The sequence below is a fragment of the Erpetoichthys calabaricus genome, chromosome 6 (genome assembly GCF_900747795.2).
Source record: "Erpetoichthys calabaricus chromosome 6, fErpCal1.3, whole genome shotgun sequence".
Taxonomy (NCBI): domain Eukaryota; kingdom Metazoa; phylum Chordata; class Cladistia; order Polypteriformes; family Polypteridae; genus Erpetoichthys; species Erpetoichthys calabaricus.
Genome location: NC_041399.2, coordinates 134,099,503 through 134,171,591, shown reverse-complemented (window position 1 = coordinate 134,171,591; position 72,089 = coordinate 134,099,503). Strand labels below are relative to the sequence as shown.

The 72,089-nt window shown below is 38.3% G+C and overlaps 1 protein-coding gene across 2 annotated transcripts; it reads left to right on the top strand.

Moving 5' to 3' along the window:
• Window positions 1-20,253: 20,253 nt before the first annotated feature.
• si:dkey-73n8.3 (uncharacterized protein LOC100150965 homolog) lies at window positions 20,254-59,408 on the top strand. Of its 2 annotated transcripts, XM_051929033.1 has the most exons (7): window positions 20,254-20,509; window positions 24,069-24,181; window positions 49,541-49,696; window positions 53,394-53,498; window positions 56,193-56,402; window positions 57,954-58,146; window positions 58,926-59,408. In XM_051929033.1, exons 2-7 carry the CDS (start codon window positions 24,070-24,072, stop codon window positions 59,026-59,028), a joined length of 879 nt encoding a protein of 292 aa, XP_051784993.1. In that variant the 5' UTR covers window positions 20,254-20,509; window position 24,069; the 3' UTR covers window positions 59,029-59,408. The 2 variants fall into 2 exon arrangements, with proteins under 2 accessions (XP_051784993.1, XP_028659761.2); XM_028803928.2 differs by lacking the exon at window positions 20,254-20,509 and having other exon boundaries at window positions 23,945-24,181.
• Window positions 59,409-72,089: the final 12,681 nt, after the last annotated feature.

Sequence of the window (72,089 nt, the reverse complement as noted above, 5' to 3'; positions counted from 1 at the left end):
GATGTGGGGGAGGTGCTGAAACCAAGAGCTCAACAATTGTCCAGGCACCTCCTGGTAGTGGCCATGGGTCCAAGAAGGATAGAGCTTCCACACTCCAAACCCGTGACCTCACTGCAAGCCAGGGGGTCCGCCCTCTAGCGTTCTGGGAGAGATAATGTTCTAGATAAGCTCTCTCAAGAAAGAAAAGACAAGAGATCATAAAGAGTTGAGGTACCAACCAATAGCTTCATGCATGGATTCGAGTGTAAAAATATTTCCATGTGAGGTTTCTGAACTCTTTTAGGACCTCCCCCCCACCCTCCACCCCCCCCCCCCCCCAAACAGATGACATGCCGAAGTGTGACTGCCGCGTATGTGGAGGACTGCTTGTCTGTTGTTGAGGCAACCACAGGTTTGCAGCGCAGCAGCATAGCACCGTGGAAACAACTATGAGCCAATCGAGATTGCGCTATACGCGTCTGTCAGCGATGAGTGATACAAGGAACATTATAAATACAGGGAACAGCATAACTTGGCCATTGCCCTGGCCCCAAATATGCCCATTTGCTGTGTCTTTGTGTAGGAGAGTGGTAGATCCCATTGCAATAAATAACCCTGCTGTTCCTGTTTCAAGTAGAATATAGCTGGTTTTGCTAAAGTACTCAGAATCAGCCTCATGTTTTGGGGTGCAAGACAGGGACTCACACGTCACAACGTCAAAAGAAAAGGAAACTGCACACACCAAAAAAATAAAATAAAATCTGGCATGCACATATTTCTATGCAATTTACTATATATAAATCACAATCACTTTGTAAATATTGTGGAGAACTGCACGGACACAGACAGGCAGACATCGTTTTGTCACCCAACAAACGGTTATTATACAACTATTATTTACAATTATTGTGCCACACAACCCACAGACTCCCCCAAAGTCCAGGCCAGTACCACAACATCTTTCCTTCAGACCGCCTCCTTCTCTTTCCTTCCAGACCTCGTCCTCTTCCACCCGACTCCAGCCTCGAATGAAGGGAGGCGGCCCCTTTTATTCATACCCGGATGTGCTCCAGGTGTGCACCAGCAATCTTCCACCCGACACGCCCCAGTGTGGCGGAAGTGCCAGCCGTCTCCCCGGAAGCACTCCAGGTGTTCCCTCTCTTCCCCCCAGCACTTTCTGGTGTGGCGGACGTGCTGGGGTCCAGGGTCCATCAGGCATGGGGACGCCCCTTGGCGGTGGCCACTGGACCCTACAGGGTTGAGCTTCTAAGCCCTGTACCTGTGGCCTCCAATATAACCAGGGCGGTCGCCCCCTCGTGGTCTGGAGGAGGCATGAGCCCTCCTCCTGTATCCCCGGGTGTCCCGGCCGGGTAGGAACCCCAGCCGGGTGCCACAGTGCCCCACAGCCGGCGAAGACTAATCGGGAGGAGCGGCACGCCCCACGAGGGCAGCACACCCCCAAAGTGGGTCCTACTCCTGAAACGCCGGGGTCCAACTCGGCACCCTGGGGCCTACTACTTCGGCACCCCCTACGAGGCCGGCGCACCCCTTTTGTTAGCGCCACTCGCCCCTCTGTAGCCTCCACCAGCTGTAGTGGCACCCCATCACCAGTGAAGAGTCCTCCTGCCAGACGGTCCGTCCGATGAGGGCCGGCTGCTCACGAAGCAGGTCCTACTGCTCGTCCCGGGTCCGGTCCTGCAACACACAGAAACAAGGGGGCAGAGCCGCTGCCTGGACACCCTTCCCTGGTGTCCCTCTGTGCCACACACTGGCAGTGCTCCCCCCTCTGACAGGCACCCCGGAACTTGCCTGTTCGGCACCCCCTCCGCGGGTTCCGTGTCCCTCCAGATGACACTGATGGGACCGCCTGCACTCTTTTCTTCTCCGCAGACTTTGGGGATCGGCCCTTCTCTGGATGTGCGCACCCAGCTGCACGTCCCTTCCTATCGGAAGAAACGGCATTCACTCCTCGATTCCTCCCGTCACTCTTGGACGCCCCGACGGTCTGGGTCTGCGCATGGGAAACGCACAGATCCAAGCCCGTCTGCGTCCATACAGAACAACGGGAGACTGTTGCAGGCTTGGGGCGTCAGGCGCTAGGACCCAGGGCACTCATCAGCCCCTGTCCTGCCTGCCCTCTCGATCTTTCTCCCCTCACCTCACTCACAGCCTTCACCGTCACCTCCTTGGTTGGAGACCCATCTACTTGGTTCCGTCCACGAATGTCACGGGCCCCTTCGGTTGGTTCTCCCTTATGCTTTACGGGGTCGGTTTTACCTACCTTACCCGCCGTACAGCTCTGGCCAAAGGATCCAGCGATGCGCCCTTCCACCGCAGCATGCAGCGTCTGTAATGACGTGCCCGCCTTCACCTCCATCTCCTGCAGGTCTGCACAGAGCATACTGAGCCCCTGCAACAGCGGAGCTACGGCCATAAGGGATTCCTCCAGCGCATGCAGCACTACAGGCAAGGACAGGAAGTCAGCCAGCGCAGAGCCTACCTGTCTGTCAGCCCCTTGCTTCGACTGCTTTCTGTGGGCCTCTTCCTCCGGCCCAATCGGGTCTCCCCCCAGCACGAGACGGACATTCCTTGGTCCCGCCTCCATCCAATCATCGGCGGGTACGCAAGACACACCACCCAATCCCATGACTGTCACAGGGAGGGACTTCCGGCCCGCGGCCATTTTGGCTCTTCTCCTCCTGGTGCAGTGACGAGCCGGCTCTTTCGGTTGCAGCATCTCCTTTTCTGCAGCCCTTGCTGCTGCTGTCGCCTCCGGAAAGCACCGCAGATCAGCGCAAGTCTGCCACCAACGCAGACCCGGACAGTCCCTGCCTGCAAAACATAACACAAGTACAACTCCGCCGGACTGGCTGCCATCGCGCAGGGAACTGACCTGTCGAGTCTCGTCTGTCTGGGGAAACGTCCTTGGCGTGGTTTCCCTCGACACCACGCCGTCCTGGGCGCCCTCTGCAACAGCACACTCCCTGGAGCCCGCTGCACTCAGGTAAGGCCCGTCAATCTTCCACCGCACCAGGAGAGAACGGGGTCCCTGCCTTGTAGCAGGCAGAGAGTCCCATCTGGGATGCCACTGTGAGAAACTGCACGGACACAGACAGGCAGACATCGTTTTGTCACCCAACACACGTTTATTATACAACTATTATTTACAATTATTGTGCCACACAACCCACAGACTCCCCCAAAGTCCAGGCCAATACCACAAAGCCCTTCCCTCAGACCACCTCCTTCTCTCTCCTTCCAGACCTCGTCCTCTTCCACCCGACTCCAGCCTCGAATGAAGGGAGGCGGCCCCTTTTATTCATACCTGGATGTGCTCCAGGTGTGCACCAATCTTCCACCCGACACGCCCCAGTGTGGCGGAAGTGTCAGCCGACTCCCCGGAAGCACTCCGGGTGTTCCCTCTCTTCCCCCCAGCACTTCCTGGTGTGGCGAACGTGCTGGGGCCCAGGGTCCATCAGGTATGGGGACACCCCCTGGCAGTGGCCACTGGACCCTACAGGGTTGAGCTTCTAAGCCCTGTACCCGTGGCCCCCAATACAACCAGGGCGGTCGCCCCCTCGTGGTCTGGAGGAGGCATGAGCCCTCCTCCTGTCTCCCCGGGCGTCCCGGCCGGGTAGGAACCCCAGCCGGGTGCCACAATATGTATAAGTGAGCAAGCTTCAAACACCGCTCTGAAACATCCATACTGTATGAAGCATGCTAATTAGCCTCACACATATGCAATCAGATTGCTGCAGAACTTCATTGGCTGGTAGAGTAGCCTGTTGCTCCTGATGCTTTGAGACCCCACCACCTTGTTTTAAGAGTATCCTGCTGTGTTTAGGGCACAAGATCATGCGGGGCATTATGATTGCCTCTCTTCTGCGCTCCAGGGGTCCAGGAAAGGTGTAAGGCAAAATTGTCTGAGTAGGCAGCTGCTATCACCTGGCACATGTAATGATATGATTGCTGTTACATTGAATAGTACAGGCCATGTGAAACACTGAGGTTGCAGCCAGATGCCTTAACAACAAGACAGCCATCACATACAGCACCATCACATCTGTCAAAGTTACTTTGCTTCAAAATTAATGAATCAATCACGGGTTAACCCAGGCAATCGAGACCCAGTGTTTGTCAGATGATTTGTGCATTAAAGGAATATAACACCTTATGGTTAACAAAGCAGCTAATCCTACCTAAACTTCTTTTTTTATTTCAAAACATTCCAATATATATCAATAAATTGTTTTTTAAGCAATTAGGTTCAACTACAACCTCATTTATTTGGAACTCAAAATAATCACATATCCGAAGAGCGACCCTACAAAGACCTCAGGCAGAAGGTGGCATGGCTTTACCTAATTTTCAGTTTTATTACAGGGCAGCAAACATACAAGCCATAAAAACCTGGACACAAGTAAATGAACATACACAGGCTTGGCCCACAATAGAAGTAAAATCCTGTAGTACTTCTTTATACTCCCTGCTCTATGCTCCAATAAATGCAAGTTATCGCAAATATACTAATAACCCAATTGTGCTTTACTCACTCAGAATATGGAACCAATTTAGAAAGCAATTTAAGATGGAAAATCTTTTATCTGTGGCACCCGTGCAGAAGAATCACCTCTTTCAACCCTCGCAAACATATCCAGTTTTTAATACCTGGAAAAGATTTGGGATTAAATTGCTCAGAGATCTTTATATAGACAATATCTTTGCATCCTTTGAACAATTACATTCCAAATTCAACCTCCCAGCTACACATTTCTTTCGCTATCTTCAAATTAGAAACTTTGTTAAACAGAAACTGCCCGATTTTCCTCATCTCGTACCCTCCACCATGCTGGAAAAAATACTGCTCAATTTCGAGGAATTAGACACCATTTCCGCATTATATAAAATTTTATTAGAGTCCCTTCCTTTCACAGATCCAAGAGGACAATGGGAAAAAGATCTCTTAATTAATATATCAGAAAAGGAGTGGAAGGTAGCAATGCAGAGAATTCACTTGAGCTCCATATGTGCAAAGCATAGAATTATTCAACTCAAAATTATATATTGAGCTCATCTGTCTTGCTTAAAACTGTCCAAAATGTTTCCAGGGCAAGATCCAACCTGCGAACGCTGCAACCAAGCTCCTGCCTCACTGGGTCAAATGTTTTGGGCATGCACCAAATTAACATCATTTTGGACCAAAACTTTTACCATACCATACCATACCATATTTATTTGTTGAGCGCTTAAAAACACAGCATTACAACCAACCAAAGCGCTTTACAGTTAAAACAAACAGGACTAAAAACAAAATATTAAAAGCAAACATTAAGAGAGAATTTGAACTAAGAAACTAAAAACAGGTCAGAGGACCCAATAAAATAGAGAAAATAGCGAAAAACAAGTAGAAAATGAAACAAGTTAAGAATTAAAAGCCAATGTGAAGAAGTGCGTTTTTAAGCGTAATTTGAATATGGCAACTGAAGTGGCTTGCCTAACCACTAAGGGTAGGGAGTTCCAGAGCCTGGGTGCACCGACGAAGAAAGCCCTTTCACCACGAGCTTTAAAACGTGCCTTGGGAATGGTTAGAAGCAGCTGATCTGCGGATCTAAGAACGCGAGGGGGATTGTATCGATGGAGCAAAACACTCAAATAGGCGGGGGCTAGACCATTTAATGCCTTATAAGTTAGGAGGAGTATCTTAAAATCAATTCTGAATCTAACCAATGTAAGGTTTTTAAAATTGGAGTAATATGTTGGCCTCTGCCACTACCTGTTAGAAGTCTTGCAGCCGCATTTTGAACCAGTTGTAGTCTAGAAAGAGTGGCTTTGCTGATACCATAAAGGCAGGAATTAGAGTAATCAACCCGGGACGTAATAAATGCATGGATTACTGATTCCAGGAGATGGTTAGACAGAATAGGCTTGAGTTTGGCGATACGTCTGAGCTGGAAAAAACAGGATTTTACTGTGCTGTTGACTTGAGCATCCATTTTCAGGAACGAATCCATTTTGATTCCGAGATTAAAGACAGACGAAGTTACTGGAGTGGGAAGAGAGTCGAGGCCAAAAGATGGAATCTGTTTGTAGTCGGGACTAAAAACAATGACCTCGGTTTTGGAATCATTCAGGTGAAGGAAATTTACAGCCAGCCAATCCTTAATGTCAGATAGGCAGTCGAGGAGAGGTTTGGTGGAGTCAGTTGGCTTAAGGGAAAAATAAATTTGGCAGTCGTCAGCATATAGATGATATGAAATTGCATGTTTTCTAAAAACTGCACCTAAAGGCAGAATGTAGATTGAGAAAAGTAGTGGCCCTAAAATGGAACCCTGGGGGACCCCACATGGGAGTAGGACTGATTCAGATGAAAAATCGTCCAACATGACTCTAAGAGTCCTGTTGCAGAAATATGACCTGAACCAGTCGAGGGCTGAGCCAGATACACCAGCCCAGGATTCGAGTCGGGAGATCATGATGCCATGATAGATTGTGTCAAACGCAGAAGATAGGTCGAGAAGAACCATAATCACATGAAGTCATTTAGGACACGTAAATGCACGGTTTCTGTGCTATGTTGGGGCCTAATGCCTGACTGAAAAAGGTCCATTTACCTGATGGTCCTGTAAGTGATGAGTTATTTGCTCATAAACTACTTTTTCTAGTATTTTTGACAAGAAAGGTAGTTTGGAAATTGGACGAAGATTGGAAAGAACGGCAGGGTCTAAATCAGGTTTTTTCAGAATTGGATGTACAACTGCGTGTTTGAAAGCACGAGGAACTATAGCCGAAGATAGACTACTAGTTACAGTGGTGTGAAAAACTATTTGCCCCCTTCCTGATTTCTTATTCTTTTGCATGTTTGTCACACAAAATGTTTCTGATCATCAAACACATTTAACCATTAGTCAAATATAACACAAGTAAACACAAAATGCAGTTTGTAAATGGTGGTTTTTATTATTTAGGGAGAAAAAAAAATCCAAACCTACATGGCCCTGTGTGAAAAAGTAATTGCCCCCTGAACCTAATAACTGGTTGGGCCACCCTTAGCAGCAATAACTGCAATCAAGCGTTTGCGATAACTTGCAATGAGTCTATTACAGCGCTCTGGAGGAATTTTGGCCCACTCATCTTTGCAAAATTGTTGTAATTCAGCTTTCTTTGAGGGTTGTCTAGCATGAACCGCCTTTTTAAGGTCATGCCATAGCATCTCAATTGGATTCAGGTCAGGACTTTGACTAGGCCACTCCAAAGTCTTCATTTTGTTTTTCTTCAGCCATTCAGAGTTGGATTTGCTGGTGTGTTTTGGGTCATTGTCCTTTTGCAGCACCCAAGATCGCTTCAGCTTGAGTTGACGAACAGATGGCCAGACATTCTCCTTCAGGATTTTTTGGTAGACAGTAGAATTCATGGTTCCATCTATCACAGCAAGCCTTCCAGGTCCTGAAGCAGCAAAACAACCCCAGACCATCACACTACCACCACCATATTTTACTGTTGGTATGATGTTCTTTTTCTGAAATGCTGTGTTCCTTTTACGCCAGATGTAACGGGACATTTGCCTTCCAAAAAGTTCAACTTTTGTCTCATCAGTCCACAAGGTATTTTCCCAAAAGTCTTGGCAATCATTGAGATGTTTCTTAGCAAAATTGAGACGAGCCCTAATGTTCTTTTTGCTTAACAGTGGTTTGCGTCTTGGAAATCTGCCATGCAGGCCGTTTTTGCCCAGTCTCTTTCTTATGGTGGAGTCGTGAACACTGACCTTAATTGAGGCAAGTGAGGCCTGCAGTTCTTTAGACGTTGTCCTGGGGTCTTTTGTGACCTCTCGGATGAGTCGTCTCTGCGCTCTTGGGGTAATTTTGGTCGGCCGGCCACTCCTGGGAAGGTTCACCACTGTTCCATGTTTTTGCCATTTGTGGATAATGGCTCTCACTGTGGTTCGCTGGAGTCCCCAAAGCTTTAGAAATGGCTTTATAACCTTTACCAGACTGATAGATCTCAATTACTTCTGTTCTCATTTGTTCCTGAATTTCTTTGGATCTTGGCATGATGTCTAGCTTTTGAGGTGCTTTTGGTCTACTTCTCTGTGTCAGGCAGCTCCTATTTAAGTGATTTCTTGATTGAAACAGGTGTGGCAGTAATCAGGCCTGGGGGTGGCTACGGAAATTGAACTCAGGTGTGATACACCACAGTTAGGTTATTTTTTAACAAGGGGGCAATTACTTTTTCACACAGGGCCATGTAGGTTTGGATTTTTTTTCTCCCTAAATAATAAACACCATCATTTAAAAACTGCATTTTGTGTTTACTTGTGTTATATTTGACTAATGGTTAAATGTGTTTGATGATCAGAAACATTTTGTGTGACAAACATGCAAAAGAATAAGAAATCAGGAAGGGGGCAAATAGTTTTTCACACCACTGTATAATCTTTAGGACGTCGTATCGAATCGCAGGAAACACATCTTTCAGGAGTCTGGGTGGCACCACGTCGTCCGGAGAGCCCGAAGGCTTCATTGAGGCGACGATTTTTTCCAGATGGAAGAGCGAAATGGGTTCAAAGCTGGTGAAAGAGCCGTGTGCAGGAACGGCTAAGTCAACAGAGCCAGAAGAAGAAATGGAGATCTGGGATCTAATGTTCGTGACCTTATCCAGAAAAAACATAAGTGCCTTTCAGACAGCCTTGGGGTCACAATCCCTCCTAACCCATTAACAGCTGTGTTCGGTGTTCTTCCAGACGGACTTGAAGTGGAGAAGGACAAGCAAACTGTGATTGCATTAACTACACTTTTGGCACGGACACTTATTTTGTTAAATTGGAAGAATCCTAACTCTCCTCTGATAAGTCAGTGAGAAACCGATGTTTTATATTATTTGAAATTGGAAAAAATCAAATTCTCAGTTAGAGGATCTATACAGAATTTTTTCAAAACCTGGCAGGATCTAATCAATAATATTTTAGAAAAAGAAGAAACAATTATTTCCGCATTCTTTCACTTCTCCATTTTTTATTTATATATATTTGCAGTTGGAGATCCACAAAGGGAGAAAAAACGAATCACGTATCATAAAATAGTTTTATCCCTGAGCTTTCAACCCCTATCAGGGGTCTTCATCAGAGGATGAATTAGGATGAGGATGAATCTCTCATTAATTTTTTTTAAGAAAGAACCAGCTGAATGAGTTCTTCAATCATATTAACACAATATTCCCTGCAATCCAGTTCACAATGGAAAAAGAAAACAATCGACACATCAACTTCCTGGACATTTACATCAAAAGAAATAGTGACGCCACCCTGACCACAAGTGTTTACCGCAAACAATGCTACGCAGACAAGATCCTACACTACGCCAGCAACCACCCGGTATCTCATAAACGGAGCTGCGTGAAAACCCTATTTAAAAGAGTCCACACGCATTGAAATACAAAGGAAACAAAAATTAATGAGAGACGCTATCTGTTTCAACTTTTCACCTCGAACGGATACTCAAAATCATTCATTAATCGGAGTCTACACAGCAGACGCCAAAGGAATCAGCATACAATCGACGTAAATCAGAACCCCCACCCCACCTGGCATTCACTCCCGTATCACCATAATGTGTCAGAAGGCACGGCACGCACCCTGACCAAGTGGGGCATCAGAATAGCACATAAACCCACCAACAATCTGTGCATGGTCCTGTTTAATGCTAAAAACAAGAAATCGACAGCCGAAACACGAAACGCAGTTTATAGTATTCCATGCAATTCTTGCTCAGCTGTATACATAGGACAAACGTCAAAAAAAATCTCAACACATGTACAGGAACATCGCAACGCCGTCAGAAGAAAGGACGCACTATCTTTGATATATGCACATACTAAATCGACAGGACACACATTCAACTGGGACAATGTAAAAGTAAAATTTAAGGCCAGTACAAAAAGCGCCAGAGAGTTGGCCGAGTCTTGGCTATCAGATGAAAACGCCATCAACAGACACTTGAACATAAACCCAGCATATGCCAACTTAAGAAGGACATATACACCTTAATTAAACTATACAACCCCCCCCCCCCCCACCCTTGATCATACTGACTTAGTCACCCCCACCCACCCCCCCCTGAATGTGTTGCTATATATTGCCTTTGATTCTTGTAAGTCTAAGCATTATCCTCTGATGAAGACCCCTGACAGGGGTTGAAAGCTCAGGAATAAAACTATTTTATGATACGTGATTCGTTTTTTCTCCCTTTGTGGATCTCCAACTGCAAATATGCAAACCGTATCACAGACCTTCTCTTCCATTTATATATATACAGTATATACTTTTTCCTTTTTTTTGTTTATTTTTGCCCTATTAAAAAGCCCTAAGCAATTCTCCTTTGGCCATGCTCTCCATCTCAAGGGAGGGGTTTGATTTGTCTTCTATTCATTTTTGTATAAATTGATCTATTTGTATGGAATGATTACAATAAAATTAATAAACAAAATAAAAAAAAAAAAAGAGACCCCCACCACCTTGTTTTAAGAGTATCCTGCTGTGCTTAGGGCACAAGATCATGCAGGGCATTATGATTCCTCTCTTCTGCGCTCCAGGGGTCCAGGAAAGGTGTAAGGCAAACTTGTCTGAGTAGGCAGCCGCTATCACCTGGCACATGTAATGATATGATTGCTGTTACATTGAATAATACAGGCCATGTGAAACACTGAGGTTTCAGCCAGATGCCTTAACAACAAGCTAGCCATCACATACAGCACCATCACATCTGTCAAAGTTACTTTGCTTCAAAATTAATGAATCAATCATGGGTTAACCCAGGCCATCGAGACCCAGTGTTTGTCAGTCACATCTTAGATGATTTGTGCATTAAAGGAATATAACACCTTATGGTTAACAAAGTAGCTTCATTCTTGCTAGATGGCCTTATTGCAATATGACTGCAATAAAGTGCTCTGATTACATTAGAAGAACCGGACACTGCTACAACTTGCCTTTCTATTTTGGCAAAAGCATATTTTTATTGTATGTACACCCACACAATACTAAATTTGTATGTAGTGCCTCAACAGTTGGTTAATGGCTTCCAGTACAACATGCGTGATGTTGTGAAGCTTGACGAAGATATTCCTGACCTTTTGGATAGTTCTCTGATAACTGACAACAGGTAGTCGATATAAAATGGTGAAACATTTCTTCAGTTTAAGTGCATAGTATTGGCTCTTTTAAAAGGGAACTAAAATAAGGTTTGTACATCATATTCTTCACCTTTAAGGGGTAATATATTTGTCACATCAACACGCATTATAATGTCATTTCCCAGTTTTTTTACGCCTCTTTTTGTGCATAAGATAAGCAAGCTTTATAAATTTATAAATAATAAATTTATAAATAATGTATTAAGGTAAAAAAGAAAAACAGTTAAGCAACTGTGTAACCACAAAATCCCAATCCAGTATACATTTGTAATCCTTACACAAAAGAGAAACACATGACCCACTGCAAGGGTTAATGAGTGACACCCATCCATGGATGGTTTATGGCTAAATGAACCACACCAGCTGTTTGCGTTGTAGGCTAAACTGAAAAAATAACTGTCAGGTCTGGAGGAAACCTGCATAATGCTGTTAGGCATGGTAGAAGCAAGAAAATGCTGTGGTGCTGTTATTCAGTGGCAGAGACTTGGAGACTAGTCAGTGTTGAATAGAAATATCCTAAATGAAATCCTGCTGCAGACTGCTCCGGAACACAGACTTAACTGAAGGTCGACCTTCCAACAAGGCCTTAAGCACAAATCAAACACAGCATAGGAGTGACGATATGCTGTGACGTAGGGACAACTCTGTGAATATCCTTGAGTGGCCACACCAGAGCCCAGACTTGAACTCAATTTGAACATCTCTAGAGAGATCTGAAAATAGCTGTCCACTGATGGTCTCCAACCTGACAGAGATCAGAGGATATGCAGAGAAGAATGGCAAACATTCCTCAAATCCAGGTGTATGAAGCTTGTTGCGTCATACCCAAGGAGACTCCAGGCTGAAATCGCTCCCAAAGGTGCACTATGTACTAATTAAGGAGTCTAAATACTTATGTTAATATGATATTTTAGCTTTTTTATATTTAATAACTTTATTAAAATGTCTAAAATCTTGTTTCTGCTTTGTCATTCTGGGGTATTGAGTGTTGCTTGATGAGGTAAAAATTAATTTAAACTATTTTATCATAAGACTGCAACATATGGTTCTGTGGCAAAGGATCTGTGCTGGTATCTGAAAGGCTACCGGCTCAAATCCTGTTAATGCCAGAAAGGATCCTGCTCTGTTGGGCTCTTGAGCAAGGCTCTTAACCATAAAATTGCTCTGGGGTGCTGTACAACGGCTGACCCTGTGCTCTGACCCCAAAAGGTTGTGCAGAAAAACAATTTCTCCTCTGAATCAGTAAAGTATGTCAAAATCAGGAAAAAAAAATATACAGTCAAAGTAAAAAGTATGTGAACCCCTAGGAATTATCTATATTTATGTCTAATTCCCATATAAAACATGGTTGTATCTTCATGTCAGTCACAATAATAAACAAACACAGTCTCCTATAACTAAATATACACAGATTTTCAGAGAATTTTTGACCATATTGAATAAATCATTCAAACTGTGAAACTGAAGGTTGGAAAAAGTAAGTGAACCCTAAGTTAATGACTTTCTAAAAAGCTCATTGCAGTCAGAATTTAGCACACCTGGAGTCCATTTAATGACACGAGTTCAGAGGTGTGGCCTAGAATTACTTTGATTAATAAAAAACACTATAAAGTTTGAGTTTGAGCTTTTGACAAGAAGCATATCCACATGGGAATCATGCCTCGCACAAGAGCTGTCTGAAGAGCTACGATCGAGAATTGTTAATCTACATAAGTCTACTGTTAGGCAAGTTGTCTATAAATGGAGGCAATTTGGTATTGTGGCTACTCTGCCTAGAAGTGGGTGCCCTGCCAAGATGACCCCAGAAGCACAACGCAAAGTCAGCAATGAGGTAAAGAAGAACCCTAGAGTGACAGCATAGGATTTGAAGAAGTCATTAGAACTAGCTAACATCTCTGTTCATGAGTCAACTACTGTATATGCAAAACACTGAACAAGAAAGGAGTCTATGGCAGGACACCAAGAAGGAAGCCACTGCTATAAAAAAAGAACATTGCTGAACGCCTGAAGTTTGCGAAAGAGCACTTGGACACTCCACAACATTACTGGGAAAATGTTTTATGGAATGATGAAACCAAAATTGAACTATTTGGGAGGAACAAGCAGAACTTCATTTGGCGTAAAAAGGGCACTGCGTATCAACATCAAACATCATCCCTACAGTAATGTATGATGGAGGGAAAATCATGATTTGGGCCTGCTTTGCTGCATCGGGACCTGGACAGCTTGCCATCATTGAGGGGAAAATTAATTCCCAAGTTTATCAACAAATTCTCCAGGATAATGTGAGGGTGTCTCTCCGGCAACTTAAGATCAGAAGAGGCTGGGAGATGCAACAGGACAATGACCCCAAACATCGCAGCAAATCCACAGCACAATGGCTTAAGAAGAACAAACTCCACCTTTTGGAGTGGCCCAGTCAGAGCCCAGATCTCAATCCTATTGAGATGCTGTGGAATGACTTGAAGAGAGCCATACACAGAAGACAACCAAAGAATATGGAAGAGTTAAAGCAGTTCTGCAGGGAAGAATGGGCTAAAATCCCCCCCCCCATGATGTGTAGGTCTGATCTGCAGTTACAGGAAGCGCCTGGTTGAGGTCATTGCTGCCAAAGGAGGGTCAACCAGTTATGAAATCCCAAGGTTCACTTACTTTTTCCACTACCACTGTGAACGTTGAATGCGTTTGTAAAATAAAGACATGAAAGAGTAGAATTTTTTGTGTGTTAATGGCTTAAGCTCATTATGTATATCAGTACCTGTGACTTAGATGAAGATCAGATCACTTTTTATGACCAATTCATGCAGTAAACCAGATAATTCCAAAAGGTTCACATACTTTTTACTTTGACTGTATATATATATATATTGTCACACACGTACGACTAGGAGTGAGCTGAATGGACCGTGGAGGTGATTACCCGCCGGGCCAGGGGGTGGTGGGGTGCTCTAAACCTGTTTCTGTTATTTCTGCAGATCAAATATGGGAAAACCTGCCTGATCTGACTTCACTTCCGGTTCCGGCTCCCAGACCGATGTAATTTCCGGTCCCAGCTCCCAGACTGACGTCACTTCCGGTTCCGGCTCCCAGACTGAAGTCACATCCGGGTTACAGACTATAAATCCTCCATATTGCCACACCAAGGGCAGTTCATACTGGGAACTCAAACAAGCAACATCAGTTGTTCAATTTAAATCTTTTGCAGCTAGTTACAATATACAGGTGGCTGCCCCAAACCTTTTTTAGTGTGTTGAGACTCGTTATTTCACAATATATATATTGTCATGCACCCGCGCATGGGGAGCAGTTTAAGGACCCGACACGCAACGCAACAAATCGTGCCAGGGGAGAATGGCAGTGTACTAACCTCTCTCTCTTTATTCCTTCAGAAAGAACGAGGCTCCGCTGCCGTAATACTGCCCGGACTATTCAAAACGCCGCAGCACTTCCGGGTTCTTTTCATCCCTCTGGTCCCCCTATGATGACATCACTTATCCATCCAGCACCACGGTTTTCCCAGCATCCCACAGTTTAATTTCTGGTCCATCCTTATAAAGTGTCCGTCTACCCCTCCTTCTATGCCATTTGAGTTATTGAAAATACTAACGATCCTTTTGTGTTACAGTATACGGGACAGGGTCCCAAACCTTTATGCTTGTGTACTTGTGTTATTTCTTCACTATATATATATATATATATATATATATATATATATATATATATATATACAGTATATATATATATATATATATATATATATATATATATATATATATATATCAAAATGTGAAAAACCTCAAGGGGTCTGAATTCTTGCTGAATGCACTGTACAGAGAATATACAACATAAAGAATAAGCATTCAAATAAATAACAGTGAATTTATAAAATGTTTTACGAATGCATCAGAAATTAGTGTTTTGCTATTACAGGCAATAATTCCAAGAATTTTTTTTTTGGTCTAAACTGTGTTGGCTGGGATTGGCTCCAGAAGACCCCCATGACCCGGTGTTAGGATATAGCAGGTTGGATAATGACTGACTGAGTGACTGCAACAAGTCTGACTGATTAATTCACAAAAATAAGTGTTTTGACTTTTAGACATGTTTGGAACTCTTAATTACAATTATAAGCCACAAAATGGAAACTTGCTTATAGTAAAATAATTACTGAAAAATTGATTAGAAAATTAATACAGAAATAATAACATTTATAAAAGCTGTTTTACATAACCATCAGTTCATACAGAGTAAACGTCTGTCAAAATAGAATATCTTTTCCAAAACTGTCAGCAATTCATTTTGTAAGCAAATATTGCCATAACAAGAAGTGACAATTTAAAACATTGTATTAGCATTGTTTGCCTGAGGTAGGCTTTCCTCCGACACTACTCAGAGACTTTAAAGGTACAGACTGTTTAATAAACATCCAAGTTTATTATATAAAAATAAAATTAGTCTATCACTCTTCACTAACTATAACTACTTTCATTGTATTCTTATTGTATCCTTATTTTCAAATATGATTTAAGTAAGACAGTGAAAAAAGTTGAATATGGGCCCTGTTTTTTAAAGCCACATGAAGCATTGACATGTGAGAAAGTGTAATAATACATTTATATAAAAATAAAATAGTTTTCATATAGGAGAAATGTTTGGTAAAAAATGAATTTATACATACATTCATACATTTTAATGCAATTCAGGGTTTTGAGTGGCCAGAACATATCCCGGTAACATTGGGTGCAAGGTAGAAATGAACCCTAGTTAGCAAACTAGACCATCACTGGACCTGCTTGCACTCACATCAAACTAATCTGTTGCTTGAAACGTACAGACTAAACTTGTGTTAATGATGTAATTGTAATAATTTCACTAAGTTCTATTGCTGTCTCAAAGATCCTGGGTCCTGAGTTTGATTAATGGCAAAACCACTGTCAATGTGATGTTTCCATGTTTTCTTATGTTTTTATTAGTTTTCTATGACTAGGTGTCTGTCAGCATCCCAAAAATATTTACTTAAGGGTAATAAGTGTCAATAAATTGGCATAGATGGAGTGTTCCTACCCTGCATTATGTCTTGTATCTAAACCCTACTTCAGAGAATGGATCAATGAATTCAGAGACATATTTAATAAACTAAAACCAATAAAAGTCCTAGGCGAGACCATGTTAAAAATATTGCAGATCAACTTTTTAAATCTTATGTTCAGGTTGTCATTAAAGAAGCAGGGGCCTCATGTATAAACGGTGCATATGCACAAAAATGTTGCATACTTCCATTTCCACGCTCAAATCGTGATGTATAAAACCTATACTTGGCATAAAGCCACGAACATTTTCACACTAGCTCAATCCCTGGCGTATGCAAGTTCTTCACTCGGTTTTGCAAACTGGCGGCACCCAGCGTCAAAGCAGTGTTTTTGTTCCAGTGTGGTTTCTCTTTCTTTTTTCACATCCACATCCCTGACACGGCTTTATCATATACACTGAAATTAACCACATATTGTTTCTTAGTTTAAGGCATCTGATTGTAATTAACCTGTAACAATATAATAGTCCATGGAATGACCAAACTATTCCAAATACCATAGCTGCTTTAGAGTTGTTACTCTCACTGCACCTTCTTCTTCTTCTTTCAACTGCCCCCGTTCGGGGTTGCCACAGTGGATCATCTTTTTCCATATTACTCTCACGGCATCACTCGGTGTATTTATATCATTGTGTCTGAGTGTGGAATCACAGCTCAACAGCAGCTGATCGGAAAAAGAATTATCAATATACAGCATCTAGCACACGCTGCCTTAGCCATGCTGCCTATTTGAACTGCTCTTATACGGCAAACGCTTCAGAGCCTTTCCTGTACTGACCTCGCAGTTCAGAAACAGTTTCATCCCAAGAACTGTAAACGCAATCAATCAGTCCATCAAGTGCTCCTTGTAGAACTGTTTGTACTTATAAGCACAATTACCTCACTGTAAACTTGCGATACAGTTATAATATTGCACAACCTGCACTACTTTATAAAGTGCGTATTTACATATGATGATGATATCATTTTTAAGATGAAATGCAGCAACATATGTTTATTACATTATACAGATAAAATGTTAACATCATTTAAATAATCTATATTGTTAATAATTAAATATGTGAGGACATGGTGTCGCCACGCTAGCAAGGAGCTGGCGCCCCGTTCACGGATTGTTCCTGCCTCACACTGTATTCTTGCTGGGTCTGGCGCGACACTGGAAGGATAGATGAATAGAATAATTAAACATGTACTACAAAGATATTTCAAAATTCCTTAAAAGTTTTGAAGAATCGGAGTTCTAAGCTTACAGATGGCTTAACGTCTATTACTGAGCTGATTGTGTGGTGATTGGTTACTTGGAGAAAGAAAAGGAAGGACAGGAATTGGGGGTTAGTACATTTGAAAGAGACAGTACTGCTCCAAAAAATTTTTCATCAAAGGTCATGCATGGCGCAGCAAGCATCTTGCGTGAGGCAGGAACAATCTTTGGATGGATGCCAGTTCGTCACTATCACTGTGCCACTGTGTTCCCATTTTTAATACATGCTTTAATTGATATGATATGAATACTGAAATGATATCAAGTATACATCTCAGTATTTAAATTATTCAGAGAACTGTAATATCATGAATGTAATGAATTCTGTGTCCTGTTGGAGGAAGAGAAAGCCCGTTTAAGAAGCATGTAGTGATTCACACATATAGAGCACATAGAAGAACACAAACAATTCAAAGCATTCAATGTGCTACTTTAGTTACGATGGGATTTAAGAAACTAGTAAATGAAACAATTTTAAGATGAAGTTTATGATGTTCTACTTTAATGTCAAAATAAACTACGTGATTAAAGTGGAAATTTCGAGATTAAAGTTGACATTTCAAGCTTTTTTCCCACTGTGTCCCTATTTTTTTTTTCTCTGTACCCTAATAAGCTTTCATATGACACTCAGATGGTGGGCAAAGACTCGCCTTTTCACGGCGACTTTGATATATGACAACTTTTTTTATTTATACACTGTGCGACTTTATGAACTTGAGCTTTTGAGTTCCTCCGACACTCTATGTCACTTGATCAACTTCCTTTTGTTGTTTATATCACTTTTTAAACCAGTGGTTCTGAAACTGTGGGGCTGCCCACCTATGGGGGCATGAAGTAACAAAAAGGGGGCGCAAAGATATGAAAAAAAGAAAACAAGAATCGAAAATATGAAAAATACATCTATTGAAACCAAAACAAATTAACTTAAACTACATTCTGATACTAGAAAAATAAATATAGAGTTAGATAAATGTCGATAAAAGTTAAGTAGGTATAATAAAATATGCATCTATGATATATCATTAATTGAAAAAGAATAAATTGGTATTAGTGGGCTCCTTTCAAAAAAACGTTAGTGGGGCGCGATTAAAACTGTTATGAAAACTATGGTCTCAGATACTTAAAGGTTGAGAAACGCTGGTTTAAACCAACAAGTAGTACGTTTTTCCTTGCCTCCACTTGGTATTCGCTGAAATTCTTCTGTTTTCCCCCTATGATTTTGCCATTGCCTTTTCACAGAACGCTGAGCTTAAGTGCTATTTATATTGATTTGCATATTCAAAGAGGAGTAATTCTGGGAGGAGTCGAGGTGAAACAGCAGGTGTGTCCATGTGCATTACTTTTCACTCTGACACGGGATTTATGGAGCAAAAGAATGTGGATGCTGGTGTACGCACAGATTTATGCATCTGGATTTTTTTGTGCGTACGAACATTTCCACTTTTGTCTGTACACCGTGTTTTAGTGTGAATAATACGCACGGCATTATGCATGAGGCTCCAGGTCTTAAAGTTGTGGAAACAGGCAACACTGATCCCTATAGCTGACAACAAGTACCCTCAAGCTCTCAATGGTTTAAAACCAGTGGCTCTTACTCTGACATCACCTCTAATTAAATCATTTGAAAAACATATAAAGAGGAAGATGACAGAGAAAATGTAAGGTTTATTACATCCATTTCAGTTTGCCCAGCAGGCTAATAGTGGGACAGTATATGCCATATTGTTTGGCTTCACTTGTATAATCTCTCTCAGGGCGTTAAAACTCATGTGACTCTTGCAGACTCCTGTTTGCCAACTTCTTGTCAGCTCTTAATACAATCCAGCTCTACCTTTTTATATAAGATTTTAATTTGGACTTTATCTTGTCAGGATGGCTGGGAGAATATTTAGCAGACAGGATTCAAAAAGTAAAGGTAAACTGTCTGATATGCTGTCCTCATCAGCAGGGTCTCTGTTTCATCTCTTATGTACATTCTTTGCACAACAGGATATCACAGTAAAATATGTTAACTTAAAAACTCTGCTGACTCTGATTTCATGCCTACTTAATGGTAATGGAATGAATCATAATCCAGTGTTAGATGACCAGTGCAGTCTTTTCGACAACTTGATGCTACAAACACTAAATATTTGAGTGTAGAAAATACTTTGTGTGCCCACAAGAAACAATTCTGAAAAATAGGGCAATTAATAAGTATCTTAAGATAATCATAGACTCATAACTGAATTTTAATCAAAACATGGAAGCTCTCTGCACAAAGAGATTACACTGCCACATTTGTCTAAGCCTTTTAACTTGTATTTTAACATTTTGTTAAGTTTTTATGACTCCTGTGTTAAACCTTTACCAAATGAGGACATGAATGGCAAAGTTACCTGAAAGACCAGGCCAACAGACAACTCAAGAAGAAATGGCAGTGGCATGTAAATTCTGTTCAAGAGACAATAAGACTTCAAAACAGATCCCTAAAGAGTAAAATATAGAGAGATGCTTTTCATAAACAGAGCTGAACCTCTTTTGATGAAAGTTATTCTCACATTTTCTGTAATAAGGTTGTCATAGAGCTAGTACAGAGAATGGAATGATGAAGGCATACAAGAGGATATTGTTTATAAAGGACTAAATATATTTAACCAATCATACAGTGCAGCACATGTGACAATTTATTTTTCACTGGAATTTCCCGAATGGAAAATAATAAAAACGGTATTGTGCTGTTGGAAAATTACATTCCTACATACATGCAGTAATCAATTGTGGCCTGTTGTTAAAGAAGGTTAAGGTTTTTAAACACATGACATTCATGCTAGAACAATTAACCACAGCAGATACGCGAGTGTGTAATTCTGCTGAATTTTAACTGAAGTCCTAACATGGCTATTACTGTATAAATAGAGTTCTCAACCTCATAACCTGCCCACATGACTGTAGAATCCACTTTTCTCTTTTGATTTTAGTTGAAAGACTTTCATAAGATGAGCAATATAAAGTCAGTATTACTTTTCTACTTTTTGAACTTTGTTTTTGTTGTTGTTTGTATTTGTGCATCTGTTGCTGCTTTCTGTCTTGATTTATTTCTGATTTTAATCATTCTCCAGCTGTGTTTTTTTTTCCATTCTTTTCCTTTGGTATGTCCTAGCTGATATTTCACACTGTGCTTTGTATGGTTTGTTATTGGGTTTGTGTTGCTATAAATATTATTTCAGAAGCATATCTCCTTTTGAAACAACGTATATGGGGTTTTGACAGAACAGATAAATGCTAAAGGAAAATTCTAGTAAAATGTTATGTGTGCTCAGGAGGTGAGTTGAAGAATGCAGCATAGTAGGACTGAAATAGAAGGAGGCATGACACAATACATTTAGGGAAAACATTATTTTACTCACAATGTATTACCATATATTTATGTGAAAATCTGCTATACTTTTATTATTTTAAGTGATTTTACTTCTGTATCTTTAATTCTGTATTTGAATATCCTCACTATAATGTAATTCCTATGGAGTTAATATATGCTCTATAAAGTAAATGCTATGCAGTAAGCAGTATATGGGCCTTTTAGTAGCTTTATATTGAGGTAGCTTTGAAATCATGGAAACGTCATTGCTTAGCTAATGTAAGTTGCTCAACTACATCACAAACATAAAAGGGGATGGAGAACCTTAAGTAATTTCACAAAATAGAATGCAGGAATTGTTCATGGGCCTATGTTTTGGAATCCTAATTTAGGATATACATTATGATATGATACGGTATAATGGGTGCCTTAGAGTGTCACCCAAACTCATAATAAAAATATGAAAAGACCAAAGTATATATTACGATAATATTTTATTTCAAACAATTAAAGACTGAGGGATGAGTATTGGAGTAAACACAAAGCATCCAAAGCAAGGCAAACACACAGACTAACATGTCTCTGAAGGTCTATTGATTCTCATACTTACCCACCAAACTACAGAACTGACCTCTGACATCCCAGTCTTTTTCTATTTCAAACCTTATCTAACAATACTGACATGAACAGGAGTTTTGTATTTTGGATGCCTTCAGCAGAAAGGCACTAAAAAGAGAAGAAATAATGACTGGGAGAAGAAAGAGCTGAAGGGACAAAACCCCACCAAACTACAGAACTGACCTCTGACATCCCAGTCTTTTTCTATTTCAAACCTTATCTAACAATACTGACATGAACAGGAGTTTTGTATTTTGGATGCCTTCAGCAGAAAGGCACTAAAAAGAGAAGAAATAATGACTGGGAGAAGAAAGAGCTGAAGGGACAAAACCCCACCAAACTACAGAACTGACCTCTGACATCCCAGTCTTTTTCTATTTCAAACCTTATCTAACAATACTGACATGAACAGGAGTTTTGTATTTTGGATGCCTTCAGCAGAAAGGCACTAAAAAGAGAAGAAATAATGACTGGGAGAAGAAAGAGCTGAAGGGACAAAACAGAAACAAATTCAAACAAACAGCAGAGGTTAAATAACTGACAAAGCCAGACTGAATTGATCAGTAAAATTAATATCACAAACCCAAAAGTGGCATCAAAACAATGAAGCCAAAAGGTCCTTGCTCAAAATATTAGGAAATATGTTAGGAAATGAGGTGTTGCACTTGTATATAGGGTATAGGAAAGGACATCGTTATCATAAATAATTTGGTCACAGCCGTGTGAAATGACAATAAATGATAAATAACATGAGCTTCATCACAATAAAATAATAACCAAAAAAAAAAAAATCCTAACACTTTCAAGGGCCTCATATATAACACTGTGCAAAGAATTCACACTAAAACATGGTGTATGGACAAAACTGAAAATGTGCGTACACACAAAAAAATTCAGATGCATACAACTGTGTTTAAGCAAAGTTCCATGCATTATCTCTTTATGAATCCCTATCAACGTGAATTTTAATGCAAATATACGTGCCAACAGCACTTCCCCGACTCATCTCTGAGTTTGCATTTTTGAATATGCAAATTAATATAAAATTGCACTTTCCATTCAGTGCTCTGTTAAAAGACAATGGCAAAAGCACATGGGGAAAGAGAAGAATTTCAGTGAATGCAAAGTGGAGGCAAGGAAAAATGTACTATTTGTTGGTTTAAGCAGTTGTATAAGCAACAAAAGGAAATTGATGGAGTGATACAGTATGGCAGAGACACTCAAAAGTTCAAGTTTAGAAAGTTGGACAGTGCCCAAAATAAAAAAGAAGTGGTCAGATATCAAAGTTGCTGTGAAAAGGCCATGATTCCAGGTTGTGATAGTGCTGCAGCACCCAGCATATTTTCAGGTGTTGGCAGCACACACAGCTCTGCCTCGAAAACTGCTGGGAAACCATCTAGTTGTGTGCTGACGGACGCTATTCTGGACTAACAAAATGCAACAGTGGATGCTGTAAGAGATGTGGCCAATGAACTAAGGAATATCAGGGTTGTACTATATGATATTGACCACAAATTAAATGAATTGGTTAAAAAACAAATGATTCATCTGATTACCTGTTTTTACATTCTGCTAATTACATTCAAACAAAGCTGCAACACTGCCCGATTTGGCTGATCATTTGGTGGGTCAGGGTCAGGTTCATCATACTGCATCACTCCAGGTATGGGGAAGTCACAATTGTGTACCACATTATGCAGAATGCTACATGCTTGCACAATGTGACACACTTTCTGTGGACTGTAGAGCAGTACATTAATAGAGTGGAAATGTTTTCTAATTACATAACCAAATTCACCTTTACAGTTTAGCATCAGCAACAAGCACCACAATGTAGAAATCTCTGTTCTTTACATAGCTTTTTGAGGTTACTCGCTATCCTTAAAAGGACTACTTGCCTTTTGCCCCACTAGTTAGCAGTAAAAACAGGTCACTAATTAAGAAAAGGGTTAGAATGAAAACCTGCAGCCACTGCGGCCCTCCAGGACTGGAAGTGGGGACCTCTGCTTTATAAGTTTGAAGTGAATTGGCCAAATCATATTGAAGAACTTATCATTTTAAGAAAAAAAACAGAAAAAATATATAATGAATAAGAGGTTCTTTATTAACAAATAATGCAGTTGTGTAATAATTACTATGAACCAAATACACTTACTATAAAACATAATAGTAAACATTAACAGTATACAAGATTACTGTCTGTTATACCTGCCTTGCACGCTCCACCTTGCATTTTTTTTTAAACTTGCACTGCGTTTTTATTGCTCTTTAATTAATATTGTTTTTATCAGTATGCTGCTACTGGAGTATGTGAATTTCCCCTTGGGGATTAATAAAGTATCTATCTATCTATCTATCTATCTATCTATCTATCTATCTATCTATCTATCTATCTATCTATCTATCTATCTATCTATCTATCTATCTATCTATCTATCTATCTATCTATCTATCTATCTATCTATCTATCTAATAAATTAAGTCTAAAACCATTGAAATCTGAATTAAGATGTAAGTAGACAGTTTAATTCTTATATCAGAGCTTTCGTCTTCAAAATGTATACTTTTATTTAATTATGCATGTTGTTTAACAGAAGCATGTTCAGAAAGAAGTGGTCATCTGATGAGAGGTTAGATGAGAAGACAGCCATAGTAACAGGTGCCAATACAGGCATTGGCAAGGAGACGGCGTGGGATCTGGCCAAAAGAGGTAAATAAATAAATAATCTGATTACAGTATTAATCTATATTTCTGCATTGTTTCAATTGTTTGGTCAAACAGTTAAAAAAGAAAAAAAATGAAGGAATGGCTATTTTCTATGCAAAAGTATAAATACACTAATGAAAGTTAGTATCAGAATGTTAGCTTCAATATGCAACTACCGGTATATTTTCTCACTCATTAGAAGTTGAAGTGCCCAGAAAAACAGGTCTTGGTCCCAAACACAAAAGGAGAGCTCCTTTAAGTAGATATTAGTAGGTGGCATTAGTATTATCAGGTCAAGGATGGAGCCCAGGTTGTTCAATATATTTATGCCACTTAGATGAGTGCAGGACCCTTTCAGAAGCAAGGTTATGAACAATTTTCATAAATGTACAAAAGTCTACATTAACACTTTCACTTTGTCAGTTTCAGAAATAACCAAGACATACTTGTTGAAATAAAAAAGTCATTTTTTTTCCTTATTTATAACATAAAGACAACAGAAGATGGATATATAGTATATCTATATATTTGCATATATATATTGTGATAATCAAGAGTCCAAGACATCATAAAGTTTTGGGGCAGCCACCCATATATTGTTTTTCCCAGCTGCAAAAGGGTTGAAATAAGTAGCATGATGTGCATATTACAGAGTCCAAAACAGAACTGACTATAGTAGCCCAAGATGGAGGCTTTAAAGGCCTGTAGAGGAACTGATGTCATCAAAATTGCTGGAACCAGAAGTGACGTCAGCAAAGGGGCCGGCTTTGGAAGTGACGTCAGCAAAGGGGCCAACTTCTGAAGTGATGTCAGCAAAGGGGTCGGCTTCGGAAGTGATGTCAGCTGAGGCGGCAGAACCTTGAAGGAATTCCCAGGAAAGGTCTGTAGGGAAATGAGAAAGACAGTCAGTACAGTCTGCCGCCCCCTGGTTGGATGATTTATTACACTTACTCAGACCCTTTAGCTGCCTCCTACTCGCATGTGTATGACAAGGCCCCCCCCCTCAGCCCAGACCCATCGGGTCGGGCGTCCTGCACCGAGAGGTCGTGGGCACGAGAGAGAGCATCAGCATTGGCATGGAGAGAACCCTTACGATGAAGTAGCGAAAACTTGTAAGGTTGAAGGTCAAGAAACCAAGGTCAAGAGTGGATTCGACTCATTGTGAAGGGTCATCCATTGTAAGGGAGCATGGTCTGTCACCAGAGTGAACTCCTGGCCCAAGAGGTAGTACCTCAACTGCGTAATCGCCCATTTAATCGCAAGGGCTTCCCTTTCCACCGCTGCATACCTGGTCTCCCGATCCAACAGTTTCCGGCTCAGGTACATGACGGGGTGTTCAACACCATCGACGCTCTGGCTCAGCACAACACCCAGGCCTGTGTCCGAAGCGCACGTCTGGAGAATAAAAGGGAGAGAAAAATTAGGAGCTTTTAATATTGGTACTGAAGTAAGAGCCTGTTTTAAGTCACCGAATGCAGCGTCCACCTTATCAGTCCATATTACATGATTAGAAGCCCTCTTCTTTGTTAGATCAGTCAAGGGCGCTGCTCTCTCTGAAAACCGAGGTACGAACCAGGGGTAGTACCCAGCCAATCCTAGAAAGGCTTAGACTTGCCTCTTGGTTCACGGACAGGACCATTTCACAATGGCATCTATTTTTGAACACTGTGGTTTCACGGTACCCCGACCCATCAGGTAGCCCAAATATTTAGCATCTTTCAATTCAAAGAAATATTTCTTGGGATTGATACGAAGCCTGGCTTCTCCTAGTGTCTGCAATACCGCAGTGACCTGCTGTATGTGTTCCTTCCATGTGCTGGAATAGATAACAACGTCATCCAGATACGTAGTACTATACGCATTATGGGGTTGGAGCACTTTGTCCACCAAATGCTGGAAAGTCGTAGGAGCCCTGTGTAACCCGAATGGAAGAACACGATACTGCCAGTGTCCGCTATGAGTGCTAAATGCTGTCTTGACCTTCATCGTTAAAGGAAACTGCCAGTACCCTTTTGTCATGTCAAGTGTGGTCAAAAATTCTGCTTGTCCAAGCCTCTCGAGGAGGTCATCCACTCGAGGCATGGGATAAGCATCAAAAAGGGAGACCTGGTTAAGCCGATGGAAGTCATTGCAAAACCTCCAACTGCCGTCAAGCTTAATAACCAAGACAATTGGACTGGACCAGGGACTATAACTTTCCTTAATCACTCCTAGTTCCAGCATCCGCTTGATTTCCAGCTCCACTTCTGCTTTCTTTGCCTCAGGAAGTCTGTAGGGGCACTCTCAGACTATAACCCCTGATTCAGTCACAATGTCGAGCGCAATCAGAGTGGTCCTCCCTGGTTTTCCACCCACCACCTCAGAGATGGACAGGATAGCTGATTCCAGCTCCCGTCTTTGTCTATAAGTTAATTCCTCGCTGAAATTAAGGGTGTTTATGTGAGCAAAGAATGAGCAGGGCTGAGTGGAGGAGGGATCTGGCTCCCTCTCTTTCCATGGCTTCAGAAAGTTCACATGATAAACCCGCTCACTTGGTCTACGATTGGGTTGTTTCACCAAATAGTCGACCAATCCTTTTCTCTCCTTAATTTCATAAGGGCCTTGCCAATGGCCGAGCAGTTTAGAATGGGAGGTGGGAACTAATACCATGACACGATCCCCTGGATGGAATTCTCAGAGTGTCTTGCCACGGTCATAATAATGGGCCTGTGCTGCTTGCGCCTCTTCCATATGACTTTTTAGAATAGGTCAGATTTTCCCGAATCTATTGCATAATTGTGCGATATGTTCCAAAATATTTGTAGAGGGAAGAGCCTCTCCTTCCCAACCTTCTTTCAAAATATCCAATATACCTCAGGGTTGTCGTCCGTATAATTCAAAATGTGAGAACCCCGTAGAGGCTTGTGGGACTTCCCGATAGACAAAGAGAATGAGGGGGAGGAGTTGATCCCAATTCCTCCCATCCTGCTGACCACCTTGCGAAGCATCTGCTTGAGAGTCTGATTAAACCTCTCCACTAGACATTCGGTTTGAGGATGATACACCGCGGTCTTTAAGTGCTTTATTTTCAGTAACTTGGCCATTTCCCTGAACATCTCCGAGGTAAAAGGTGTTCCATGGTCCATTAGGACTTCTTTAGGAATGCCGACATGCACAAATACTCCTACTAGTTCCCGTGTGATTGCTTTAGATGTAGCTGAGCGCAAGGGAACAGCTACCGGATATCGGGTCACATAATCCACGAGGACTAATATATATTTATGTCCTCGGGCTGAGGGCTTTAAGTTGCTTTGCCTAAATTACAAATTAAGACATACAAAATATTTATCAAGTTATATGCAAAATCTTACATCACAACACGTACTAACCCCCAATTCCTGTCCTTCCTTTTCTTTCTCCAAGTACCCAATCACCACACAATCAGCTCTGTAATAGATGTCAAGCCATCTATAAGCTTAGAATGCAGATTCTTCAAAACTTTTAAGGAACATTGAAATATCTTTGTAGTACATGTTTAATTATGCTATCCCTCTATCCATCCAGTGTCACGCCTGTCCCAGCAAGAATACAGTGTGAGGCAGGAACAATCAGTGAACTGAGTCAATTTCATGCCTTAGAGATAGATGTCCTTAGCTGTTAGATGGTCTGCTATCGATATTTTTATTAGAAAAGGCTGCAGATGCTGCATTCCAAAGGGAGGGTCATTCAGGTAGACTTTTAGCTGGCAATAAGAGTGCCTGGCAGCAGTTTGCTAAGCCAGAACTTGGGTTCCAGCGTGGCAAAATGGATAATGCCAGTCTGTCCTACATCTCTCAGCCTCCATCCAGGTGTGCGTCTCAGCTTTTAAAATCATTCTTTACATTCACAGTATGAATGTAAGCCTCTCTTTATCGTAAAAAAATCAGTTCATAAAAATAACAAAGATTCTGTTTTCATGTAGCAAGATAATAAGGCACGCAACTATAAAATTTTGGGGCACCAAATGGCAAATCCCGTGTAACTGATTGAATGAGGAAAAAAATATTGTACAAAAATAACAGCAGCTGGTGCTGTGGTGAAACATCATTGCAAACACAAGTCCAGCAACTGCTGTGATATGGGGGTGGCATTCTATTTAAGGCAGCCCTGGAGGAAGGGACGGCTGAAGTTGCTGGAACCAGAAGTGATGTCACTGTTCCTCACACTGTTGTTCTTCTGGTCTGAGGCCAAGAGGAAAGGCAGTTACAATGCAAGTCCAAATGAAGTTGTCTGTCATTCACATCTGTGTGATAATGTCAAATTTCATTCTGTAGAAATATACAATAACGCTTAAATATATACATATATATACAAATATAACTATTTGCCCCCTTCCTGATTTCTTATTCTTTTGCATGTTTGTCACACAAAATGTTTCTGATCATCAAACACATTTAACCATTAGTCAAATATAACACAAGTAAACACAAAATGCAGTTTTTAAATGATGGTGTTTATTATTTAGGGAGAAAAAAAATCCAAACCTACATGGCCCTGTGTGAAAAAGTAATTGCCCCCCTTGTTAAAAAATAACCTAACTGTGGTGTATCACACCTGAGTTCAATTTCCGTAGCCACCCCCAGGCCTGATTACTGCCACACCTGTTTCAATCAAGAAATCACTTAAATAGGAGCTGCCTGACACAGAGAAGTAGACCAAAAGCACCTCAAAAGCTAGACATCATGCCAAGATCCAAAGAAATTCAGGAACAAATGAGAACAGAAGTAATTGAGATCTATCAGTCTGGTAAAGGTTATAAAGCCATTTCTAAAGCTTTGGGACTCCAGCGAACTACAGTGAGAGCCATTATCCACAAATGGCAAAAACATGGAACAGTGGTGAACCTTCCCAGGAGTGGCCGGCCGACCAAAATTACCCCAAGAGCGCAGAGACGACTCATCCGAGAGGTCACAAAAGACCCCAGGACAACGTCTAAAGAACTGCAGGCCTCACTTGCCTCAATTAAGGTCAGTGTTCACGACTCCACCATAAGAAAGAGACTGGGCAAAAACGGCCTGCATGGCAGATTTCCAAGACGCAAACCACTGTTAAGCAAAAAGAACATTAGGGCTTGTCTCAATTTTGCTAAGAAACATCTCAATGATTGCCAAGACTTTTGGGAAAATACCTTGTGGACTGATGAGTCAAAAGTTGAACTTTTTGGAAGGCAAATGTCCCGTTACATCTGGCGTAAAAGGAACACAGCATTTCAGAAAAAGAACATCATACCAACAGTAAAATATGGTGGTGGTAGTGTGATGGTCTGGGGTTGTTTTGCTGCTTCAGGACCTGGAAGGCTTGCTGTGATAGATGGAACCATGAATTCTACTGTCTACCAAAAAATCCTGAAGGAGAATGTCTGGCCATCTGTTCGTCAACTCAAGCTGAAGCGATCTTGGGTGCTGCAACAGGACAATGACCCAAAACACACCAGCAAATCCAACTCTGAATGGCTGAAGAAAAACAAAATGAAGACTTGGAGTGGCCTAGTCAAAGTCCTGACCTGAATCCAATTGAGATGCTATGGCATGACCTTAAAAAGGCGGTTCATGCTAGAAAACCCTCAAATAAAGCTGAATTACAACAATTTTGCAAAGATGAGTGGGCCAAAATTCCTCCAGAGCGCTGTAAAAGACTCATTGCAAGTTATCACAAACGCTTGATTGCAGTTATTGCTGCTAAGGGTGGCCCAACCAGTTATTAGGTTCAGGGGGCAATTACTTTTTCACACAGGGCCATGTAGGTTTGGATTTTTTTTTCTCCCTAAATAATAAAAACCACCATTTACAAACTGCATTTTGTGTTTACTTGTGTTATATTTAAATAATGGTTAAATGTGTTTGATGATCAGAAACATTTTGTGTGACAAACATGCAAAAGAATAAGAAATCAGGAAGGGGGCAAATAGTTTTTCACACCACTGTAGGTAAGTTGCTTGTCTACTATTTTATAATGTATGGTATGTACATAATGGTATGTAATATCACTCACAATTAGAAGACTATACTGCTTCAGCCTTGTCATGTGGCTTTCTTTCAAAATTAACTGATTTATCACACTCTGTGAACTATACTATCTATCAATTAATTAACTTCTACTTAAAAATACACAGTGAATCAGCCTTAATATGCAATGACATAGTTTTACTATTTCATTATTTCTGACAATATCTGCACTGGATGAAAGCAAATTAAAGGTGTTCACCAACTGGATTAAGAGTAAATTTGAATGTTACAAATGTTAATTAAAATGAAAAGAATTAATTACTGGAGGTACAGCAAGAAGATAATTTACTATTTTTAAATTATAATCTTTTTAGTTAGCCAATAAAAGGTGTCATTTTGCTTTGCTTTTCTCTACATTCATAATGGCTAACACGGTACAACACCCTAGTACTATAAACAAAGTCTAGTAAATCACATTATGTAAACTATTTATGAAATCTTTCTGTTTTTAATATGGTGTTATATTATAATGTTAATTGTTTTCTCTTATAGTTGGATCTTGATCATTTGGTCACTTAATGTCAGTGGTGGAGAGGGTATCAACAGTCTTATAGTTTATAGTCCTATGTCTTTTCCAGAACCAAAAACATTTTTGGTTATTGTGAAGAAAAGCACTTCTTGTCTTAGTCTTAGTTTTGCATTTAGCTGTCAGATTTAACTAGCACACTAGAACTCTTTTTACATTAAAGTGCCTGAATTGAATACACCATAGTAAGTGTTCTAAATGTTCTCATCACAGTAGGGCACAGTAACACAACTTCACAGGGCAAAATAAGAAAAGTAGAAGATGAAAACCAAAACTTGCTAATAAGAAATTGTTAAAAGGTATCCATTAATACAGACAACATGACTCCACATGGCTCTGGCTTAAATCGTTTTGTATTTGTGATATCATGAGCTGAAGCTTCTGGGAATCTTAACATTGAAAATGAACAACAGCATCATAGCAAATGTTGCTCAGAATGGTAGTACTCATGAGAAGAGAAAACATCAATGCAAAGTAACAAAATAATAATGTTAAATACATAATAAATCCCAAAACCAAGCAAAAGATCAAGATGAAAGTGAATCTAAAATATCCATGATATAATAATTCAAGAAAAAAAAATTAACACAGCTCAGGAAAAATAATGTATTCTTTCCAAACAACAAAAACAAAACAAAGACACATAGTCATGACACCCAAACCAATGAAGCACATTACATTAGATACCAACGAAGTAAATTGTTCTATTGTTTTTCTAAGTACACACAGCACATGTAAATGGAATTGACTAACCCTATGGGTCCTGAATTAACAAATGTTGTCCTAATGTTCCACAACAAAGACAGAATCCACATTGCTCCTCCTCAACCTATGGTTCAGTTGTTGGTTGGAGCCTCCTTTGCAGTTCCCTGTAAAAGGAACTGGAACAGACCCTCTTGTTTTCCTTGTTAAAATGGGCACCACAACACCAGTCATAATGCAATTCTTAATGATACTGTATTTTTAATTATTGTATAGTGAGCTGGGCCACTGTTACAGTAAGCTGCAGTTTACAGTACATAATGAGTCAGTCAGTCATTTTCCAACCCACTATATCCTAACACAGGGTTTGCTGGAGCCAATCCCAGCCAACACAAGGCGCAAGGCAGTAACAAATCCCAGGCAGAGCGCCAGCCCACCTCCACACACTAGGGACAATTTAGGATCACCAGTGCACCTAACCTGCATGTCCTTGGACTGTGGGAGGAAACCTACGCAGACATGGGGAGAACATGCAAACTCCACGCAGTGAGGACCTGGGAAGCGAACCCAGGTATCCTTATTGCAAGGCAGCAGTGCTACACTGTGCCACTGTGCCGCCCTAATAAGAATGAATTGAATTGAACTGAGGTAATCTGAGTAAAACTTATACCACAGGATTACTGAGTCACTGAGCTCAAATACTAATTAAACTTAAACACCTTATTGAATTACAACTTTATAATAACTGCACTGTGCTTGTTTATTTGGCTCAAAGCATTCTGGACATGCCAAGAGTCACATCAAGAATCAAAAGCTTTTTCTGTGACTTTTGCGCAAGCAGTTTAAAGTGCAGCAAATACAATTTTCCATAACATTATTAATGAAACCATGAAGCGCAAGTACAATGCACTGATACTATTTATTGCCATTGAGCTGTAAACAAGAATGCGTTCATGTTTTTAATCAACTGTGAGACCAGCTGTGAAAATTAGCAAATATTTTAGAGAAAAAAAAACAGCAACAGACAATCAGCCATTGACTCAAACACCATGGTTAAATTAGACACATTTTTTCCTTTTAACCATTAAATCAATTGGACAGTGTCATGATCCAGAGAATTGTAAAGGGATGATTATTGGCACAACTGATATTTCTGCCATTTTATATATTTATGTGTTAATTGTAATTTTTAAGCCAATTTAGTGTAGCTTGTGTTAGATAAAAATAAATGCAATTGAACCAAGACTGAATTAAATATTACGAAAATGTAATATATTCCTGTAAAGCACACTTCCACTTAAGGGCCAATAATGCTACTCAATATAGTACAAAAGCATACAGAATGAATAAGATGCAGCATTAATTTATAAAATATTTTGAAATATAATACTATGACCATGCTAAATTAACCCTAGTATGTGTGTGTGTTGTGATCATGTTTCTGAGTGTGCTCTCCCTGCGATGGACTGGCACCCTGTCCAGGGGTTGTTGTTGCCTATAATTGCTGGGATAAGCTCTGGTCCCCTGTGAGCCAGCTCAAGATTAAGCATGTTTACAAAATGGTATGATATATTATGACCAGGTGAAAAAGGCAGTCCAGTGGGCTAATTTTTATTTAAAAAAGACTTGGAAGTAAAATCTTTATATTTAGACAAACAAGGAGAGATTACCAAAAAATAAGTAGGGATCAAATAACTAAAATAAATGCAACAAAACTAGCATCAATATTCAAAAGAGAAACTAAAAATTGTAAGAAAGGTCAAACAAAATGCCATTACACTAACTTGAGAGCCTCACTACACTCAGCAGTCACTGGATTTGTTAAAGAAATCCAATGCCTGGACACCACAGGGTATGTCCACAAGAAAAACCTACAACAAAATGGCTGTGAAGTGACAACATTAAAATAGCACCTAATTGCACATACTTACCATTCATCAACAACACCTAACTTTGCTAAAGCCTAATTCACTTACTCTTTGGGTACCCAGGAAAACACATTTTACACATTTGTAATGAAGTCTTTTTTCATTTCTTTTATGCTGAAAATGTATTATGCTTAAAATGAAATTATGGTTTTGCATACATTCTTATTTATCCTGGTGTTTTGGTGAGGCAACATGTTGATTGGACACAAAAGTAAGAATTTCACTGTGCTCTGTGCATATTCTACTGCTACAATTACTACTATTTGCCTTACAATTAAAATTATTATTAGTTTTTCCATGTCACTAACCTACATCATCCTTTGGAGATCAATCCATTCAAGCATGAAAAAAAGATGTCAAATTATTATCCAAAAAGTATGACATGGAATATATTTTTTTTTTGCTATGGAAAGTTGACCTTCCACAGTAATCGTGCAAAACTGAGCTACAATGAATACAAACAGTAACCTCAAAGTCTGATGGAAAAGAAAAAGTCAGAATTTCTTATTAGAGATCCAAACTGGGAAAATCTTAGCTCTGATAATCTGTTTTTGTATATTTTCAACAATATAGCTTTGTCTTTCTATATTTTCTTTAGTTTAGTGTAAACAATTTCTAAGATTAAGTGCCTACTGTCCCTCATGGTCCTTTTTGTTTGGGGGTAATGGTAATTATTTCCTTTGGTGGGTTGAATCCCTTTTATGAATAAGAAAACAGGATTTAGGCAGATTTTGACTATTTTAACAATCCTGCTTCCTCTCTTATCCTTCCAGATAATAATAATAATAATAATAATAATAATAATAATAATAATAATAATAATAATAATAATAATAATAATATCTTTTATTTATGTAGTGCCTTTCATACACTCAAGGAAACTTTACAATTCAACAAACACATTAACAAGAAAGTAGAAGTTACATACAAGAAAATGAATAATACTCATTGAAAAGATGTGTTTTTAACAGAAGTTTGAAATGAATAATAGATTTTTTCTCACAAAGGCTGAATGGAAGAGCATTCCAAATTTTAGGGGCTATCACACTGAAAGCTCTGCCACCCATACTTACTAACCTATATTTAGGTACAGGTGAGTATGTTAGCGTTTGATGATCTTAATGTATGGGCAGGAGTGTAAGGAAGCAGCAGCTCAGACAGATAATGAGGGGCTAAACCATGAAGGGCTTTAAAGGTGAGAAGAATAATTTTATATTTGATTCTTGAAGAAACTGGTAACCAATGCAAATCATAGAGGATAGGAGTGATGTGAGCAGATTTTTTAGTGTGTGTAAGTAAACGAACAGCAGAATTCTGAACATACTGTAATCTATTGATATATTTAGTCGGGAGGCCATAAAAAAATGCATTGCAATAGTCCAGATGGGTAGTGATGAAAGCATGAATGAGTGTTTCAGTATTTTTCACACTAAGGAAAGAATGCAGATGATGTGGCAAAGATGAAAAAAGCTGTCTGTACTATTGAGATAATGTTTGGTTGAAAAGTAAGAAGCTGATCAAAGATGACACCCAAATTATGGACTGATGCTGAGGGTTCAACCAGGATCCCATCAATGTCAATTTTTAACCACCGAAGGGTAGAGAGGATAGATTTGGCACCAACTGATAAGATTTCTGTTTTATCAGGATTGAGTTGTAAAAAATTATCTGTCATCCAATGATTTATTTCCCAAATGCAGTCAGTCAGTGCAACAGGTGAAGATGTTGCAGTTGCATCAACACTTACATAAAGTTGTGTGTCATTGGCATAGCAGTGGAAGCTTAAACCATACCGACGAATAATCTCACCTAATGGGACAGTCTTAAAACAGTTTGGGGCAGCCACCCGTATAATATACCCTGGCTGCAGTAAGGTAAATTGCTAGCACTGAAGTGCTCAGAATGGAGTCCAAAACAGAACTGATTAGATTAGTCAAATATGGTGGCTTTAAAGGCCAGAAAAGGCAGTGAAGTCATCGAGAGCAGAAGCGGAAGGGTCCTCTTCCATAGGTTCAGACCCGGATGTGACGTCATCAAAAGGGCTGGAACAGGAAGTCTCTTCGGTCATGGGTTCTTCACCAGAAGTGACACCACTGGGGCCAGTCAGAATTTCCCATGAACGGTCTGCAGGAAAGTGAGAAAAAAGGTCAGTGCACTCCACCACCCCCTGGTCTGGTATGGAATTATTCTCATTTAGAACCTTTAGCTGCCTCCCATGCGCATGTGTGTGACAATAAATATTTATATATATAGTGATATATATTTTGAAATGTATAGCCTTGACACACGAAAAAGGTTTAGGGGCAGCCATCCATATACTTAAATCCTGGCTGCAAAAGGCAAATATGAAACACAGTTGTATACAGAGTTGAGTCCAAAACAGAACTGAGTTAATGAAGGAAGTGGTCTGGTTTTTAAGGCAGGTCGGACGAAGTGATGTCTTGGGGGCCTGAACCGGAATTGATGTCATGGAGGACCAGGGGCCTCATGTATAAACGTTGCATACGCACAAAAATGTTGCATACCCCCGTTTCCACGCTCACATTGTGAGGTAAAAAAAGCTTTCTCCCCCAGTTCTTCCATTGTTAAGACGTCCTGGCTGGCTAAGGACCCTAGCTGTCCGCCACAATATATAGGTCAAATCTCATTATAGCCAATACCAAAGTAAGAAAATTTTCTGAATATTTTTTTGTTGACTTGAACAAATGTTCATACAACATCATGTTTAACAAATTTAATTTTAACAAAACGTAAATTTCAGTATAACAAATATTTATTCGATCAAAAATAGGCACCAAAGATAATAGTGTGATGCAAATAACTCTTAATGCTTCACCTACACTTCCACCGAGTCTTGGGAACCATGCGGAAGGCTGTCTCTTTCTTTTTAGACAAAAAGAAAAAGACAGTCTGTTCTGAAACTTCTGGTCTGAGCAATCTTGGCGAGGCTCAGTGAGAGTGTAGGCATGACATCATAGAAGTACAGTAATCCCTCCTCCATCGCGGGGGTTGCGTTCCAGAGCCACCCGCGAAATAAGAAAATCCGCGAAGTAGAAACCATATGTTTATATGGTTATTTTTATATTGTCATGCTTGGGTCACAGATTTGCGCAGAAACACAGGAGGTTGTAGAGAGACAGGAACGTTATTCAAACACTGCAAACAAACATTTGTCTCTTTTTCAAAAGTTTAAACTGTGCTCCATGACAAGACAGAGATGACAGTTCTGTCTCACAATTAAAAGAATGCAAACATATCTTCCTCTTCAAAGGAGTGCGTGTCAGGAGCACAGAATGTCACAGATAGAGAAAACAATCTCTAGCAAACAAATCAATAGGGCTGTTTGGCTTTTAAGTATGCGAAGCACCGCGGCACAAAGCTGTTGAAGGCGGCAGCTCACACCGCCTCCGTCAGGAGCAGGGAGAGAGAGAGAGAGAGAGAGATAGAGAGACAGAGTTTGTTTTTCAGTCAAAAATCAATACGTGCCCTTCGAGCTTTTAAGTATGCGAAGCACCGTGCAGCATGTCGTTTCAGGAAGCAGCTGCACAAAAGATAGCAACGTGAAGATAATGTTTCAGCATTTTTAGACGAGCGTCCGTATCGTCTAGGTGTGCAAACAGCCCCCCTGCTCAATCCCCATACGTCAGGATCAAAGAAAGTCAGCGCAAGAGAGAGAGAAAAGTAAGCAATCTAGCTTCTCAGCCATCTGCCAATAGCATCCCTTGTATGAAATCAACTGGGCAAACCAACTGAGGAAGCATGTACCAGAAATTAAAAGACCCATTGTCCGCAGAAATCCACGAACCAGCAAAAAATCCGCGATATATATTTAAATATGCTTACATATAAAATCCGCAATGGAGTGAAGCCGCGAAAGGCGAATCGCGATATAGCGAGGGATCACTGTATAGTCAATTTCTGAGTCAGTGCTCTACCAAGCATTTGGATGGGTAGTTGTGTCGTGTTGTGATACCAAAAAAGAAAAGTCTCATTTTTATTCTTTATTCATACCTGTTTTTCTATAAAAGAAAAAGTTATATCTACCATTTCATTTTCAAATAAAATATTTTTTGCAGTTTAACAAGCACTGTATTTTTTTGTACAAGTATGGTCAAGCTTGGGTCACAGAGTTGCACGAGAGGCAGGAAGGTGAGTCCAGGTTTCCAAGGAAAATATAGGTTCTTTATTACTGTATAGTGAAGGAAGGTAGTCTCAAGACTTCATTTAAAATAGGAGCTATTACTTCAGCACTCAGCCACATGCGATAGGAGTTGTGACACAGGGAATCATCCTACTTTAGCTCCCATTTTCAGATTAGAAGAACACCAGCAGCTCTGAATCACCACTGTGGCAGACATGGTCTGGAGAACAGAGATTTGGAGAGTGCAAGGAAAAGCATGTCAAAGCCTGGTGTTAAATGTTGTAAACATCATGCGACAGGCACATTATGTGGTGAGCCAAATCCTGCAGAGGAGAACCAATTACTTTGCTCTCGGTTTATTGTTTTCCAGACAAAACAGAGCAGCTATGGCACTGTCCTTGAGCCGCTGTCATTAAAGATAGCAAAATGCTGGGGACCCCAGTCACAATGCAGATATACAGTATGTATTTTCCCCATATTTGGTATAACAAAATTTCAGTATAAAGAAATATTTTATGGTCCCATGAATTTCATTACAATGGGATTCCATTTGTATACTGTATACTAACCCTGCTACCTAAGTAATTAAAACAGTTGTCAATTTTAATGTTTGCAGTGCACTATCTATTGAAATGTATTTAGTGATGCACGTAGTAATAAAATGCATTATATTTGTCATTCAAACAGATGGCACATCACAAATGTCTATAGTAATAAAATGCAATACTACAATATGTTTCTCATGTGCCATCTGTTGAATTGACAAATTAATTCACATGTCTCTGTTATATGCCATTTGGAATTTGTAAAGCCAGTGTTAATGTTTGTAATGCGTCATTTGTTGGAATGAGGTTTGTGTTCTGTGGAAATCACACAGACATAACAACCAAATTGACACACAGATAAACACACACATATCCTTATATGAAGGTGCATGCATATTGTTAATGTGCAGTAAATAACTAAAAACAGTATTTTTGGACTGGAGTGTAAATGACCAGGCCAGACCCAAGATTATTATAGTTTTGCCTTTTTGTATTAGTTTTTATTTCTATGTTTTTTCTGACCTTACTTGGAAATTCAGTTTAGTTTTATTTTTCCTTCATCATGTATTTTTAGTTTTAATTTAGTTTTCATTTCACAAAGACATTTCTATTTTAGTTTTATATCTATTAGTTTCAGTAATTATGGAGCTCCTATGGAGTTTGGTTTTGTGTCACAGTCAGACAGAATTTGGATACAAATTTAATGTTAGTGGAAGCTTACTACACTACATGGTTTACTATCTGGTTTTGTTTATGTCTGATAAAAACAATCATCATCAAAACCAGGTACTGAAGAACAATTTTATAATTTTTAGTTTGTAATGAAATTTAGGTGAATTTTAAGGTTTGAGGTTTTTTTACTGAAAATGTCTACAGCACACAACATATCCTGTTTCAAGGCAACGTGCTTATAATGAATGAATATAATGAATCTCTGCTTCCATCTCAGGCACATACAATTTATAGACAGAATGTTGCCAACTGCAGGCCTGAAAAGATATAAATAACCAGAAATAGATTCTACTGTGTTCTGACAGGTGTGACCATGAAAATCATGGGGGCCTAGGAAGAACAGAACTCTTAGACTTCAGTCAATGTACAGGTACCCCACCTAGCTGTATTGAGGGAAACAAAGAAAAACAAGCATATAGTGTGAAGTTTAGGAGCAATGAGACTTGAATAGCCAATATATAAGAATGGCAAACCCTTAATAAGCAGAGTAAGAGCAGGTAATAGGTGTATGGATGGGCACAAAATGACAGAGACAGCATCTGAGATTAAGAACAATATATCTATACTAATAAAAGGCAAAGCCCTCACTGACTCACTCACTGACTGACTGACTGACTCACTCATCACTAATTCTCCAACTTCCCGTGTAGGTGGAAGGCTGAAATTTGGCAGGCTCATTCCTTACAGCTTACTTACAAAAGTTAGGCAGGATTCATTTCGAAATTCTACGCGTAATGGTCATAACTGGAACCTCTTTTTTGTCCATATACTGTAATAGAGTGCACCTCCATGGCCGTGGGAGGCGGAGTTGCGTATCGCGTCATCACGCCACCCACATAATCACGTGAACTGACTGTGAACGCAGTACGTACAAAACAAGGAAGAGCCCCAAAGAGCGCTGAAGAAAACATTCATTACACAATTGAGAAGGCAGCGAAACAATAAGAAGCGAGCGAGTGACGCACACAAGCATATTCATAAGTGCAGCTACTGCGGAAACAAAGCACGGTGTAAACCGTAAGTTTAAATTAAGTTTATAGAAACGCTCCCGCTGCCGTTTGCAATACCATATTCGCAACATACAAGTTTAATGAGAAGACACGAGGTATAAACGAGACTTTGGATCACTTTGTAACGGAGTTAAAATTGCTGTAGCGAGAAACTTTTAAGTGCCAGGTCTTAGCTAACATTAAATAAAGCCGTGGACATCGCAACATCACACAAGAGAGCAGCTCACGTGAACATATGAAAGCGACTGACGCATACAGACATATTCATGAGTGCAGGTACTTCGGAAACAAAGCACCGTGTAAACCTAAAGTTTAAATTAAGTTCATAGACCTACAAAAGGTTGCCATTGATTTGAGGCAAGATTGCTTTTCTCCTGTACAACTATACGTTGCATTCTCAACAGTAAGCTTGCACCGCTTGGTCACATTACAACCGGAGTCCTGAACTGACAACGTGGTATACAAAGAGAACTATAACAATTGTAATAAACGAACAAAAAAACAGCGGAGAACCCGTGGATTAAATAAAAAGGCTGCTTCCTTGGCGAAGCAAGGAAAAAGGAAGACCTTATATGGCGTTCGTTTATAAAACAGCGGAAAAGCTGTGTAAAGGCTGCTTCACAAAAAAACAGCAGAGCGCCTCATATGAGCAGGCAGTCAGCTAAAGAAGGGAATCAATAAATAACTATAATCGTAATAAACGAACAAAAAATAGCGGAGAATCCGCGGACTACATAAAGGAAATGGGTACCTGAACAGAAAAGTGAGTCTCAAATAGCTACACAATAACTATAACAATCGTAATAAACGAAAAATAAAAGAATACAGAACCGCTAAGCAAGGAGAAAGGATGGCCTTATATGGCGTTCGTTTATAAAACAGCGGAGAGGCTGTGTAAAGGCAGCTTCACAAAAAAACAGATCCTTAACAAATAGTTATTGGTATATTTTCCCTCAATTTAAAAAGGTTTTCTTTTCTTCTTAATAAAAATTTAAAAGCAGTACTTCGCCGCTGCGAAGTGCAGAGATTTGGCTATATATATATATATATATATATATGCAGTTGGAGATCCACAAAGGGAGAAAAAACGAATCACGTATCATAAAATAGTTTTATTCCTGAGCTTTCAACCCCTATCAGGGGTCTTCATCAGAGGATAATGCTTAGACTTACAAGAATCAAAGGCAATATATAGCATCACATTCAGTATTGGGGGGGGGGGGTTGATGGGGGGGGTGGGTGGCGGTGACTAAGTCAGTATGATCAAGGGGGGGGGGGAGTGTATCGTTTAATTAAAGTGCATATGTCCTTCTTAAGTTGACATATGCTGGGTTTATGTCCAAGTGTCTGTTGATGGCGTTTTCATCTGATAGCCAAGACTCGGCCAACTCTCTGGCGCTTTTTGTACTGGCCTTAAATTTTACTTTTACGTTGTCCCAGTTGAATGTGTGTCCTGTCGATTTAGTATGTGCATATATCAAAGATAGTGCGTCCTTTCTTCTGACGGCGTTGCGATGTTCCTGTACACGTGTTGAGATTTTTTTTGACGTTTGTCCTATGTATACAGCTGAGCAAGAATTGCATGGAATACTGTAAACTGCGTTTCGTGTTTCGGCTGTCGATTTCTTGTTTTTAGCATTAAACAGGACCATGCGCAGATTGTTGGTGGGTTTATGTGCTATTTTGATGCCCCACTTGGTCAGGGTGCGTGCCGTGCCTTCTGACACATTATGGTGATACGGGAGTGAATGCCAGGTGGGGTGGGGGTTCTGATTTACGTCGCTTGTATGCTGATTCCTTTGGCGCCTGCTGTGTAGACTCCGATTAATGAATGATTTTGAGTATCCGTTCGAGGTGAAAAGTTGAAACAGATAGCGTCTCTCATTAATTTTTGTTTCCTTGGTATTACAATGCATGTGGACTCGTTTAAATAGGGTTTTCACGCAGCTCCGTTTATGAGATACCGGGTGATTGCTGGCGAAGTGTAGAATCTTGTCTACGTGGCATTGTTTGCGGTAAACACTTGTGGTCAGGGTGGCGTCACTATTTCTTTTGATGTAAATGTCCAGGAAATTGATGTGTCGATTGTTTTCTTTTTCCATTGTGAACTGGATTGCAGGGAATATTGTGTTAATATGATTGAAGAACTCATTCAGCTGGTTCTTTCTTAATATGACGAATGTGTCGTCTACATAGCGTATCCAAATTTTGGGTGTAATCTGGGATAAAGCTATGTTTTCAAATCGTTGCATTACCAGTTCAGCTAGGAGTCCAGATAACGGTGATCCCATCGGCATGCCTTCTTTCTGTGTGTAATACTTGCCGTTGAAATGAAAGTGCGTTTTTTGGCAAAGTGATATTAGGTGCATTATGTCTTTGATGGACAGTTTGGTTCTTGTCTCTATGGTGGGGTCACTATCCAGTTTCATTAATAATGTTTCTGTGGCCAGTTGGATCGGGATCATGGTGTATAGCGATATAACATCAAACGAGACCATGATCTCGTCCTCGGCGATGGATACGTCATTCAAGCGCTGTAATGCCGACTCCGCGCTGTTGACGGAATAATCTGAGTCGTCTGTTAAATGTCAGAAGAAAGGACGCACTATCTTTGATATATGCACATACTAAATCGACAGGACACACATTCAACTGGGACAACGTAAAAGTAAAATTTAAGGCCAGTACAAAAAGCGCCAGAGAGTTGGCCGAGTCTTGGCTATCAGATGAAAACACCATCAACAGACACTTGGACATAAACCCAGCATATGCCAACTTAAGAAGGACATATGCACTTTAATTAAACGATACACCAAACCCCAGCCCCCAGCCCAAACCCGATCATACTGACTTAGTCAGTAGAGACGTTGCCAATACGGGAATTTTACCAAGTTTGTATTGCTTCATTGTTAAATGATGTTTTTAAAGCAAAAGTGATAGGTCAGTAACAATATGCTGATCTTGTATGATGACCTAGTCAGTCTCTCGATCAGTGTAGTTTTATTTTCAAAAATCGGGAGTGGCTCTCTCTCATATACTCAGAAATGGGGATGGATATTTGAGGAGTAAACCGCAAGACAATGATTATATTTTTATATTATGTACATTAAAGAACCATCAACAACAAATCAAATCAAATTAATAATATATTGAACAATTATTATAAAAGTAAAGTTGAATAAATCAGACTCTGCAGCTGCATGAATACAAAAAATTGAGTATTTGTTCAGGTGAAGTACCAGTTCCTGTTGATGGATTTGGCCCAAAGGTTAATACAGATCTACAGTTTTGGTGTAACAGCCACATGCCAAATTTCATCCATCTATCTTGTTGCGTTTTTGAGTTATCATGTTTACTCATACACAAACACACACATAGACATAATTCCAAAGAAAACTGTATTTTCTGACTCAGGGAGGCCTAAAACATCAAGATTCATCAAAATCTTGAGGTCGAATTTTTTGATGACTAGTATAGTTTCTCTATACTTCATTTACAAGAAAGTAAAAACGATTTCTCCTGTGCAAAGTTGCAGGTGAATTATTGTCAACAAAAAGCAGGCACCTGAGAAATAAAGTGAAACATCATTCGCTCGTGATTTTTCTGTCCATACTGTAAAGGTTTTGTTGACCAGCAAATTCCCATTTCAGGCGTTTGAATTACATCTTGATATACTGTACAACAAGAGTTCCCAAAGTGGTCGATATTGACCCCCTGGGGTCGATTTGAACTTTCTAGGGGTCGATAGTTTCAATGAAAAAATTTGGGGGTCAACGACAGCAAAAATAGACCCCCTTACTACTGCTGTTTGTTTGTTACTTCAAAATATCTATGATTCCAATAGGTACCTAATTAAGAAGTAAAATCATTAAAAAAAAACACATTACATACCAAATTTGCGAACGAAAAGGTAAAATGTGTCATTAAAAGAGTCACACGTAAGAATGCATGAAAATACATGTAGCACAAACATGTCTGTTCATTGTCTTATCGAACATATCAAAGCAAGTGCGGATATGAAAAACCATTGCATGTAATTAGGGGGTCGACGGTTTTAAAAGTTTTTGGTAAAGGGGTCTGCGGCTGAAAAAAGTTTGGGAACTCTTGCTGTACAACAAGCGCAAAGAAAGGCAACACATGAATCACTTTCTATTTCGCACGCTTTACACACCCATATTCAGCTTGCTCTGTCACCGCAAATGCTGTGTGAACAGCCGCCCTCCTTCACCAGTCGCCAATCACTGGATGAATATATGCAGGCAGCTCATGGTGAATGACTTTCTGTTTTACAGTTAAAAGTTACAAGGGTTAAAGACTAACAACAAGAATATCTCTCTATTATAAAAAAAAAATCTTGGAAGGGAGACGAGACATGATCTTCTTGAAAGACACTTAAAAGGCCCGCGAGACGAAAGAGATTGGCCACGGAGCGTCTCACGGGGACCTTAAACATGAGACTTGGTGCCAAGAGATTGTCCCAAGACCGTCTCGCGCGGGGAGATTCTTTCAAGTCATGCACTACTTTCAACCATTTTCAAATAAGACCACGGTCATCAAAGCTCTCAGTCGTGTAAAGGCTTTTAGCAGACACAGATCCTGTGCTCTCAGCTCATATAAAGCGTATAAGGATAATAAGTTCTAGATGAAACGTCAACGAGTAAGCGAAGAAGAAAGAGCAGCGTGGAGAAAAGAGACCCAAAAGCGTTGGAGAGAAAAAATGCAGATAAGAGATTATGAAAGCAGTGGAATTCGAAAGGCTCAAAAAAAAACGATGGCACGATACACATGCAGAGAAAGCTAAAGAATATGAAAGCAGTAAAATTTGAAAGTATCAAAAATAAGATAGTAAAGATCGCATTAGCACTAACAAAGAGAAACTATTACTCTAATTTGCGTTGCCATCAGGAAAAAGTAGTGTTTCTTCACAATGAAGAGGCGTTTCCAAGAGAATTTAAAGAGTTGATGTTTGGGGAAAGTGAAATCCACAAACAGTCAGTCAATCAGTCATTTCCCAACCCGCTATATCCTAACACAGGGTCACAGGGGTCTGCTGGAACCAATCCGAGCTAGCACAGTGCACAAGGCAGGAACAAACCCCGGGCAGGACGTCAACCCACCGCAGAATCCACAAACACAACAGGCAAAATATATGAGTCTACAATAATCTTTTCGCTTTCGCATCATTCAATGCTCAAACCGTAGATTTACACAATAATGGACCATACGCTATGAGAATCTGTTGTCCCACAACAATTAAAGCAACGACAAGTTTAATTTCGAAGAAAACACAATTCGGTCAGGTGTATATTTATGATCATGGAGAAGAGATGCAAATTTTAACAGGCGTCAAGAAAGGCAATGTAGTATATATTCCATGAATAACATTAGACACCAAAGGAGACCTTGATATGCCATTCGTATTAAAACGTTTACAGTTTCCCATTAGAATAGCTTTTGCAAAGACAATTAACAAATCATAGGACAGACAATCATCACAAATCAAATAAGTCAGATTATTTATTAGAGAGAAAGAAACGAAATTCACTCAAGGGCAGTTATACGTTGCGTTGTCACGATGGAAGTCCAAACACGGAATCAAAATTCAATGCGATATTGACAAAAATTTAATTAAAAAAATAGTTTTTACTGAAGCTTTAAAGTAAAAGTGCAAATAATGAAATTGAAACAATTGCAAAGAAAAAAAAAGCTTTTAAAATTGTATATCCAATTAACCAAACACAGGGGTTGGCGAGCAAAGTGAGCAGGGGGCAGAGCCCCGTAGTTTATTCAAAAATGAAAACTAATTATTTTATTTCACTTTACGAAAATGTTTTTTTAATAATAGTTTCAGTTTTGATTTTACTTTTGGTTAACTATAATAACTCTGGCCAGAACTATGTGTTGCTTCTACAATGAAAACAAGAAGAAAGAAATAAGGTTTGGGGTCCTGCAGGATGCCCAGTTAATTCTGGTATATGAGGAACAAATAAAAAAACAAAGCACAAACTTGCTGAACAAATGATTGATGTTGTGCCATATGAATAAAGATTTCAGAAGGGCGGAGCTTGTATTCCTCTGAAGCTGGTCCATAATTGACTGCTGACTTCCGGTGATGGACTTTTTTTTTTTTTAGAAATGTCATAACTTTGTGAGCAATGGAAGTAACCTCAATGGTCTTTCTGGAATTTCTTTTCCACCAATGTAAGAAGACGGACAGAGCAAAAGCTTTTAATTGTGTTACACTCAATTCCATCCCTGCACAGAACCATACAATGTTCTCCATAGCCATGTATCTGACACATCTGACAGTGTAAAAATAAAATAATAGCAGTAAGAGGCACTGAAAGGAATAAGTTAGAGGACTTGAGAAGTATTCAAGTCAATGCACACAAAGGAAGGCATCATTTGGGGATACAAAATGGTGATATTAAAATTTTTGAGAAACTGGTAAAATTAATTTAATTGTAACAAGTGATTACCAAGTGAAATTGCAAGAAGTTAGAAAGATGCAAGTTTATATCTGCTCTAGTAATAAATGTGTACAGAAAAGCTATTTGGGCAAAGTCGGGGATGCTTGTGAATTTTTAATCCTCAAGATAGCACACAGCATACAGTACTCATAGTTGATGAAATGGGAAGAAAATGTTCAACTGCTGTAGACTGAGGCAATGCTTATGTGTATGTTTAACCTGTGATAAATGACACAAAATAGAGTAAGGCAACTTTCAAAAACCTCTATGAAAAACTGAAAGCAGTACATTGAGGCACATGCTGCCTCACAGCTCCAGGGTTTGGATTCCCTGTGCGGTTTCCACTTTATGTGGCTTTAATACATTCTACTTGTATCTACAAGGCTTTTTCTCAGGGCTCTCAATTTTTTTCTCCTTTATCGCAAAAATACATAGATTGAGTTCATAGAAGATTCAGAATTGGCTGGATGTGAGTGGCTAAAAATGACAAAATACAATATGAATGTACTTATAAAGAACAACATATACAATTGTGACTGGTCTTATGAATTATTCGAGGATTTGTGTAACAGAAGTGCCAATAATTTTTTTTATTATTTTAATTTGAAGCAAATAACATTCCATACAATCAAGTCAAATTTATCAAACCAAAATTCAACTACTACCCCAGAGAAAAAGAGGAGAGCCAACAGCCAGAGAAAATCTTTAAAAGCAGCAAGGAAGGAAAAGTATCCTTTTCCCAATATAAAAGCTTATTCTAAAATGTTATTGATTACATATCCTGCCATATTTTTAAAAAGTTTTGAGCAGATCCTCAAAATAAGTATTTGATTTTTTCCAATTTCAGATAGTATAGGACATTAGTTGCCCACTGAATTTAAAGAGGTGGGGTGGGGTGTACTCGATAAAAGATTTAAGTTAAATGATTGAATGCTTTGTGCATATGGAGCTAGAGTGTATTATATGCATGGCTTTCTTCCACTCCTTTTCTGAAATATTAAGTAAGAGGTCTTTTCCCCACTGTACCCTGGAATGTTTGAAAGGAAGGGATTTTAAAATGTTTTACATATTATAGAGATGCTACACGAGTCTTCAAGACCTGATAAGTATTTCTTCTGGAAAAGAAATAAGTGGGAGGTGAGGAAAATTGGGCAGGTTCCATTTAGCAAAGTTTCTAATTTGAAAGTAGTGGAAACATTGTGTTGATAAGAAGTTAAATTTGAAGCTTAATTGTTTGTAGGATGCAAAGACATTATTTACATACAAATGACTAAGTGTTTTAATCCTGGACATTTTCCCAACAATAAATACTGTGTGTGTTTGAGAGAGTAGAAAAAGATGGTTGTCTTGTTGGTTCCATATTCTGAGTGAATGGAGGGCAGTTGGATTATTAGCGTATCGATGATAATTTATATTTATTGAGGGAAAAAGTCAGGGTATATAAGGAAGTACTGCAAGATTTTATTTCTATTGCAGATCTGGCTTGTGCATATTTATCAATATGTGTTGATGTCCAGGTCTTTATGGACTGTATATTTGCTGCCCAGTAATAATTTTGAAAGTTAGGTAGTGTCATGACCCCTTCAGCTTTAGTTTATTGTAGAGTCATTCTTTGGATGCATGGATGTTACAAATTCCAAATAAATGAGGTTATGATTTAATCAAATTTTTAAAAAAAAATTATTTATTAATGTATATGGGGATGCTTTGAAATAGAAAAAGAATCTTGGAAAGGATGTTCATCTTGACAGTGTTGCTTCTCCCTGCTAATGTGAAATGCAGAGTAGACCCTCTATTCACATCTTGTTTAATTTTTTCCATGCAGACAGCAAAATTTTGTTGAAAAAGAGATTTAGATTTACTTGTGATATTCATCCCTAGGTATTTAAACTGATTTGCTAAGATAAATAGGAAAGTGTCCGGTCTAATATTGTGTGGTATAGAGCTCACTGGAAAAAGCACACTTTTATTCAAATTGATTTCGAAATATCTTTTGAAAATCTGCTAGTGCTTTTAGGACTGTAAGCATGGAATTTTGTGGGTCAGATATACTGTATATACAATACCATATCATCTGCATATAGTGATATTTTCTCTGATGCATTTCAGAAATAAACAGCCAATGGCTCAATGGCGATTGCAAAGAGCACTGGTAATAGGGGACATCCTTGTTGAGTATCATATTCAAGTTTGAAGTATCCTGAAATAATGTTGTTAATATGACCAAGGCTTCTGGACAAGTATAGAGTAGTTTGATCCATGCACATACAGTATATTTGGACGAAACCCAAATTTGTGCAATGTTGTGAATAGGTAGTTCCATTCAACCATATCAAATGCTTTTTCTGCATCCAAAGATAATAAGATCACTGGGGTGTTAGATTTAATGGGTGAATATATTGCATTAAACAAATGTTGAAGATTAGAAGCCAAGTGTCTGCCTGTAATAAATCCGATTTAGTCTTGTGAAATTACAGAAGGAAGCATTTTCTCAATCCATTTGGACAGAACTTTGGCGAGTATCTTAACGTCATTATTCAGGAGTGAGACTGGTCTGCATGATGCACTTTATATTAAGTCCTTATTTTACTTAAGAAAGATGGTAATGCTTGGCCAAAAGTTTGAGGTGGAATTTTGTTGTCTTTAATTTCTATAAACATTGCACTAATGGCATCTAGCTGTGCTATCTTCAATGAATCAAACAATTTTTTTTTCTTAATTTACAGAAGTCTTGAGACATTAACTTCAGCTGTTTAAATTAATATGGGCTCATTATTATAATTGACAAAATAAGGTTGCATAGTGGTTAATTATAATTTACTAATTTTTTTATTACAGTAGTTTATTGGTAAATTGAAAAAATAATAAAATTATAATAATTGTATTTATGTAGCACCTTTCTCGTGCTCAAGGTGCTTAGTGATATGAAATTGAATTAAATGTTTATAAAGTCTGTTTCCATCATTTCTATGTATTTTATAAAGAGACATTATTAATCTCATCCACTGGTGATAAGAAACCCTACTTGTGATGCCTAATGAAATTAAATAATTTGATTCCACTTTCAAAGTGCTTTCTCCATTTGGGCTGCATCAAGAAGAAAAAATACCTAGTGATTAAAATCTTGGCTTCACTATCCCCCAGAATTGAAATATGAAAAACTCAAAGAAAAATAAGAAAAACTAAAACATCCTTGTAGTTTCTGAGTAAACCCCCTAATTCAAACAAAATATTGTAAGATTATACCTTGCACGTTTTGTGTTTGTTTGTATTTTTTTTTCACAGGAGCCAGAGTGATCATGGGCTGTAGAAACATCAATGAAGCCATAGAGGCAGCAAATGAAATAATTAAAGATACTGGAAACACTGCAGTTGTTGCATGCCAACTAGATCTGGCAGACACAAAGTCCATCTGTGACTTTACTGAAGAAATCTACAATAGTAAGGGCCCAGTTATTAAAGTGAAATAATCATTGCTGAGTAATCTAATTATATTTATTTATTTGTTTATATATTTATTAAAAGCAAGTAACATTGCATAGAAACAAGTCAAACTTGACAAAACTAAATTCAGTTTAAACCTCAACTGAGTAATCTAATCTAGTGGTTACTTTATTAAGAATGTCAGTATTCCACAGCAAGATAAGTTGGGCTTGGTTCTCTTGAGGAAAAACAGATTAAAACTAATCTTTATAGATATAAAGATAATATGGTATCTGTTGATATATTTTAGACAAATGTTATTGTCATTATTACATGATGGTTATTAATCTCTGTTTTATACTGCAGTCTGCAATAAACAGCCTTGAAAAATAAGTTATCTGAAAAAGGACAGGATGATTTTTTGATTTTATATTCAGATATCTTGACACAACTTTACATCTTTTTAAATGAATCTTTAAGATATTGTGTAATACATTTTAAGATATCTAAAACAGAGCAAAGAGATACACTTTAAGATATCAAGAAAAGTATGTTTTAGAAAGTTCAAACATGAGTCAATGTGAAGATATCTGAAATTCATTCATTTTGTGATATCTTTAAATAACTTTCTATGCAATTCAAGATATCTGAAATTTGGTTCAAAATCTCTCTAATATAAAATCCAATGTCTGTCTGTTTTTCACTACTTAGCAGATTTAGATCGGGTTTTTTTCTATAATTTGCTTGAACGTTCCGGTTGATTTTGCGACCTCTCTCATTGCTCTATCATAGTTCACTTGTGGTACCGATTTATTTGCGCAAATCTGAGAGAGACATAGCGGGCCGAAGGGAGGGGGGTGGGGCCCTCCTCACTCACTCGCTATCCTTGGGGCGTATCTTATATACGCTTAGCTAGCAAACGAGAGAACTTAGATTGGGTTTTATTCTAGAATTTGCTTTAACATTACGGTTGATTTTGTGACTTTTCTCATCGCTCTAAGAATCATAGTTCGCTTGCAGGAACGATATATTCGCGCTAAACCGAGACAGAGGCTGCAGGCCAAGGGGAGGGGGAAGCATTACTACAGGAGTGGAGAGTCGGTCTAAATATGCGTTTTGGAGTGTAACTTGCCTCCGCTTAGCTAGCGATACCTTTTTGTTATTGATTTTTAAAGTTTGTCCTGTTTCACTACTACGCGGGCGTAGCCATGGGGAATGGCTAGTATTTAATAATGACGGAAGGTCCCTTCTAAAATGTATGCAATTCTATAGGAAATCATTTGGAAAATATCTGGAATAACATTTAAGATATCTCAAAATGTGCAAAAAGTAATTTCAGAATATCTCAAAATGCTTTTGAGATATCTTTAAACATAGTTCATATATCTGAGACTGCATAGGATGTTGTTTTACGATATCCTGAAATGCATTTGACATATCTGAAAACATATTTAAAATACCTGTATCTTGAAATAGAAATATCTTCAGCAAGCTATAATTCATTTCAAGATATCCTACGTAGAATTGATTTTGAGGTATCTCTAAATGTTAATTCAGCTTGCTTAATTTTAACTTCTACTTCAAAACTAATTCAAAATTATTTTAGATACTTTGAAATAATGTGGATTTAAAAATGCTAGAAATGTATTTTATCATTTTTAAAAGGTGAAGGAATTCATTTTAAGTTATCTCAAAATAAATTTAAGGAATTTATAAATTTCTTTGAGGTTTCTCTGAAAAAGCAACTGCTATCTCAAATGCATTTTGTGTTTTGAGACACCCTGTCTCTGAATAATTGTAAAAAATAAATAGATCAGGAAATTGTGAAACACACCCTGAATCAGTTAAAAAGGCAGGCAGCAGTTATAATTGTGAAGACAAAGTAACTGATATACCCAAACCAGAGAGCAAAGCAAAAATCAAAGTCAAGGACAAAAAGTAGTTCAAAACCTTACACTAGGGCCTGCTTGAAAAGAATTTATCAATGAAGTTGTTCAGAGTTTTGTTATGTGAATTCACCAAGGGATGGTCAAGGAAGCAAATGCTACCATTCTTATATTATCATACCTGCATGAAGTCATTAGTGTGATCAAATTGATCATGTGATAGTAGTCAGAGCATTGTGTACGCAACAAAAAGATGTTAATAACCTAAACCTTTTTCAATTAAACTCAAAACAAAAACAAATTACAGAATCCTCAATGAAAAAATCATTTTTGCCTAAAATTATATGAAAATATCTATATCTACTTTCTGGTATATTTAATAAATTTCATCTCACTTATATCTATTTAATTACTTCTCTAATGCCTTTAATGTTACCTCTAATGTTACTAGCTTTTGTCCATTCTTAAATATACTATAATGGAGAGTACTATGGTTGTTCCTTATTGACAACATCAAAAGTAGAAAAGAAACAACTCAATAGATAATAATATAACTTAGTGTTTCCAAGTAATACTAAAGAATAGTAAGTAAGAAAGGAAAACTACATAAACAGATTGGAAGAGGAACAGTAAATAAATCAAAAATGAAAAACCCACAAGACAGGACAAAAATCCAGAAAAATGAACACCACACAGACTACAAGTAACCACCAAAAATTAATTTCCAATTAGAAGACAAAATAACTAGAACCCTCAAAGAATATTTCAAACCTAAATCTAATAAAAAATAATTAAATCAATGAGAAAATTTGCTTTGCAAGATGCAGAGGAGAACTGCTACAGTTTTAGTAAAAGACTTTAGTAAAAGACTGAGGCTGCAGCAACTTATTTTATAACATCACATGCCTGCCATAATTAGCAGAACACCTGAGGACTTGGTCATAATAAGTGACTTTGCACTCCTGGATTCAATTCTAAGAAAGGGAAATATAAAGTAATTAAGATATATGGGGGAAAGGAGAAAATGAAGGGATGGCAATGAATCATTGAATAGTTTAGCAAAATCCTGATAGAGAGGTGTACCCATTCAAAAGATATTTCATTTTATAGTAATCCATTCTGAGATATTTCAGACCTTAAAACACTAGGGGGTTCCCCCCTGCTTGCTTCGTTCACCAACCCCCCCTTGGCCTGCGCTACATGCCTGCTACTTCACGTCTCTACCGCCCACGTTGTGAAGAGGGAGGCTGAACACACCCCAAGGAGATGCGGTCGCTCCTCTGAAACCCCCTCTTAATCAGTGATACAATGGGGAAACAAATTTTTTTTACCTCCTCTTTGCTTGATCAGCTGCTGGCTTGCTGCTGCCGTGCCACGTGATCAGCATCTTGCAAGGCACTTCAAACATTTAAAAGCCTGTATAGCAGCTGTCCTACTCTTTGTCTTTTATTTCCGGCCCCGGGCGTGGTTAAATGTTTTGGCACAAATTCTCGTCTTGCAGGACAAGAGTTCTTGATATTTTTTAGTTTATAATTTAAAAAAGGAATAAGAATTTGAAAATATAACTATCACATTAAAGTTCGATAAATTCTGAAAAGAATGATACCAAACGTATATATGTAGGTTTTAAAATTAAGCCCGATTTAAAGTGTGACAAAAAATGTCATAAACTCGTTTCACAAAATTGAATTTTTAGGCTTAGGATTTTATATATAGAGAGTAGATTTCAAACTATATTTATTACATTAAACATCAAGCATGCACTATTTTTGTTGGAACATACCAAATTAATGTCATTTTCAAATGTGCTCATTTATATTTTGTTCCAGTGGAAACACCGGTACACATTTTGATCAACAATGCTGGAGTAGTAATGTGTCCATATGAAAAGACTACTGATGGATTTGAAATGCATATTGGAGTGAACCATTTGGGTATTTTTTTTTCTTAATCTAATTGCTGAGGTTTTTAACATAATAAATTACTCATGTCTTGAAAACATTGTACTTTCATAAGTTTTATATGTATATTATTGAGTTGTTTTGCAGCCAAATTCATTTAAACAATAATACTGAATTTTATCATTTCACTTTTATTTATTATGAAAACACACTTAAAGAAGATTTTAGAATGGATATACTAAGCATCAATAATAATTTAAACATTGATACAGATTCTTATTTAAGTGTAAATAATAGAAATTGGGATCTCTCTACAATTTATTTTATCAATCAACAAGAATAAAAAGGATAACAATTATTCAGTACAGGAAATACATTAACACATTTTTGTTTGCTACTGTGTGCATTTGTGTAACCATGGCCCATGTTTTTCTCATCTGTGAGAGTACTGCATTTACTTTGCATTACATTAAAAAAATCACCCTGCCCTGGGTTGGACTTCTGCTTTCAACATCATGATCCTAGGATAAGTATCACTTTCTTAAAACTCTGCACTGGAATAAGCAGGGATTGATAGATAGAGGAAGATTAGTAACAAAGCATGGCAAGCTTTGTAAATGCAATGACCATCATATATTGCTGACATCACAACATTTTCACCTAAGTTTAATTCCTGGATGGAATCCCATGTATTTAAAACTTGAAATAATCAAATGTTTGGAAATTAAATCCATGACAGTCGGTCATTTTCAGCACGACATGGAGAGACTGAAAACACAGAGCCCACACTGTTCCATTTCAGTATGATTGATAATACTGTTCATCTTCAACTGTCAGATACAAAGTTGAAAACATTTCTTTGGGTACAGAAAGTTTCATTTTCTTCCCACGGCACTTTTCCATCTTTAGATCATTAGAAAAATTTAGACAAGAACATGCCATTCAATGCAACAAAGCTCGCTAGTCCTATGCATTTAACATCTCCAAAATAATATTACGTCATATTTTTACAATTTATCAGCAAAGCTCCAGATCTGCTCACTATCATGGTCTGAAGGACCTTACAATTTTACTTTGAGACTTCAACCAAGACTTTAACTGTCTATTTGGTACTTCTTTTTGAAATATTATGCATACGAAATTTGAACAACAGGTAGTCACAGACTAACAATAGCCCAACAATCAATGCCATTTTTACAACACTTCAATTGAACTCTACTGTCTATGAAAACTACTGAGCCACCACAAGTGTATTTGGGTTACATTTGTAACTATATGGTATTATAAAGTGCTGTTAAAAAAACAAAACATCTATTTAAAGTCTACTTCTTAATGTCATTGCATATATTAGAACATTTTTAATGAGAAAAGGCCTGTCAACCAAACATACCTCACCAATCCTATCTACTTAATACCTCCAACATAACATCAAGTATAGCTTTGAAGATCTCAAATATTCTACTGTCTACCACACTACTTGGAAACTTATTCCATGTGTCTGTTGTTCTCTGTGTAGTTTTTTGTGCAAAATTTACCCTTCAAACCTATTTCCCTGTGTTCTTGTTGAACTCATTTTAAAGTAACAGTCGCAATCCACTGTACTAATTCCTTTTATAATTTTAAACACTTCAGTCATGTAACCTTTTTATATGTTTTCCATAAACTGAAAAAGTTCAGCTTTTGGCAGCCATGGGTCCATATGTTTCAAAGGGTGTGGGTCACCCTTTATCAGGCAAACAAAGTGAATGACAAGCTAAGATTAAGATGAGTTCAGCAGTACTTAAGACTTCAGACTGATATCCTTTCATTTTGTTCCCTTTCAATCCTTATTTCAACTTTACAAGAAACTCAAATAATGCAAAGATCATTTCAACTTTTCTATTAGGTTAATGATTTCAGTTGTTGTGATTCATGGTTTTGCACTACCCGAAACTTTTCTATGATCAAATTCTATGGGTACAATTAGTTTTTGAGACACTGAGTGTAGCAATTCTAAAGTTTTAAGATGTTTAAGCTATTTTAAGCACTTTGAGCTACTTTTTGTATGAAAATGTGCTATATAAATAAATGTTGTTGTTGTTCATATTAGAACATATTTTTGAAGTGAGAGCATAATTGAATTTCAAGTAAGCTTATTTTTCTTGTTCAATGAAATGAACATTATAATGGTGCCAATGTAACTGCATTACCTGTTGCTGGTCATGTAATGTGTTGTGTTATCTTGCTCCACCTATAAAAAATAGTAACACCCAACAGCATGCATCCAAGTGCTGGATTAAAAATATAAAAACAAACAATATGCAGAGTAAGGCTGAAGTAATCAAGCTTGAATTGGGTATTTGTGATAATTATTTTGACTCTAAAGTCTTTGTTTTGTGCTTTGGTATACAATTTAGATGGTACACTTTGTTTATTTCATCTCTGACCTGCTTTTCCATTATGACAGAGTTTGGCTTGTAAAACTTTTTTTTATCTCCCAAGTGCTAATTAGATGAACAATCATTACTCTTCTTTGATTTTGTTCTACTTTAGAACATAGGCAAAGCTATATATTGCAAATCCAGATGATGCAAACAGTGCAATCATTCCATAGCAGTGAAAGGAGGACTTATTTCTTCTGATATTTGTTATGCTTCTTAAAATTAACAACTTAACAACATGATTAGCTACATTAAAATTACTCGATGCACTGTAAAATTCTAAGACCTATAAATAATGTCATTATAGGGCATTTCTTTTTGACATTTCTAATGATGGACTTGCTAAAGAGCTCTGCACCTGCCAGAATAATCAACATTTCCTCCATTGTACATAAAATGGGAAAGATCCAATTTCTTGACCTGAACAGTGAAAAGAGTTATCATCCTGTGAAGGCTTATGCTCAGAGTAAACTGGCCAATGTCCTTTTTACTCAAGAACTGGCAAAAAGACTTGAAGGTGAGCAAGAATTCTATAAAACTTAAAAACTTGCACTTACTAGAAAATTAAACCTTTACTACTAGTAGTTTATATTTGATTTCAATGATTGGGTAAGGGTTTCACCAAAATACTAGAAGGCTATAGCTCAGTCACAAAGAAAATTATCCAAAAGAGAGAGATAACCTCACTGACAGAACAAAATGTCCTGCAAGTGACTATTAGGCGTGGTATACCCTGTATGTGTGCTGGATGCTTTGAAGGGGGATTCTGCAGAGTCAACACCATATAGAAAATAATGAGGAACAGGGAAGGCAAAAGAGATGGAGTGAGAGAGACTAACTACATAAAATCTTGCAATGTTCCCACAGGATGCTAGAGTAGAGTATAGACAACAGAAAGAAACAGCTTGTGAGAACACTTCTCTTTCTGGTTGACGTATAAAGCCAGAAGGAAGACTCAGCAGCAGTAAACCAACCTAACAGAAATTACAAGAAAAATAAAATTTCCCAGTAACAAAAACAGCAATAAAACAGAAAATACACATAACCTCAGGATGACACTTAATAGTGTGTCACTTTCTGCATAGATTTATAGAAGTGCTTTGGCCAGAGGTGTGTTCTTTAGTCCTTCTCAATGACAATGGGTCAGTCAGACCGGATATAAGCTAAATTTAAAGAAATATTGAATGAGAGAGAGATAGACATAGACAGAGAGGGAGAGAGAGAGTGAGAACGAGAAAGACAGAGAGGATTTGTTTGCAGCAGTTGAGTACAAGCAGAACAGCAAGGAATGGAACTGCAGTAGAAGTTGCTATTGTCATCTTGGAATTTTGTCTAAGGAGAAGTATATAGGATTCAGTCTCAAAAGTGCACTGCTTTTTTATTACCTTAAATTCATTAAGGTGGTATGCACAAGTAAATAACTGTTTTGGTAGAGGCTGACAATATAATTAGCCAGTCGGATTCAGAGCACAGTCATTAAAGAAATCTATACTCATTCAAATTGGAATAATTTAAGGTCACCATTTTGCTTGTCTTTTTGATACTGGAGGAACCCACAGTACCTGGGAAAAACACAAAATGACACAGGGAAAATATGAAAACTCCATATAAACAATATGTTATCAAGAGATAAAACCTAAGACCATGGAATCAGGAGTACATGGAAAGCCTATTGAGTAACTATTTTATATAGTGCTTTTCAAGTTATAAAAGACTACAGTATAACTCGATTGGCACAGTAATAATTATAATCCATTTTCAATATCTGTCACTTCATAGGTCAGTATCCTGAAATTCTACTGTTCATTCAACCTTTCATCTTTCTAATAAACAGTATCATGTCCATTTTGAGACTTGAAGCAGTAACTTGTCTATCTGTCTATCCTTCGGTTTTTGCAATCCACTTTTGTTGGGGTCCATAGTATATGATAGCTATGGAAACAAGCAAAATCCAGCTTAGGATGGACCAAAACAATAGTAGGACTTAATACAGTTAATAAAATGTAATTTTATGCTTATTTGTTGTTATTATTGCTATTACTTAATTTAGTTTCATTTTCATTTTTAGGAACTGGAGTTACAGTCTATGCAGTAGACCCTGGGATGGTCTACACTGATGCAATCAGGCATATGAATACTTTAATCCAAAAAATTATTAAAAAATATAGCTTTCTTGTCAGAACACCAGCAGAAGGTGCCTATACCACCATTTATTGTGCCATCACACCAGGCCTAGAACATGGGAATGGTGGTTATTACAGGTGAGTTGACAGCTACAGACATAACTAGTTTTTTATCATTATTTTTGTTATCTAATGTTTACATTAAAAGAGCCGTGTATAGATGCAAGAGCAAATTTAGCTATAAATAAAGCTCAAGAAATATTACTTCTTATTTACATAGCAGGAGCAGCATGGTGACAGCTCTGCTATACTAAAGCAATGACACCAAGGTTTTCCTGTGTGGAGTTTGGATATTCTCCCCATATCTGCTTAGGTTTCACAGTCCAAAGATATGTAGATTATGCACATAATGTGTGTATTCGCCGTGCTCTGTCATACCATCCAGGGATTGTCTCTAGCTTGTGCCTAGCCTCCACACTATCCTGCTCTGGATAAGTGGCTTTAGAAGAAAAGATGTATTTAGAAAGCAAAACATGTAAATGTCATTTTGACTGCAACTGGACCCACTGTATTGCAAATGTTAATGCTGAAAACATCCAACAGGAGGAACTGCATTATATCACTACAAATGTTTATGATGCACCATCTGTTGGAATGACATTTTATTACTACGTGTATTGCAAAATACATTCCAGTAGATGGTGCACTGCAAACACTAATGCTGAGGTCAACATTGATTAATTATATTTCAACCCAAATACATAATTGTAAAATGAGACCACTTCCATATAGTATGTCTGATATTTGAAAATTCAAATACCGAAACAAATTTTTTTTGAGTTAACATTTTAAAAAAATATTATTCTGTGTTGTTCACCACCACCAATAACTTGACTAATTACACAATTTTTTTTTAGTGACTGTGGACCATCAACTTGTTGCAGAGCAGCCAGGGATGAAGAGTCTGCAAAATTGCTTTGGAAGCTTAGCTGCAATATGTTAGGAATAAGATGGAGATGAGAAGAGGGCCTGAGATGGTTCACTTTTGGGTTATTAAAAAAGAATTACAAATTTCTATGAACTCACAAACAATTCACTATTGTTTGAATCAGATGTAATTTTAAGCAGTCTGCAATAAAAGAACAAATGTTGAAGAGTAACAAAGCTATTAATAAAGATAAACTTTAAAGTAAATTGGAACATATGATAGGAATGGAAATATTACCATCAGAGAAAGAATTGACCATTTACATTTGTTTTATGAAAAAGAATAAAAGAAGACAAAATTAAATAAAATATTTACTTATGATTAACAATAGCTTCTCGTTATTGGATGACAAGGATTACAAATAAGCATTGCTATTTCTGAATTATTTTCAAATAAATGATCTTTCAGTGCAGAGTTCATTCTTTATATCAATATTTCAAAAGATTAATGCCACAGAAATTTATAGCAATGCAAAATTTTTAAGACATTGCATTGTCAAAGGAAATGACAAAGAAGCGAGCATTGTTACATTTGTTATATTTAAAATCTTCAATTCAAGAGGTCTGGATTAGCATTTGTTTTAAATGTTAAAATACACTGAGTGCCCAGTTTATTGTAGACCCATAGCTACAAGAGAATTGGAATACTTTTGATCAAGAGGGAAATAACAGATTTGGATCACGTGATGCTCGGTGTGTGCTGTTCTTTGTTCGTTCTGAAAGCATCAGTAAGGAATTACAATCTGCTACTTCATAACAACTTTATTTAAAGTTTAAATTCACAATATACTACATGATGGAGTATAACTGTGTTCTAGGAGTGCTCTGTGACCCTACCCTGCAATTACTCCGTTATCACAAATTAACCTCAAAAATTTCTTATCAAAGTCTCAGCATACCTTTCTTGCTTATCAGGTACCTGTATGCCTACCTGCATTCAGGTAGGAAGAATCACCCAGGTTTTTCACATTCAAGCCCAGTGAGGAAAGCCCAGAGGACTTTGATGGAAGATGGCATGGTGGTAGACAACTCTGGAGCAGTTTCAATTGTCGATCAATTGAAGGCCTTTGTGTCAGAGTAAAATGCCAGTCTAAGTGTGACCTTGATCAGGTTAATACAGGGAAGTTTCTCTGACATTAATGCTGATATTGTTGAAACCAAAAACAAACAACAGAAACTCTCGGCAATTTGTATGCAGGTCCACAGTCAAGTGAAGCAGTATGACACAGAGAAATGTTCCTTATATATGTGCTGAGACCCAATTTCTCTGTGAGAAACTTTATGAACAAGAAGATAGAGCAAGGAGAGACAACAACAGAATTATTGGAGTTCCAGATAATGCTGAGAGTTGGGTGTGCTTGCCTTTCTAAAGAAACAATGGTCCGTTTGGTTTCAGTCCATCCCTAATTTCAGGCCTGAAATAATACAGCTACTTAGATTATATTACCAGGCACAGTGACAGTATCCGTCAAATCAAAATGTAACCTATATAAAGGTTGGAAGATCTACTTTTTGGTCGATTACTCAGTCTACACCACACAAGCACACAAGACCATGTCTCCAGTGATCAAAAGGGCTTCATGATTCGCGATTTATCTGGCCAAGCCTTGGATGTCCTTCCTAGGAGGGCAGCTGCTCACCAACCCTCAACAAGCACTTAATGCCCCTGACTCCTTCAAGTCTACTGGAATTGGTTGCTTTGACTGTTTTCCCGAACATTGATCCGGCTATTCGTAAATAATGGCTATATTTTTGTTCTTTCATGTATGTATTTGTAGTTGTACATGCACACACACACACATATATATATATACTACCAAAATACCCGCGCTTCGCAGCGGAGAAGTAGTGTGTTAAAGAGGTTATGAAAAAAAAAGGAAACATTTTAAAAATAACGTAACATGATTGTCAATGTAATTGTGTTGTCATTGTTATAACTGTTGCTGTCTTTTATATATATATATATATATATATTATATATATAATATACACACACACATAAACATTTATATACATATACATATATATACATATCTACATATACACATCTACATATATATACACACATACATAAACACACACATAAGACTTACTGACTGAAATGGGCTTTCATTGACAATCATGTTACGTTATTTTTAAAATGTTTCCTTTTTTTTTCATAACCTCTTTAACACAGTACTTCTCCGCTGCGAAGCGCGGGTATTTTGCTAGTATATATATATATATATATATATATATATATATATATACATATACACACATACATGCAGTTTTAATAACACAGAAATCAATATAAACATTAACATCATTATCATATGAGAATATGAAGTAATATATAAGAAGCACATTTCATATAAATATAAATTATTAAACAGTAAAATCTTCCAGAGCTACTGTCTACATTATTCACAGTTCTCAACTGGGCCACACGGTAAACAGGTGCAGCAATCTATAATGTGTTTCTTTTACATCTCCTTTTTACAGCTGTCTTTTCCTTTTCCTCTCTAATGTTAAATCCTTATGTCTTGTCCTGGAATGTAAGGTCACTCTCTTCTGCTTGCAAGCATTCGAGTGATGCTAATTTATTATCTTGCAATAAAGTAGTTATAGCCTATTTGCAAGAATTCCATCTTTTGGCTGAGGACGTTTATCAGATTGCCTCCAAGCACTACTGTGTGGCTGCATCCTCCTTCACTACAAGCAAAAAAAATGCAGAGTTTTGGTTTTAGTTCACTCAGTGTTTTGCACCTGGCATTTCTTGGTTCTGGAGGTGATCCAGTAGGAAGGTTTTGTTATGCTTTGATAGAGATTGGTGGAAGAAAACTTGCCTGTGTTTCAGTCTATGCCCGAACTCCATATGTTTTTTCAATGATTATTACTAAATGCCTCCTTTTTTTCTGAATTTCAACTAATTGTGGGTATGAATGTGATTGCATTTATCGACCACCTGCTTGATAAATCACCTTCTTTGATTAAAAATGCATTCCCCTCTCTTCATGTGCGCTTGACAAATTTATTATGGATCTAAACATTGCAGACTCTTTTAGGTTATTAAATCCTTCAGCAAAACAGTTTTCCTTTTTACTTCTCATTTCAAGTCTTTTTCCTGAATAGGTTATACCCTGTTTTCAAAATATCTTGCCCCCTGCACAATCAATGTATTTTTATCCTCCTCCTCATTGTCCAACCACCAGTGCATTAATCTTCAGTTTTTTCTCCACCTTCTGTCTTCTAAGTCTGGTCGTTGGCATTTTAACACTTCACTTTTAAAAAATGCAGATTTTATCAAACAAACCTCTGCTAATCTTGGGGAATTTATAGCTTTGAACAAAGAATCTGTTCAGGACCCAACTTATGCTTAGCTGATTATTAAGGGGCATATTTGAGGCCTGACTATTGCTTTTGTGTCCAGTTTAGCTCGCACGGCATGTAGGAATATTGACGAGTTTGAGAAACATCTGAATAATATTGAAAATGCACACCTGCGTATTTCTGATCCAGTACACAAGATAAAAACTAAGCAAACCAGAGCCAAGTTAAATTACCTATTTATGCAGCATGTGGAGTTTAAAATTCATCACACACACACTTATCTCTCCAGTGCCAAACCAAGCAACTTATTAGCACTTATACTGTGCAGATGTGAAATGTTAGCTCCTATTTCCCAAGTCAAGTTAAAATCTGGTAATATCAATGGGCATGGTCAAAGATAAAAATAGCATTGTACTTACAAGATTAAAATGTAGGCAAGAAATTGTTATCTATAAAGAAATTATCAATTCTTGAGTAACAGTGATGCACTAGTGAGTAGACAGAACATGCTCTTGAGTTTGAGTTTAGAAATCTCCAAGGGTCTGATAAGTTGTGACTGGTTACAAACTGTGTAATTGTTTTTGGAGTGTTAGATATCATCGCCCCTGTGGCAGGAGACCTATCTAAGTCTGGATTTAAAACACAATTAAAATCACTAGCCATTATAATTTTATGAGTGTTCACATTGAGAATGGATGTAAATACGTTGTGGATGAAATCTCTATCATCTACATTTGGTGCATAGATATTTATCAGAGTCACTTTACAGTTAAATAAATTATCCATGATGATCACATATCACCCTTCAGGATCAGTTACTGGTAGTACAAATGAGATTGTTCTATTTACAAGAATTCCCACACCTCTAGTTTTCTTTGTAAAGCTGGAATGGAATATTTGGCCAGTCCAGTCTCTGTACAGCCGAAACTGATCCTTGTTTAATAACTGGGTCCCCTGTAAAAATACTATTTTAGCTTTTAAACTTGTTAAGTGAGAGAATACTTTTTCTTTTTAATTTAACATTCTAGCACACAAAGGTAACTGTTTGGTCATTGAGATATTGCTTCTGAACTTATATTAACATTTGGTGGTTTTAATTATTACATAAGACAGCATAGACCTTAATTTCCAGGTTTTACAGGACTTATTACCATGAAGCCTATTGTTACGTAGGCTTTTACAATTATAAGGATTAAAGGGATAGATTAGAAATAGCTTGCTCTGTTTCACTCCCCCCTAGCAACGTTCCCTCTAAGGACTTGGGTGTTGTGAGCCAAATTTTTTTTTTGTGAGCCAAAATTTTATCAATTTCAAAACTTGTGAGCCACTTTCTCCTTACCGGCTTCGATTTGTTATTTTACCAACATCGGTTGATTGCGCTTTTTATCAACGCTTCTGTAGGCCTTCGTTTTAGTGGCGATGAAGTATGTCATTTACAAAGTATGTTATTTAGAATTACAAAGTAAAATTACTTGAAAATTCAAAAGTTAAGCATTATAAATATTAATACCAATTTATTAAATTACCAATAGATAGTCATAATCCCAAATCAGTAAGTTTCAAGTGAAACAGTGTGGTAACTTAAAATCAAACTTGAAGTCTTGTACATGTATCATGAATGTCTATTTCTGTACATGTCTTACAGTCTTTCTCTTCTTCCCTTTTCTTTTTTCCAAAACTTATAAACACTGTTGATATTTACATCATATCCAGCTGCTGTGTACAGTTTAATTCGCATAAGATTTTCCAGGTGATCACTGTCCAAGCGATTCCTGGTCTTAACTTTAATGGCGTTCATCAAGCTGAACCCCCTTTCACAATCAGCACTGGAAGCTTGAAAAGTTCCACAAACATCAAGCAAAAGATTTAGTCCTTTGAATTGCTCCTGCTCCTGCTGGGTGAATGCTAGTATGTCCTGAAATGTATTCATTAATCCAGCTTTCATTTTCTCTGAAACGATGCATTTGAAATCCGAAAATTCTTTACAAACATCCTTGGCAAAAATCTTCTCATCTTTCTTGAACAAGACAGAGTAACGCTTAGCCAGCTGTGCAAGATTTTCATGACCAAAAGCAAAATCATCCAGATTTCTTTGATTACAGAAATGGTCTTTATCAAATATGCACCAGTCTTTTAATTCATCAGCAGGAAATCTTCTGTCCAAATGATCACAAATTTGCTTAATAAATTTAAGAATGTTATCTGTTTTTACTGGAGATGGGGAAGAAGCAACTAAATCTTTTACAGTGTCACTGAAATGCACGTGTTCCCCCAGATACTGAGACCTCAGTTTCCTGATTTTAGCTTTGGCAAATTGATATGCCTCTACAGTGGTTAAAGCACTTCTCTGGAAAATTTTGCACAGTTCTGCCAGTTCACCAAGTACATCACATAGGATATGTAATGCCACACGATATTCAGGTTTGCTTAATTTATCAATACAATATTTGTGAACTGGATCATTGTCCTCTTCTACTTGTTCTTTGCAATATTCTAACAAAATGTCATAACTCCTATTCAAGGCAAGTACAGCAAAGTGTCTTGAGAGCCATCTAACTTCATTTATAGGTCTAAATGAAACAGCATCACAGTCTGCAGCACTGGCCATTTCCTGAAATTTATTTTTTTTTACACTTGATCTACTGAACAGTGTATATACTGTTCTTATGAGAGTTTCAATTTCCCTCATTAATGGTAACTGTTTCCAAGCATCATCAATTCCTAGGTCTTCTCGGTGAGCTACACAGTGCTGCTCTAGCAAGTGAGGAATTGATTGTCTTAATATAGCAGCAACACCATTATGCTTTCCAAGCATCACAGATGCACCATCAGATGTAAACATGACCATGCGATTTATGTCCAAGTTATTCTCATTATAAAATCTCCTTATTGCCTTAACTATTGCTGTACTGTTACAAGCAGTCAATTTGGTAATTCCAGCAAAAACAGTTTTATGAATTTTATCAGTAGTTTTTCTAAATTTGATGTACATAATCAGCATTTTTGAAACAGAAATATCTGTACTTTCATCCACCATAAGTGTGTGGAAATCAGATTCTCTAATTTCATTTAAAACTTCTGTTTTTACAACATTGTTAATGCATTCAATGAATTCAAAAGCATAATTTTTGCTTCTCCAACATTCAGGAATTTCTGTGTATTTTGCCACATGGTCATGAATTTCTTGCACAGACAGCATGGATGCATTCAACTTAACTGCAAGTAAAACATTGTCAATCAACACCTTTACCGCTTCGGGATTCGATCTGTCACGTTCATTCAATTCTTGTCTAACAATCCTATCTTCAGGCGTTTCTTTTAAAAAATTTTGTATGAATCCACGATTCTGATTTCGAAGTTTCGTGACAGCATCCAGATGAATTTTGTGACTTACGTGACGCTTCAAGTAATCAATTTTCCATTCACCCCATTTCTTTCCTGAACTCCATTCTCCGTCAACTCCTGCTTTAAGACAAAACGTACAAACAACGTCTTCCGTTTCACGATATTTAAAAATTTCTCCGAGTTTCACATTCTTATGTCCGGACCCATTTGGCAGGATGGTTTCAACCGAATAATCTGTTAACCATTCCTTCTTGAAGTTATTGCGGCTTCTCTTTGTCGCATTACATAGCAGTTCATCTTGAGCTTTGCGCTTCGACATTTTCATAAATAATGAAAAGAAATTGTAAAGTTCAAATTTTTATTTTTTACTGCGAATTTGCGAAAACAGTAATTTAACGAACGTTATGAATGCGAACTGGACCGGACCGGAACTTCCGACCTTTCAGTAGACAACATCATGGACTTTAATTGAAATATAGACCAGCTGAATGGTGGGAAAGTGCACCAATCACGCGGTCACCGGTCACATGCCATATTACACCAGCCAAGGCCCAACTTCGCCCAAGGCCAAAGTTTACTTCGTTATTATGCCGATTGAATCATGTAGCCCGAGACTCCCGAGTCACGCAGGCAACAGGATTCCCGCCAGGCCGCAGTCCGCCGGCACGTGATTTTACGAAAATTAACAAATCGCCCGCCACGTGCGCTAGGATTAAAAGTTGTGCGCCAAGGTTAAACAGTTGGTGCGCCAGCGCACGCTAGCGCAGCTTAGAGGGAACGTTGCCCCCTAGTCCCCCTGCCCCCCCATTTTTGCTTCCCCACGTGAGGCTAGAGCACACTTCACAAAGTCCCAGTCCTCTGATATACCAAGAGATAGAGTACGTTCAAAACAAAACAAGCCCCTCAGCAGCGGCGTATAAGGATTAAAATAAAGATATTTATTAACAGTACAGTCCAAATACTATAAACATAAAATATAATTTTAAATAGTCTTGAGAGAGTAAACCCAGGGAATGATGTTAAACAGTAGCCCTGGATAAACAGAAAACATTTGATAGTAAGCTCTGATAAAATAAACCTAGGGTATGATGTTAAACAGTCTCCTATGAAAAAAAGAAAAAAAAATTACACATACATACATACATGCATTGTCACGCATGTGCGTCTGAGGATCTCCTTGAAGGCTTATTTGTGGTAAATGGTAACCCACCAGGGTGAGAGGGGGTGCTTTCGCTAAACTTGTTCCCTTTTTCCCCACAGCTCCCAGAAACCTCCCAGTGAAGGAAATTAGCTCCACCCCTTCCAGTTCTCCCATTATAAAAAGACCGGGTGCCTCCACTAAGTTGTTTTATCTTGATGAGACCAGTTCTGGAGAGTGAAAGCTCTGTGAAAACTTTCCATTGTTTTGTTTGCTGTTACAAAACACTATAGTAGTTTTTGTTTTGTTCTCGCGTGCCTTATGTTGAGTATTACAAGATGGCACCTGTTTAAGTTTGAGAAATTTAAAAGAATTAAAAGGGACTACCTGGCTGGAGTCCCAAACCTTTTTGATTTGTTCTGGCTTTTCTTGAACCCATGTTCGGCCACCCCACAGCATATAATTGTAATTAAAACGTAAACAAAAATTAGCTGATGTATAATTACAGTACCAGTATTATTATCAGTGGATCAAAAAGCAGTTAAGATCTTCTTTGCTATGCCAGGACCCAATGCGACTCACGATCATATTTCAAAAAGTGTTGGGATCAGTTTTCTTTGCTCTTTTTCTGCTTCCTCCGGAGAAGTAAAAATGTAGGACTTGCCTTGAATGTCTAATTTCAATTTAGCGGGATGCAAGAGGCTGTATCTGATATCAGCTTTCCGTAAGCACTGCTTAATGTTGTAAAATGTGGCACGTTTAGCAGCTGTTAAGGGTGAGAAATCAGGGAAAATACGAATGTGGTTATTTTCAAATACAGTGGAACCTCGGTTTGCGAGCATAATTCGTTCCGGAAACGTGCTTGTAGTCCAAAGCACTCGTATATCAAAGTGAATTTCCCAATAAGAAATAATGGAAACTCAGATGATTTGTTCCACAACCCAAAACTATTCATATAAAAATGATTAATACAAAATATAAAGTAAAAATACATAAAACAAATTAACCTGCACTTTACCTTTGAAAAGAATTATGGCTGGTTTGAGTGAGTTTCTAAAGTCTTGTGGGATTCCACCCAACGGGACGACACGCGGAAGAGTGTCCCAAAGCAATTGCAGTCTCCCAGCGCTGTAGCAGTTCGCCGTAAAAGCGAATCCGAAAAGATCGCGGATATGCTATCAGCGCCTGCCGTCGATGGGTGATACAAGGAACAAGGAACATTATAAATGCGCAAGGCCCTACCTGACTGCTGTGTCTGTTTCAAGCTGAATAAAGCTGGTGTTGCTAAAGTACTGACCTTTGTGTTTTAGTGTGCAAGACGGGGACTCGCACGTCACAGCACACACACGCGCACGAGCACACGCACATACACACACAAGCGCGTGCGCTCACACAGTCACAATGCTAATGCTGTAGTAAACAGTATACACTCGTACAGATGTTTACTATGAGTGAGGCACGCCGACTCAGACGGAGAATAGGAGACGATTGCCCACAATCCTGCAGCGAGAGAGAGAAGAACCATCAGCTCAGTTGTGATCACATGACGCTCAGCAGACAAACAGTGTACATACTACTCGTACTGCAAGACCTCGCTCATTTATCAAGTCAAAATTCATTAAGAATTTTTGCTCGTCTTGCAAAACACTCGTAAACCAAGTTACTCGCAAACTGAGGTTCCACTGTAAGCTCTTATTTCTGTCTGAGAAGTAGCATTATATGTAATTTAAATAGTAATTTTTCAAAACGGATGATGAGAGTTCTAGGTTTTGAGGTATTCAGTCCACGTATGTGGTAAGCTGCTGCTATCTCGATGTCTGATTTGAAGTCCTCTCCAATTATTTTAGAGAATAGTTCAGCTACGAATTTCACTGGGTTTGGACTTTCATGATTCTCAGGGAGACCTTCAATTCTGGTTTTATTCCTTCTGCATCCATCTTTCAGTGCAGCTAGTCTGTCTCCAAGCACTTTGCATTCGGAATTTGCAGGCATTGCTTTTCCGTCAGTTGTTTGGCTATTTCAATATGAGTCGTGAACGTTTGCTTAACGTCTTCAAACTGAGCACCAAGTGATATAATTTTATTCTCAAAATTAGACGCATTTTCCTCTATTTTTTCTAGCATACCTTTAAAGGTTGCCTCAAAGCAATTACTTAAACGTTTTTCCTGGTCTTTAACATCCTGAAGCAGCTTCTTGTCTTATGTATGTCCTTAATTTCTTTCCTTGTATCATTTATATCACTAGTTTCTTATATAATTTATTTATTTCTTTATATCATTTATATCCTTCTTTATATTATTCTTAAGCTCATTTATGTCTTGAGCAGTGGCCATTGCAGCAATCATTGCCTTCAGCTTGGACAGATCGTTTCGGTCTTCTCCGTGCTTCGCTGGTAAAGTAGCAAGGCTAGTCAGAGTCGGTACTGCTGGCTCGCGAAGGGTAGCTGAGAGTGCGGAAGGTAAGGCCATTTTCAGTTTCACTGACCCTCGGCTGGAGACGATATAGCGTCAGGTCCCAGGAAATCTATACTTTCGCCTATCTGTTCCAGGTCAGTCTCTGGCAGGCTGTACCTTGAAGTTGAACTTGATGCCTGTTTAGGCTTGGATTAACCTTTAGCTGTCTTTTCCGTTTCTTTCTGAGCCTTTTTTCTGCCACTCATGCTTGGAGATACTATAATTGTGCCCCCTTGGTTTGAGTAAATACAGCATACGTCGGGATGCTAAAAAAATAGAGAAAAAGTAATACCACTGCTAAAAGAGTTCTGCCTCAAACGTTCATCTCCTGTAATGGACGAGACCAACTACCTTTGATCATGGAGCTTAAATCACTATGCCCCAGATACTCATCTCGCAAGTGGCATCTTAACCCACTTTTATTAGCAGACAAGAACTGTACAGAATTTATTTCCAAACAAATGAATTTTGTTTTAGAGAAAAACTTATCCTCAGAGGTCTATGCAGGAATACTCTGGTAAACTTTGCAGGCTTTCTTAAAAGGACAGACTATTACCCACAAAAATAAGTGAGAAACCAAGAAGGTATCAGAGCTAATCAGTGAAATACCAGAATAGATCAAGAACATGCCAGGTGTCCAAATGAGGTACTTTATAGGAAAAGACAGGCTCTGCATACAGAACTCAACCTCTTGACAACTAAAGAAACAGAACAACTCATTTTAAAATCAAGATATCATTACTACGAACACAAAGAGAAGGCTAATAAAATCTTAGCTTAACAAATCCATAAGCAGAAAGTTCGCAATGCAATCCCAGTAATTACCAACACAGACGGAGGCAAAATCATTGACCATAAAAATATAATGCACACATTTAGAGACTACTATAAGTATATAGTATACGTCCTTATATTCTACTCAGTTTAAAGAAGACAAGACACAACCTAATGCGTTTTTGGATGCATTACAAATACCACAACTTACCGCTACTGAGTGCCCTCAGTACAGAGGAACAAGATAAAGCTCTGGCACTCTCAGAATTACTAGATGCTATAAACTCACTTCAGAGTGGGAAAGCAGCAGGCCCAGATGGCTACCCTGCTTTGTTTTATAAAAAAATTATCTCCCCTTTTATTTGCAACATTTACAGAAGCTAGAAACAATAAAGTTCTACCTCAGACTTTTCACCAAGCATTAATTACCACCTTTTCTAAGCAAAATAAGGATTTATTACAATGTGCATCATACAGATAAATCTCACTTCTGAATAATGATGTTAAGATACTCTCCAAAGTTCTAGCTAGAAGGATTGAGAAAGTGCTTCCTTTGGTAAGACCAAACTGGATTTATTAAAGGCAGACACTTAGCTTTCAATTTTCAACACATGTTTAATGTAATATATTCATTCACCCACAAAATCTAAAACCCCGGAGATATTACTATTTTAAATGTAGAAAAAGCATTTGATATGGTTGAATGGAACTACCACTTTACTACATTGGAGAAATCTTGGTTTGGCATGAACATATGTGCATGGATCAAACTACCGTATACCAGTCCAAAAGCTTCAGTTTGTGTTAACAACATTAATTCAGACTACTTCAAACTAGAACGTTGTACTAGACAAGGATGCCCCTTGTCACCACTGCTTTTTGCAATCACCATTGAGCCACTGGCAGTTCACTTTCGAAATGGTTATGAGATAAAGGGGATTATCAGAGAGGGACTTGAACAGAAAATTTCACCATATGCAGATCATATGGTACTATATATATTGTGACGTGTGAGTCCCTGTCTTGCACCCCAAAACACGAAGCTGACTTTACTTTACTGACAATACTTTATCAAAACTAACTTTATTCAGCTTGAAACAGGAGCAGCATGTTTATTTATTGTATTGTGATCTAACACTCTCCTATACACAGACACAGCAATCAGGCAGGGTTGTGGTCACGTTAGTGGCCAAGTAATACTGTTCTCTGCATCACCCATTGACGGCAGGGGCTCATAGTGCGACTGCAATCTTTTCAGATTTGTTTTTGCGGCAAACTGCTTCAGCACTGGAAACCCACAGTTGCCCCGGCAACTGATAGGCTATCTTCCATTGATGCAGCGATCACACTTAGGGATGCTCTTCAGCATTTCATTCTGTTGGGGGCAACCCCAAAAGAGTTTAGAAACTTACAATATCATATCCAAAAAATACTCTTCTTGCAGTCCTAACAGCACTAACAGAATTCCAAAAGATTCCTGGTCACAGAATTAATTTGAATAAAAGTGTGCTCTTTCCAGTGAACTCACAAGCACACAATATTAGATTGGACAACTTTCCTTTTATCATCACAGATACCTAGGGTTAAACATCACAGGTAAACATAAAGCTCTTTATCAACAGAATTCTGCTGTCTGCATGGAAAAACTTAAGCAAGACTTGTATAGATGGTCTACCCTTCATCTTACTTTAGCTGGAAGAATTAACACTGTCAAGATGAATATCCTTCCGAAGCTTCTTTTTCTATATCCAAGCATTCCAATATATAACAATAAATATTTTTTTAAGAAGTTTGATTCAATCATAACCTAATTTATTTGGAATTCAAAACATCCACGTATTAAAAGGGCGACCCTACAAAAACCTAAGACAAAAGGTGGCATGGCTCTACCTAACTATCAGTTTTACTATTGGGTGGCAAATATACAAGCTATAGAAACCTGGACATTGACACAAATAGATGAACATACACAGGCTTGGTCCACAACAGATATAAAATCCTGCAGCACTTCTTTATATTCCTTGCCTGGTACCCCAGTAAATACAAGTTATCGCTAATATACTAACAACCCA

Coding starts and splice junctions, on each gene's coding strand:
- si:dkey-73n8.3 (XM_028803928.2), top strand. CDS start 24,052: ATGTTGTTTAACAGAAGCATGTTCAGAAAGAAGTGGTCATCTGATGAG. Junction 49,697..53,393: donor TACTGAAGAAATCTACAATA/GTAAGGGCCCAG, acceptor ATTTTGTTCCAG/TGGAAACACCGGTACACATT. Junction 58,147..58,925: donor GGGAATGGTGGTTATTACAG/GTGAGTTGACAG, acceptor ATTTTTTTTTAG/TGACTGTGGACCATCAACTT.